Source organism: Macaca mulatta, chromosome 4, assembly GCF_049350105.2.
Source record: "Macaca mulatta isolate MMU2019108-1 chromosome 4, T2T-MMU8v2.0, whole genome shotgun sequence".
NCBI classification, from domain to species: Eukaryota; Metazoa; Chordata; class Mammalia; order Primates; family Cercopithecidae; genus Macaca; species Macaca mulatta.
The window spans coordinates 135,133,464-135,194,411 of NC_133409.1; the positions used below are offsets into that span (position 1 = coordinate 135,133,464).

The 60,948-nt window shown below is 39.8% G+C and overlaps 1 protein-coding gene across 3 annotated transcripts; it reads left to right on the top strand.

The window, feature by feature from the left end:
• Positions 1 to 12,209: 12,209 nt before the first annotated feature.
• Positions 12,210 to 60,547, top strand: ADGRF1 (adhesion G protein-coupled receptor F1). Of its 3 annotated transcripts, XM_077999827.1 has the most exons (17): positions 12,210 to 12,340; positions 16,357 to 16,420; positions 17,911 to 17,987; positions 30,911 to 31,022; positions 32,254 to 32,311; positions 34,021 to 34,167; positions 35,824 to 35,997; positions 38,238 to 38,338; positions 39,517 to 39,575; positions 43,576 to 43,727; positions 45,489 to 45,652; positions 48,082 to 48,270; positions 49,960 to 51,333; positions 52,980 to 53,021; positions 54,392 to 54,451; positions 58,062 to 58,128; positions 59,634 to 60,547. In XM_077999827.1, the coding sequence occupies exons 4-17, from the start codon at positions 30,954 to 30,956 to the stop codon at positions 59,687 to 59,689; spliced, it is 2,712 nt and encodes a 903-aa protein (XP_077855953.1). In that variant the 5' UTR covers positions 12,210 to 12,340; positions 16,357 to 16,420; positions 17,911 to 17,987; positions 30,911 to 30,953; the 3' UTR covers positions 59,690 to 60,547. The 3 variants fall into 3 exon arrangements, with proteins under 3 accessions (XP_077855953.1, XP_077855954.1, XP_077855955.1); XM_077999828.1 differs by lacking the exon at positions 16,357 to 16,420 and having other exon boundaries at positions 12,222 to 12,340; XM_077999829.1 differs by lacking the exons at positions 12,210 to 12,340; positions 16,357 to 16,420 and adding an exon at positions 22,004 to 22,086 and having other exon boundaries at positions 17,829 to 17,987.
• Positions 60,548 to 60,948: the final 401 nt, after the last annotated feature.

The window sequence follows — 60,948 nt, forward strand, 5'->3', positions numbered from 1 at the left end:
CATGTCCTGTTCACTTGGAGGGAATAGAAGCCTCTAGAGTGGCCAGATGCGCAGGTCACTTGGCTTCAGGGTGATGCACCCTCCTACACTCAGGACCACATGTGCCAGAAGAATCTCAAAAATGGAGCAAGAAGAGGTCTTACATTAGGACTGGTTCAGCTTTCTGCCTTTAGCTAGGGAGAATAGAATCAGCCCATTTTACAGATTAAACAACCAAAGCCTTGCCTTACCTTAGGTTATATAGCTACAAAGTAAGAGATTGGGGGAGGAAAGAGGATAAGGTAGAAACATAGTCTCTGGTCCCCTTGTGGGGACACTCTGCTGGCCAACCCAGACCAGCATAAGCAAAACTGTAGAATTAGTGTCTGCCCTCTCCCCGCCCCAGCAACCCACACACATAGCATCACCTCTTTTTCAGGTGTTGCCTATCATCCAAAACTTAACTGTGAGGTGTTGATTACTTAAGGGATGCCGTTCCCACAGGAACTGCAGGGAGACTTTATGGAGGAGAACTTGAGTCAGGCTTTAAGTCTCAGTAAGTTAAAATCTCAGGATTTGAAGAAATGGAGAGGAGACAACTGGATATTCCAGGAAGCAACCTTTTAGAAAGCATTTATTATATGCTAGTCATTGGTGAAGCACGAAGCATACGTTATCTCATTTAATCTTTACAGCAACCCTATGAGGTAGAAATTAATTGTTCTAGGCTCATGGATGAGGCTTGGGAGGTGAAATACCTTGTTCAACATCACTAGCTGATTGACCAAGTATAATTGGATTCGAACCCAGCAGTTGTCTCCTGTTTTTAACCTCTGCACTTGCTTCTCATGGTAGAAAAGGAGAGACAAAAGGGTATTCTGAGAAGAAATGGGGAACGGAGTTGGATTGGCAGAGTGTGTGCAATGTATATACATTTTCCAGGGTCAGACATGGCTTAAGGTGCTCAGTACACGCTTGGGCATCTGCTGATCCAACACTTAGCCATTATACTGGTGATACGGAAAACCCTGCTGTATCACTGTATGAGGGATCACCAGAATTCAATTTTGTAGGATATAGGATAAGATCATTGTTAGGCTAATGAGATGACATGGATGAGCCCAATCATCACCAGTCCTGTTAGAACCCAATTCCTGTCATTACAGGTGAAGCAGTTTCACTGTTGTTGTTTACTCAACCATGTATTTTGTTAATCTATATGCTCCCTCAGGGTGAGAATCACTGGGAATCCTAGTGCTTAGCTTGGGTAAGCCAAGCTTTTTCCAATTACATCTGTCCTCTCCACTGGCTCTCAATGAAGCTAGTTAAATCAAACTTACTTTGACTTAATACATTTAACATTTATGATACATATTATCTCAGACAGAGTAATAAAGAAGCTAGACAGACTCAAGGCCTTCATTGCCTTGTTCTCAAATGCTTGAACTCCTTTTAAGAATCTAAAAGCAATAATTTGAATTTATATTCTGGGACCAAAATAAGAACTTTACAGGGACTTTTTTTTTTTTTTAATTCAATAGGTGCAGAAACACTATTTTTATACAATGCACAAATAGGGGAACTTCAGCCTCTCAAATGCCCTAAGACTTCTTGTAAAGTTTGCTTTAAACCATATACTTAAAGTCTTGTGATTTTTAAATGTGAAAAAAGAGACATTAAGGAATTATTTAAAGATAAATGATGAAAAACTCAGGAATCCAAGGTGGACAGACTTGTTTTTCTGAGCCAGCTTTTCCACTAATTGTGTGACTTTTGGTGAGCTAGCCAACCTTTCAAAGCCTTGGTTTCATCATCTGTAAAAAGGAAGAAAAAATAGAACTCACCACAGGTGGTTGCATTGTGAAATTTAATTAAGAATTTGCATGTAAAATTCCTGGCACTGGTAAGTGTTCCATAAATGCTCTGTGAGGAGGTGAAATAAATTAGTGGGACAACCTCAGTTATTTCCATCCAAAGTCTATTTGTGTCTCCAAGGAAGGGGTAGGTGCAAAGAGGTGTGGGTGCAGGAAGTGTTGTGGTGTTTGTTGTAAGACAACAGCATGAAGAGGTGGCTTCAGCAGGTCCCGGGAGTCGGTGGGAAAATTGCTCAGGTATTGCTGTGCCGGGAGAAAATTCGCGACCCTATAACCCCCAACATAGAGAAAGGTGGATCCTCACATTTTCTTTGAAGGGCAGATTTCTTCATTTCTTAGTGCAGAAATCTATTCTGTGAAATGTTACACCACTTTTCTAAAAACTCCCACAATAGTGGTCAGTAAAAAGCATCTTTTTCTCTCCCTTGGATTTTATTTTCATACCTCTTATGCAAGCCAAATCCGTAATGTGTCCTGATGCCTAGAAGAGCTGATATTAGTAACTCTGCATATTCGCTGTTCCTAAGTGGTCACTCTGAAAAGACATTGTCCTTGGAGACTTCTCGGGATATTGGGCCATGGTACAACAGTAATGATGCGTGTTGATTGAGTCTGAAGGGTCCAGCGATTGCTATAGCTAGTCAGGGTTGTTGGGGACAGTTGGACTTAGCATTGGCTCTTCACGTGTTTCATACCATGTTGTGAGAGATGTCAGGGGGATCTGGGTGGCCAAGGTGACCCAGATGAAGTGCTAGACATTTTCCATACAATAGAAAAGGGATGGCGAACTCTTGGCCCACTGGTGTCTTCTGTATAATGCCCATTACCTCAATGATTTTTCATTATTTCTGGTTGGTGAAACAGATGCGTCTCAATAATATAGTACAATTTTATAGTTTTCAAATAGCAAGGTAAAACTCAATCATGTAGAATCTCAGAAGAGTTACATCAAAAATCTAGAGCCATGGATTGGAAAACTCTGGGCTGGACAGTTTGTAGTTAGTTAACTTGGGTGCGATGGCCGATTTAATATGTCAACTTGACTAGGCCATGAAGTGCCCAGATATTTGGTCAGACATTCTTTTATGAGGGTGAGATTAGCATTTGAATTGGTAGACTGAGTAAAGCAGGCTGCCCTCCCTGTGTGGTAGCCTTCATTAGTTGAAGGTCTGAATACAACACACAGTCTGATTCTCTTGAATAAGAGGGAACTTTACCCATCTGACTGCTTGAGCTAAAGCATGGAGCTACCACTACTGGCTCTTCTGGTTCTCAGGCCTGCAGACTCACACTGGAAGTTACGCATCATCTCTGGGTCTCCAGCTTGCTGAGTGCAGATCCTGGGACTTCTCAGCCTCCACAATCACATGAGCCGGTTTCTTATAATAAATCTTTGTTATCTATCTATCTATGCATCCAACCATCCATCTATCCACCTCTCTCTTTCTCTTTTACCTATTGATTCTCTTTCTCTGAAGAACCATGACTAATACACTCAGTAAATTAAAACTGCTTTTATCTGGCCATGTTGCTATGCTCAGGCATTTGATAGGCATTTAAGTTTGCTTTTCCACAGTTAAGTATCTGTACTTAACTGGCTTGCTGCCTAACTATGAGTAGGTGTGTAAGGGAATCATGAAAAAGAATGTGGATTTATCATGACAAACTTATACTCCCTCCAAAATTCTCTAGATTTATGTGGATTTGTTTAAAAGTTTTCATTAAAAAGTTTTGTATGTGACAAACTACAAATGAGGTTTCCAGCTTATAAAATATAAGTATGAGCATGTTATCAAACCATGTGAATAAGGGCTAACAGAATGTAGGAAAGTCACACTAAGCTTGAGAATAATTGACATTCTGCTTTTAGGTCTAAAAAATTAAAGCTAAGTTCAATTAAAGAAAATCTTTTACAAGAGGTTAAAATAACTTACATGAGATGTTGCTATATGCTGGAGACTGAATAAATTTAGCAAAGGGTAAAAATTTTAATATATGATAGCACCATAATGGTTTATCAAGAGAAGCAGGGAAAAAAAAAGTAGAACCCCAATCTCTGAAAAGTGACATAATAGGGTATGTTGGCTTTCCCACCACATGTTCTTTTGTGCCAATTATGAGAACAGGAGAAGACCAGCAGATGTAGCATATTATAAGGTTTTAATTAACTTCTTAAGTTATTATGGTTAGTCTCCTCTTTGTTGTTTTTATTGAACATAGGCAGGCAACAGGCATTGGAAATGTTTATTGTAAGGTCTAATACTATTCTCAAATTTTTTTTGCATTTGTACTGTTTACTACACAAAATTGTCAGCTCTTTATATCCTGGGACTTGGTATACTTCTTACTGTGTTTGACACAGTACTTACCTTAGTTCTGTGATCATCTACTAAAACAGGCATTGAAACACTATAAGCATTAGCTGGCATCTTCAGTAAGTGTAATCCAAAGTAGACCATGAGTGATAACGATCCTGAAGGAAGAGTATAGGTTAAAACCAAGGAAAGTAATATCTTGCATTTGTACAACATGGTTTTTCCATAGAGTGCAAAGTCCTTATTGCTTACATTTCCAGATGTCTTGCTAAGAATATTGTATTGCTTCCTGGGTAGTATTCCATTGTATGGTTATATCTGAATTTATTTGTTCTTTCACCTGTTCATGAACATTGGATTGCCTTTAGATTTTGTTGCAAATAAATCTATGAATATTGCATACAACTCTTTTTTTTTTTTTTTTTTTTTTTTTTTTTTTTTTTTTGAGACAGGGTTTCACTCTGTTACCCAGGCTGGAGTGCAGTGGTTTGATCATAGATCACTGCAACCTTGATCTCCTGGGCTCAAGCAATCCTTCTGCCTCAGCCTCCTGAACAGATAGGACTACAGGCATGTGCCACCACATTTGGCTAATGTTTAATTTTTTGAGAGATGGGATCTCACCATGTCGTCCAGGCTGGTCTCAAACTCCTGGCCTCAAGTTATCCTCCCATCTCAGCCTCTCAAAGTGCTGGGATTATAGGTGTCAACCACCATGCCTGGCCCACACAACAATTTATGTTGATCTATTACCTTCATTTCCCTTGGGTAAATATCTACAAGTGGGATTTCTGCGTCAAATTGTAAGTGCATATTGAATCTTATACTAAAAGTAACAATTGTCATTAACAATCAACAATGGTTAAATTAATAATTGTCAAACTATTTTCTAAAGTGATTGTACGATTTTACATATCTACAATTTTATGAGTGTTATGGTTGTTCAGTACCCTTGCCAATACTTTATATTGTTGGAAAGCAGGAGACTATGCCACATGATCAATCACCTATTAAATTAAGTATACCTACATATACATATATATACGTGTATATATAAATGGTGTTCCAAGAAAATATTTAACAGTTGATGACACAAGTATAAAATTATACTTTAGAGAAGTTAGACTCTAAATTTGTTAGTCGCGAGTGGATGTTGCTTCTGAGAAAAATATTTTCTAATTTTGTTCATCTCATTGTTTGTCCTCCCTTATTAATAATCAGTGTCAATGCTTACTCAGGCATTGAACACATATTTCACAGGAAAGGTTTGGGCCTTATTCCTCATCATTCACAGTACCCTGCCCCCACCATGCTCTTGCAGGCAGACAGGCTGCCAAAGTGAGGAAGGGGAGAAGAAGAAAGGGGTTACTGGAGATAGATCAACAATTGTGCGTGGCCTGACCCTACTTGCATTTCATCTGTGTGCAGGGAAATAGAAACTCCCTACAAATACACATGATACCCCAGCACCATGAAGAAGGAACAGAAACAATAATAAGTAACCAGGACAGAAAAATCATTGCAAAAATGAATGTACTTTATGTGTCTCTCTGCTTTCTCTCTTTTTATTCCCTTCTTTCTTTATGAAATACCTGTATTTCTCTTCAAAGATAGATCTTTCATCCATTTGCCCCGGAAGTGCCCATTTGCCCTTTCGTGGTAAACTTGCAATAGAACCTCATCCTGGGTGGAAATATTTTCTAACATCAGGTTCGATTTCTTTTTGTATTTTAATGATACGTGAAGGCATACAATCACACCTCACAAGCCTTGGGATGTAACTGAGGAAACTTCTTCTGTGTTTTTTCATACATTTAAAAATATTTTTAATATTACTCCTGCCTAGTTGTTAGATTCATTCCTTGATAATGGGTTTAATCATAATCCTGAAAGACACAATCCTGAACACCGTATTTCTGAAGGTTGAAATCCTGAAAAATCAAAACCCTAAAAATGTAATTCTGGAAAAAATAATTTAAAATATATTTATTTTCATTTTTAAAAGGGGGTTCATTTGAGAAACATTATAGAAAAACAACAGAACACTTCATAGTCCACTTTCCCCAATAAAATAGGCAATAAAACATACAGGTTTTTCACCTAAAGCAATGGCAACAAAAGCCAAAATTGACAAATGGGAACTAATTAAACTAAAGAGCTTCTGCACAGCAAAAAAAACTATCATCAGAGTGAACAGGCAACTTACAGAATAGGTGAAAATTTTTGCAATCTATCTGTCTGACAAGGGGCTAATATCTAGAATCTACAAAGAACTTAAACAAATTTACAAGAAGAAAACAACCCCATCAAAAAGTGGGTGAAGGATATGAACAGACACTTCTTAAAAGAAGACATTTATGTGGCCAACAAACACATGAAAAAAAGCTCATCATCACTGGTCATTAGAGAAATGTAAATCAAAACCACAATGAGATACCATCTCACGCCAGTTAGAAGGTGATCATTAAAAAGCCAGGAAACAAGAGATGCTGGAGAGGATGTGGAGAAATAGGAACACTTTTACACTGTTGGTAGGAATGTAAATTAGCTCAACCATTGTGGAAGACAGTGTCGTGATTCCTCAAGGATCTAGAACCAGAAATACCATTTGACCCAGCAATCCCATTACTGGATATATACCCAAAGGATTATAAATCATTCTACGATAAAGACTCATGCACATGTATGTTTATTGCAGCACTATTCACAATAGCAAAGACTTGGAACCAACCCAAATGCCCATCAATGATAGACTAGATTAAGAAAATGTGACACATATACACCATGGAATACTACACAGCCATAAAAAGGATGAGTTCATGTCCTTTGCAGGGACATGCATGAAGCTGGAAACCATCATTCTCAGCAAACTAACACAGGAACAGAAAACCAAACGCCACATGTTCTCACTCATAAGTGGGATTTGAACAATGAGAACACATGGACACAGGGAGGGGAACATCACACACGAGGGCCTGTCGGGAGGTCTGGGGCTAGGGGAGGGATAGCATTAGGAGAAATACCTAATGTAGATGACAGGTTGATGGGTGCAGCAAACCACCATGGCGCGTGTATACCTATGTAACAAACCTGCAAATTCTGCACATGTATTCCAGAACTTAAATTATAATAAAAATATGTTTTTGCAAGCCCACTTAGGTGTACTAGGAACAATTGCATGGGTATAAGTTATGAGCAGATGATTGTATTCATAAATAGATCAAAAAGTGAAATGTATAAATCATGTATCACTATGGCTGGTAATTGTGTACACAGCTTTATAACTGCAACAATCTGAAATGCTGTGATGGACAACCCACGTCTTTTGACAAGATCAATAGAAACCTGGGATCACTCGCCACCGTATATGCAGTCACCCAAAGAGCCGAGCCCTTGAGCCGTTTTATCTTTTACAAAAGCAGATGCACTAAAGGACATTTCTTTATTTATTAAGGGAGTTTCAATATTTTTACATATACACAAAGTGCTTACACATAAAGTCAAATGTACTTTCATGTAGTCAAGTTCATAAAAAAAGCATACAATGAATTAGAACTCTTCTAAAAGTCTTTACACAATTTATACCTCCAGTATTGGAAATGAGGCAAAGATGAAATATATAGCATAGCAAATTGTGAAAAATAATGCTGTCAATTTAAAATAGTTGAGAATCAAAAATTAAAAAAAAAAAAAAAACAACAACAAACTCAAAAGAAAATTTACCAGATAAAAAAGCAATTACAAGGATAGATTATCAACAATTGCACATAGGTGGTTTATCAGAGCTGGCCAACTTTCACTATCATTAGCTCTATTTTGAAGTGTTGCATCGAGATGAATAGCAGCTTTTTCCAAGGGTATGATTCTCCTTGGAGAATATGTTCACTTTCATTTTCTATATGGTGCTGCTCTTTTTGAAATCATTCTGTGATTCAATATACAACATGAGCATTCCTTATTGTTTTCCCATCTTCTGTACCACACTTCTAGTTGCTTTGTGCGTGCAAAGTCCATTCCACATGCACTCACATACAGACTACACATTTGGTGGGAACTATACTGCTGATCGAACCCCAACACTGTTGTGTGAGTGTCTTCATATCCTACCATGCACATAATTATTTTTAAACCAGGCAGTAACTTTGCTGACTCTTCAGGGAAATGCGGCTTTAATTCATTAAAAGCTCCTGGAATTTCATCAGCTGAAGGGAATGCCAGCACAGACAAATAATGGACTTTTTTTTGAGATGAGTCTCGCTCTGTTGCCCAGGCTGGTGTGCAGTGGTGTAATCTCGGCTCACTGCAACCTCTGCTTCCTAGGTTCAAGTGATTCTCCTGCCTCAGCCTCCTGAGTAGCTGGGAATACAGGCACGTGCCACCACGCCCAGCTAATTTGTATATTTTTAGTAGAGATGGGGTTTCACCATGTTGGCCAGGCTGGTCTCGAACTGCTGACCTCAGGTGATCACCCACTTTGGTCTCCCATACAGGTGTGAGCCACCGCATCCAGCCTAAATAATGCATTTTTAAAATGAAGCTTTCATCATTGCCTTATCACATGGCCAATCCAGGCGTCTGAATTGCCCTCCGAATGCAAATAAAGACAAAAACAAGGTAATAGTTCTGCCTGTCATAATGCAACTAACATGATGCAACTACCTTGCTTACAGCTGAAAACTCATTCATACTTTCCCCAGAATTCAGCTTTCAGGGTTTCAACATTTGGGATTTATTGTGATTTTCAAGATTTTAGACTTTAGAGATTTTGATCTTTCAGTATTTCAACCCAAATTATGGTTGAAATTACAGATTATCATGTTCAAAGTTGTGTATTTCAGAATTCTGATCAGCACTGATTATTTTATTTTATTTGAGGTGTGTGGGGAGGGGGAAAGTCAAGGTTATTCTAAAGTTTATATGAACAAATTAATAAGCAGAAATAGAAAAATTCTGAAAAGGAAGAATAATGAGGAATAATTATTATATTAGATATGAAATATATGATGAAGTCACAATAAACAGAGTATTAAGATGTTCTTGAGTAGACACAAGCGAATGAAATGAACACAAAGTCCATGAATTGACCCAAAGACACATAGGAATTTAGTATTTAACAAAGGTAGTGTCTCAAATCAATGGGGAAAAGATATATTATTCAGTTCATGGTGTGAAACAAATGGGTAGGTAAATGCAAAACAATGTTACCAGCACAAGTTAGTTGCTACAGATTGTTCAGATCCTGTATTGCAAGAAAAAGATGGCTACTTTACAAACAGAAGTAAAATTAAAAAACGAAAGTCCATACATTCTGGGGCTTGTCAGAGAGAAGATGTAACTGATTCCTATCTCTAATTAATAAAATATAAAACTGAGATGATCTTGGTTTGGATATAAACCAATTATATCCAAGCCTAATAACAAGAAGTGAGTGACAGATATGGCCTTCAACTCTTTTTGCTTCAACATTGGGAATGAGTAGGCTCAAAGTAAGTCTTTCAGGTGGATAAAATTGCTCCAGAAAAGAAACCAAAGATGTGGCTCTGCCACTGACGCCCGATAGACTCAAGGTACTGCGTGGAAAAGAATGTGAGACATATGTAATGCCACGTGCAGCTGATTGGAATGAAAGAAATGAAGTGACAACTATGTTTTAAGAGCATTGTACTGACAAGAGAGCCACTAGCTGTAGTAAAAGGGATTGTAACTTTCTTGCTTGAAGCCCAAAATTCATTCAGCATATTAACTGCCATTCACATTTATCACACGTTTCTCTTTTTTAAATATTTATTTATTTATTTATTTATTTTTGAGATGGAGTCTCTCTCTGTTGCCCAGGCTGCATTGCAGTGTTGCAATCTCAACTCATTGCAAGCTCCGCCTCCCAGGTTCAGGCGATTCTCCTGCTTCAGCCTCCTGAGTAGCTGGCATTACAGGCATGCAGTACCATGCCAGACTAATTTTTGCATTTTTAGTAAAGATGGGATTTCGTCATGTTGGCAAGGCTGGTCTCCAACTCCAGACTTCAAGTGATCTGCCCACCTTGGCCTCCCAAAGTTTTGGGATTACAGGCGTGAGCACCATGCCCAGCACAAATGTTTCTTACGTAGGTCATGCCCGTATGGTTTCCAAGAACAATTTCTTTGCTGCCCATTGACCAGACAAGAAGCAAATGCCATATATTGTCAGATTTCTCTTACGGCAGCTTTACTCTGCTCTTAGTACCAATTTCTGTATTAGTCTGTTTAAGCTACAATATAGTAACAACCTCAAAATTTCAATTGCTCAAAACAAAAAAGGTTCACGTCTTGCATATATATTTTAAACAAATACAATTCACCACACCTATTGATGGACTTTTAGATTACTTTCAATCTTCACATATTAGAAATAATTCTGCATTGTATACATATAATTTTGCACATATCCAAGTATGTGTGTAGGCTATATTTTTAGAAATAGAATTGCTAACTCAAGTGATATGTAAATGTAAACATTTGGTACAGATTTACTGATATATATTCCCACTAGCTACATATAACACTGCCCATTTCCTCCTACCTACAACAATATTGTCATTAACACTTTTGATCTTTTACCTGAGAGGTAAAAATAATACTCCATCATTGCTTTAGTCTTCATTTTTCAAGTTATCCTAGATGTTTCCTTGCTTTTCATAGACTTTAGAACTATTTGTATACTTTTTTGTGGATTTATTTATATCCTTTTGTCTATTTGTCTGGTTGATTGTCTTTTTTCATTGATTCCAAAGAACTATTTGCATATTAGGAAAAATTTATTAAATCAATTGAAAATTTTTCTTTTCTTTTTCCAGATCATTATTTCTATTTGGATGCTGTTCATTGCATTGTTGGCCACGCAGAATCTTTTCTCCTTTTTATGTAAAGATACAAAAAATACCATTTTTTTTCTTTTTGTGACATCTGGGTTTTGTTCTTACTTTAGGAATACCTTTGCCATTAAACCAACACATTATTTAAAGAATGTATCAACAACACTGTTTTCTTCCACTATCTTTATAGTTTCATATTTTGCGTTTATATTTTAAATCCAGATAAAATTAACTTTGGTGTAAATTGTGAGAGAAGGATATGCATTTATACAATTTATAACTGGTAAAGTGGGTGCTTTTGTAGTGAAGATCGGTTAGTTGTGGAACAAGGGTAGTTTACTGAATACGCTTTGGTAATTTTGAGTTTTCTACCCTGTTCATGTAAAATTTACCAACATTTTATTAAAAGAAGCTGTTATGCAGAAACATTATTGACTGTTATGCAAAAACATTAAGAAAGCAGCTCCAATTGAATGTGACCCTGCAGGAATACAAACCAATGTTGTCAGATCTTCTCATTTTCCAAAAGAAGCTGAAATTTGGATTTTCATGTGAAATCCCCTGATGTTTAAATGTCAGCAACTAATTCAGAGTTACAAAAACAATGCATGGTCCAAACAAAACACATCTGCAGGCCAGATGAGGCCCACAGGGTGCCAGTTTGAGACCTGTGTTTTAAACACTTTTTCTTATCCTCAAAGATTCATGTAAGTGCCTCTTCTATAGCCTTCTGTGGCACAGTGTGTTCAGTTCCTATCGTAACATATTTTAACTGATTGTTGCTGGCCTACCTTCTCCATTATAGATGCTTGAAGAGTGTATTTACAGATTTTGAAGTCCTGGGGCTTAACACAGTGTCTTGCACCTAGTAGACATTTAATATAAATGCTTGTTTAATGAATAAATAAATGAATGAATGAATGAACTCTGCTCCAAGAAGAATCTATGTCCTGAAAAACTGGACAAGGCAACCCAGGTCACAGAGGTTACCTGGTTTGGACCGCTCCTTCTCCCGCCTCCTCCATTAAGTCTTTCAGTCACCTTCATGGTAAATTAAGTGATTATGTAAACAGGTGGCCTCTACAACATTGTGAATCTTGGCCACTAGATGTCTCTCTTTGCCCAAAGGACATTTGAAAGTGCGGGAGTCAACCTGGGGTTTGTTGAAACAATACGTAAGTGAAAAAGAATGTTCTAATCTCAGGTCACATCTTCAAATGTTTGTCCTCATGAGGAAGTTGAGCACGGCCACAACACCAGAGAAAAAGTGCCCAGGGATGAAATCAGCTTAATTTTGTTCTAGAAGAACTTCTCATCCACAGGTATGGACCCTTGGCACTCTGAGTCTGTTGAGTGTTAGCCTCTAATCCAGCAGACTCATGAGGGTTCTCCGGAAGCCTTGCTTGTGTTATTTTTCTCTGATGCTATAGGCTAATGGAAAAATGCATCTTACTGTAAAGGGTCTGGAACTCTAGAATCTGCATGGTAAAAAGCAGGATTCTTATTAGATATAGCAGGTTCTCCACCGAGGCTGTCCTGACCCTGTAGAATTCCTGAGCATCCTGTGATTGCAGGGGATGTGTTCTGGTGCCTGCAGCTGTACCTTTCCAGTGGCCTCACGAGAATCATTTGAGCTTGGAGAGGTAGACTTCTTGGTGCTGTGTAACTCTTATTTTAAACACAGAGTGAGGGGAAAAAAAGATTATCATTTATTTTATAGGTTATAGCTTTCTCTTCTCAGTGTTATCTCTGTACATTCTGTACAGAGAATAATAATTGTGTACCAATACTGTATAATCTGAACTGATTAAAGGCCCCAGATAGTGTCTTGACCGACTGCCAAATTTACCCAGGACCTTGAATTTAGTGACACTTGAAACTTACTTCTTGAATAGAATGAAGTGTGGACTCTATAGGACTTTGATGGCTCTCCAATTTATTATGGAAGGTTCAGATGATAAGAATGTTCTGTCTCATTAATACCTGTGTTTGCCTTTGCTTTTTCTTTGGTTATTTAGCAAGGGTCAGGCACTTCTATTTGTATTTTCCATCTATCTTTAGGAATCAGTAGAGAATAGGGTAACAGAACAGACTTTGAAGTCAGGTCGTGTTGACTTTCTGGCTCACCATTCGCCTAACTGCTCAATGCCTTGACTCCGTTATCTATAAAATAAGGTTGCAGAGAGTATAAAAACACATGAAAACTGATCACAATAGTACTTGGTACATAGGAAGTACTCAGTAAATGTTGGCTGATCCACCACAAAAAAAAAAAAAAAAAAAAAAGGAATGAGATCCTGCCATTTGCAACAACATGGATGGAACTGGAGGACATTTAGTGAAATACGCCAGGTAAAGAAAGACAAACTTCACATGTTCTCACTGATTTGTGGGAGCTAAAAATTAAAACAATTAAACTTATGGAAGTAGAGAAAAGAATGATGGTTTCCAGAGGCTGGGAAGAGTAGTGGGCAGTGCGGGAGTGGGGATGGTAGGTGGATACAAAAATATTAGGTAGAATAAATAAGATCTAGTATTTGATAGCACAACAGGGTGACTATAGTCAACAACAATTTATCAAACATTTAAAAATACCTAAAAGTGTATAATTGGAATGTTTGTAACACAAAGAAATGATACTGCATAACCTCAAATGTTTGAGGTGATGATTACACATTGTACGCCTATATCAAAATATCTCATGTACCCCATAAAAATATATACCTACTATGTACCCATACATATTAAAAACAAAAAATTTAAAAAAATGTTTGCTGAGCCAGGAACTGTGACTTACACGTGTAATTACAACACTTTGGGAGGCTGAGGTAGGCGGATCGCTTTGAGGTCAGGAGTTCAAGACCAGCCTGGGCAACATGGCAAAACCCTGCCTCTACAAAAAATACAAAAATTAGCTGGGCATTGGTGGCTCACGCCTGTGGTCCCAGCTGCTTGGGGGGCTGAGGCTGGAGAATCGCTTGAGCCTAGAAGTGGAGGTTGCAGTGAACTGAAATAATGCCACTGCAATCCAGCCCAGGTAACAGAATGAGACCTTATCTCAACAACAACAACAAAATGTTGGCTGATACTAAGTGCTTGATAGTTCTTCTCTTCCTCGAATTAGCTCCAGGTCTCAATTATAACACAATGCCACCCTACCCCACTGATACAAGCAATATCTCATAAGTCATCTTGTCCAACGCTTGTCCTTAGGTAGCTTCATAATTTCAAATCCACCTCTCCTTATCTTAAGCCCTAGTTCCGAGTAGTATGAAGAGCCTGTATCAGCTTTGATAAGACTTTTATCATAGTAGTCAGAAAAATCGTCTAGCTGAAATTTACAGTTTATACTCAACTCTTCTCTTTTTAACTCCTCCTTTCAGTTAAAAAAATTATACTTGCGGCCGGGCGCGGTGGCTCAAGCCTGTAATCCCAGCACTTTGGGAGGCCGAGACGGGCGGATCACGAGGTCAGGAGATCGAGACCATCCTGGTTAACACGGTGAAACCCCGTCTCTACTAAAAAATACAAAAAATTAGCCGGGCGCGGTGGTGGGCGCCTGTAGTCCCAGCTATTCGGGAGGCTGAGGCAGGAGAATGGCGTGAACCCGGGAGGCGGAGCTTACAGTGAGCTGAGATCCGGCCACTGCACTCCAGCCCGGGCGACAGAGCGAGACTCTGTCTCAAAAAAAAAAAAAAAAAAAAAAAAATTATACTTGCAATATATACATATACATATATTTAATGCTTTCAAACATTTTGCAACTATGGAATAGAACCACCTGAAACAGTCCAGGGCCTTTTACACTCTTGCATCATCACATCACTCAAGTCTGCCATTTGTGTTTGCAGTCCCTGGGGTGAAACTTCTCTATGACCAGACTCAAAGAATGTCCAGCACTTTCAATGGATGGACATGGGCATCAGGGTCCTTCTCTAATTGGGTTCCTGTGCTTTTCTGGTTCACCTGCTGATCTGTCTCATTTAGATATTGTCTCACACCCAGTAGTCACTCAGGGACAGTTTGTTGACATATGAATTTAGATAACTAGCTCCAGGAACATGATTCTGTTTGCCGTTTTCTTTCTCCCAGGACTCAGGCTTCTTGCTGTTTATTTGTGGGACCCTGCTGTTTTGCTGGGAAACCAAGCCATCAGACTCTTCACTAAACCAACACCAACAAATGAAGTTAGAAGGCTTGAAACTCTTCCTAAGCCCCAGGCCTTTCTTCTTCTTTTTTTTTTTTTCTAGCATTTGTGGAATGTAAATTTGACCAGATGAACCAAAATAATTTGTTCACCTGGCTTCTTATGCTCAAGTGAACACCTTGTTCATGCCTGTGAAACATTATAATCAAACTAGAGAGGCAACAAACTCCACAGCTCTGCACTCAGAAGGTTAGCTTTGTCCTGAGCTCTTAAGGTAACAAGATGTCTGAATGCTGCCACAGTGCATAAACCCATGCTGCTTCCTTTTGCACTGTGTCCTTTGCAAAGACCAGAGAGCTCCTCAAACTCACCAGGAAGTATTGAGGAATTTAGTGTTGCGTGCACTAACAGATTCTTAGCAGGAAATTAGAAGGGGTGAGTAAATTGCTTTTTGGTGAGTCATCAGTTTCAAAAACACACCTTATTTCTGAAACAACCTGAATATTGTACATACTTGACTTCCTTCTATTAAACACAGATTAAAAAACTATTAAATGCATTCATCTGTTTGGATTCAGATTTTCTCCAATATCAATGCACTCATGGAATCGTTGATGTCTACTTGTTGCCTCACCTACTAGTGTGTGCTAAAGTGTTTTTGGTTTAATGAGACAATGCAGTGTTTCCTTTGGTTCTGAGGGCCATACGTTGGCCCCTAGGAAGTTATTGGGCTGCAATGGCACAATGAGCCAAAGGTGGGTAACAGAGCTTCCATCTCAGCTTCAACCCCTCACCACCTTAAACTCCACACTAGTTGGTCATTTTAACTGTTTGCACCCAATTCCATGGCCACTTTCTTGCCCTAGTGATTAGTAGATTATCAATTCCTTTTTGTAAACACATTCCTACTAAGATGTCAGTGAATTACTGTAAACACTTACAATTTAATATAGACAATAGGAAAGGTGTGGCCCTGAACTGAGAAGATGGCATCTCTCATCTTAAAACTTCAGACATTGAACCTACTAAGTAAGAGTATGTATTTCTGGAAGTCTTTAACCTTTTGGAATGGAAATTTGGTCTCCAGTTATAACTGATGGACTGTGAAACAGGCAAAGCCCTGCAGAAAACAAGCAGGAGGAGAATGGAATTAACTCGACTAAATTATGAGATTAGCTTTTTTCCACCCAGGCTGACGGGGGACAAAGGAACAATGGTTGAAGCTTGAGTCTACCTGACAATTGGGGTTTGTCAGGTAAGCCCCATTCTCTTGATAATTTTTTCAGTGGGCTAGACCCAGACCCAATCATGATGAGTATGATATGGATTGGTGGCCCAGCTGGTCTGGAAGACAAGTAGGTCATACTGGGTTTAGGCCAACATGGCACTAAAGGTCTTCAGCATACAATTAGAAGCTCAGATATTGATGGGAATATTGTTCACTCTAAAAAAGATGTTTTTATTAGAATTTACTTACTCTTTCATGAAAACATAGATGCTTCCTCTTTTCCGATTGTGAGAACAATATACCTGACTAGCTTTCCCTTTTCTTTAACTGTTAGGAAGTTCTGTCCCTAGAGATAAGTTTCAAATTTATGAAACAATAATTTCAGGGATTATTATTTGCATTACTTTTCTTAATTGACTCTTTAGTTTTATAGTTTCCTTTTTTATAGTTTATATAGAGCTTTTATAATGATTTTAAAATTGTTATTCTCACACTATTTTATTTTGTGTATTAACATTGTAAGCCAGCTCAAGTCATTTGTAAAATGTGGAATGCTTAAAGGAAACAAAAGAAAATTAATACATTAATTGAATTCAGAGATATCTTTTGCTTTCTTTTCAGTGGCATTTTTGAGAATTAACATATTATTATCCCCTTCATTATTCCATTAACAGAATGAAAAATTGCTAATTTAGATGTGGTTGTTAGTTGCTCATTACCTTGACCGAAAGTAATTTACGAGCCAATGTGGCTAAAGCTATAGCACATAACAATCTTGACCTTTCATAGTTTTCAAACTGGATGACTCCTTGGAAAGAAAACAAATCTTTACTAAAGAAGTTAATAGGGTTTCACACTAGGTTTTCTAAGGACAAAGAACACACCGAAAGCATTCACCTCAGCATCCACCCTGTTGCTGTGTTTTGCCACAGCTCCTTTGGTGGTACCCCACGCAGGAGTCTGAGGTGGTTTTACCCGGGAAAGTAGCTAGTTGATTCTTTAGCCTTAAATGGAAAAGTTGGAAAAGGAAAAACAATATCTACTCTTATTTCTGCTCCACAGGAATTACCCACCTGTCCTCATTGGAATTATGCATGAAGGGCTGCATTCCTTCAGCTTTATAGGGTATGACCCAGTGTGTTCAGAGGCTGGACGGGAAGATTTGATGGAGTAGCATTTTGTAGCAAACCGATCTAGGGCAAAAGTGTTCCACATTCCCCTAGAGCTTTTCTCTCCCATTTCCCTTCTGTGATTTCAGACACCCATCTATGTTTGCTGGGAGAATCATTAAGTCTTGAGCTCTGCGCTCCTTCCTCTTACCAGACCTAATAGTGACTTTAAGGTGGAGGGGAAGTTAGCAGAAAAGTATATTGTTTCCGTCTTGAAGAGGGCGTGTCCCAGGCTTGTCTACCTGCACAGACAGTAATGTGTGCCAGGAACTGCTGATGGATCAGTGAGCCTATGTTCACGCCAGTGAGCTGCTGTTGCTCAGATACTAATACTTTCTTTCCAAACAGCATAAGAAGTAATTGAGTCACAAGTACACTGAAGGAAGGGCACCCTCGAGCTGTGGCGTGAAGAGAGAAATCACCAGGTAAGCCCAATAACTGTACTTTGATTACTAAGAACGTGTATTACTATGACCAATACTCCCTGTTAGTCTGAGATTATTTTTTCTCTCCTTGAAAAAAAAATTCTGATTTCAATATCTCATTTCCCAAAGATAGTTAATTAAGGGAACAGAGCTGAAAAAGCAATGAGCAGAAACAACAGATTTCGATCCACTTACTAACTATAATGAGGTGATTAGCTGAGGCTCAAGCTCCAGATTATCTGACTCAAAGCACACTCTTCCCTCTGTGATAACGCAGGACCCCCATTCTTCTGATGTGCCAGGGAGGTAGATTGACTAGAATAAAACGGGCTCCACCAAAGATACTTGCTAAAGTATCAGTCACATGGTTTTCACTAATTCATAATACATTAACCATAGCAATCTCTTAAAATAAAATCGCGCTTGAGAGAATTAAGCTTATTTTTCCTTTAGGGTGAATTCGTTTAAGCTTTGCCTGAATCCATATGTACCCAGAAAGTACTTCTCAATTTAACTCCTTTCCAGGACTCCAAAAAACCCTAGAATTGACTAATTATTTCTCCTGCTACTTCCCCAAGTAAATATAAAATGACACACTGTATTTTCTTAGCAGCTGCCTTGAAAATATAGAATTTTTCTTTTCTCTTTTCTTTGTTTTCATGAAAAATCCATTTATGTAAACCTGATAGCCTATGTAATATGCCATGCCAGAGACTACATGAAGGAAAGATACTGAAGGAGGAATAGAAAGAAGGTCAAGGTGGGAGAGCCGTGGAGAAGTGATGACCTTGACTTTTTCGTGCTGAGATCCATTAAGCTCAACTTGATAATAGCATTCATGGGCTGGAGATTACAAACAGAGGCGAGAATAACAAAAAATAAACAAAAGTACATTCTTTAATATGTTAGAATATTAACACAAGCCTTTTATTATGTTCTGTTTTCATTAAGAAAACACCACTCATTATCTAACCATAACCCAAATTGACAAGTGTTCTAATAATGGTCCCATAATACTTTATTCAACCATTGACAAGTAGTAAAACACTGAGCAAATTACTTAGTTGTCTTGTCCTGGTTATTTCATTTGTAAAGTGGTGCCAATAAGCATTAAGATTGGAAATAGGAGTGTATGCCTGTGGAGTCTGACAAGCTCAACTTGCAAACTCACCTTTTGTGCATAACCCTAAGCTGACATGAATTATTGATGGATGCCTCGTATGTCTTGCTTCTCCAAAAGGAGAGTAAATTTCTTAAAAAGCAGGGACAGTGTCCCCATAACAGGGTCTGTCTGTTGCTGGGCTGAGGGCAAGGAAAGCACCATACTTTCACAACAATGTACTTTCTGATGTCTTTCATTACACAACTAAAGGAATGCAAACATCTTCTTTAAAAAAGTAAATGAACACATTCATTCAAATTAGGATATAAGTAAATGATTTTAGTGCTTTGGCTGAAAGTAAAGTAAAAACTGGAAGAAGCAAGAGCGTACTGGATATCTGAGGGCATTAGCAGTGGTAGGGGTGTACGTCACAAGGGTGCACAACTCAGAAAGTGGGGGAGTGGCATCCCCAGGACAAGTGTCACTGAATTCACAATTTTGCTTAAGGCCACCCTTATGAAACTGTGTTGTGTAACCTACCTAATCTAAATGTTTACATTTTGTAAGTTTCAAAATATTTTGCCTAGTTTTATTTTATTTTATTTTATTTTTTGTGACCGAGTCTCGCTCTGTTGCCCAGGCAGTGGCACGATCTCGGCTCACTGCAAGCTCCGCCTCCCGGGTTCACGCCATTCTCCTGCCTCAGCCTCCTGAGTAGCTGGGACTACAGGTGCTCGCCACCACGCCCGGCTAATTTTTTGTATTTTTAGTAGAGACGGGGTTTCACCGTGTTAGCCAGGAGGGTCTCGATCTCCTGATCTCCTGACCTCGTGATCCTCCCACCTCGGTCTCTCAGAGTGCAGGGATTACAGGCGTGACCCACTGCGCCCAGCCGCCTGGCTTTCTTTAGTTTTTTGGCAGGGAACACCTATAGCTTGTAGAGAAGGGGAAACGCTGTTGCCAAATACCTATGTCTTGGGATTTTCCTAAATTGTGTTTGTCTTAGCAGAGTAGTGCTCACAAGATTTCAAGGTCTTCAAGGTCTTCAGAGTTCTTGACTGGATAGATACACGGTTTTATTTTATTTAATTATCTATTTATTTATTTATTTTTGAGACAGAGTCTCACTCTGTTGCCCAGGCTGGAGTGCAGTGGCCCAATCCCAGCTCACCGCAACCTCTGCATCCCAGGTTCTAGCAATTCTCCTGTCTCAGTCTCCTGAGTAGCTGGGATTACAGACACCTGCCACTACACCTGGCTAATTTTTGTGTTTTTAGTAGAGAAAGAGTTTCACCATGTTGGCCAGGCTCTTCTCAAACTCTTGACTTCAAGTGATCCACCAGCCTTGGCCTCCCAAAGTGCTGGGATTATAGGCGTGAGCCACCACGCCCAGAGACACATGGTTTTAATAGATGTGAAAACAGTTTAGAATCTTGGAGGGATAGTACTAAAGGTCTATAGCATCGTGATCTGAAACATACCCTCTTCCATGCACAGCTGGGTTCAAACCTTGATAAACTCACCCCGTAGTACACAAAACCACTAAGGAAGGGAAGCCTTCTTATCACATCCCCTCCCCAATAAGCCACAGATAATCTCATAGAGGCTTCTGGTCAGTGGCTGATGGAAACTGGGATCTGGCATGTTGAGAATGAAAATTCATAGGAATTAATAATAGAAGTGGAAAATGCCCTAGCATTTCAGAGAGTTAAAATACATTTCCTATGTGCACTCAGTTGAAAAAATAAAATGCAGAGATGAACAGCAATGAGGTATGCAGTCCTAAAACTGCAAACTCTAGTTAACGTTTTATTGATGAGCGTTATCAGATCCTCATGGTGTCTTCTTGGTCTCAGTGCAAATGTCAGTTTTTGATCTCCAGAGGTCCACAAATCTAAAGACTTTAAAGTCCTTAAGATAATTTTCTTATTCTTTTTTTCTTTCTCAGAAGACAAAACTTTAAAACCTGATAAGAGTTTTTTTACTTTTTTGAGATAAGCAGATATTTATTATACGTTTGTGAAGTTGGGACAACCTGTCATAATATAACAGATTCACACCTGCAAAGTTCTGGGTAAAGAGAATTTGTGTTAAGCAGGTTATATTTTCTGTAAGCACCTTTCACACTTGTGTTTGTACTGCATGCAGCCTGACTCTACTTGGAGACTTCCCTATGCTTAATCTCTTAAAGAATCAAGCTAATTATTTCTGATAAGACACTTAATGATATATTTCTTAGGCATATCATACTCTTTTATGTTGTTGACCAAGGTATCAATTAAACAGGTAATTGGTAAAAGATGTAGATATGGTATAATTAAAAAAATATATTTAGGTCAGAATTTTATAGAAAAAGGTGGGCCTCATTAAACAAGCTTACAGCTCGATAGGGGGAATAAATTATAGTGTTCTATACCACTGCAGAATGATTATAGTTAACAATAATATATAGTTTCAAATAACTAGAAGGAGAATATTCAATGTTCCCAACACAAAGAAAGATAAATGTTTGAGATGATGGATATGCTAATTACCCTGATCTGATCACTATATATTATATATATCAAAACATCACTAGGTACGCTATAAATGTGTACAATTATTATTTGTCAATTAAAAATAAAATTTAAAATAAATAAGTAGATAAAATTGATAAAGAATTATCAAGGTGGTCTAGACAAAAAATGGTTTCACTGGGAAATACAGTTGATAAAATTGGCTATTCACTTGGAGGAAATGAAAGGAAATCTGAAAACCTAAATAAATTCCAGAAGGATTGAAGATTTACTTATTTCATCCCAAAACCTAAATTAACTTAAGAAAGATTGAAGATTTAAGTGTATTAGAAATAATTTAAAGAACGAACGAAGTGTTAGACTAAAATGTAGAAAAATGTTTTCCAATCTTTTTATAGAAAACACATTCTTTGGCCGGACACGGTGGTTCACGCCTGTAATCCCAGCACTTCTGGAGGCTGAGGCGGGCCGATCGTCTGAGGTCAGGAGTTCGAGACCAAACTGGCCAACATGGTGAAACCCTGTCTCTACTAAAAATACAAAAATCAGCTGGGCATGGTGACATGCACCTGTAGTCCCAGCTACTCCGGAGACTGAGGCAGGAGAATCGCTTGAACCCGGGAGGCAGAGGTTGCTGTGAGCCGAGATTGCACCACTGCACTCCAGCCTAGGTGACAGGGCGTGACTCTGTCTCAAAACACAAACAAGCAAACAAAACCACACATTCTTCACACAACCCCAAGGTTAAAATCCATAATGGGGCTGGGTGTGGTGGCTCATACCTGAAATCTCAACACTTTGAGAGGTTGAGGAAGAAGGATCACTTGAGCCCAGGAATTCAAGACCAGTGTGAACAATATGTCGAGACCTCGTCTCTGCAAAAAAATAAATGAAAAAATAATTAGCTGGGTGTGGTGGTGTGTGCCTATAGTCCCAGCCACTCAGGAGGCTGAGACAAGAGGATCATTTGAGCCCAGGATGGGGCTGCAGTGAGCTATGATCATGGCACTGCACTCCAGCCTGGGCAGCAAAGCGAGACCCTGTCTCTAAATATAGCTAAAAGTAAAATTGAATAAGTAAAATCCATAATGGAAAAGATTGACAGATGTGATTTCATGAACATTTTAATCTTTTGTGCAGAAGAAAATAATGCAAAAGGTTTAAAGATGGACTACAAACCATGAGCAAATACCTATAATAAGTGACAAAGACAAAAGAGTTCCTAAAACACAATTTTTAAGGAAAAGATGAACATTCCAGTAGATAAACTTAGGAAAATGATTTAAGTAGTCAAGCTGGAAAAAAAAACAAATGGCCAGTAAATCTCTGAAAAAATGCTTAAACTTACTGATAATCAAACACAGGAAAATTAAAATAATAAGGCAAAAATTTTGCCTATCTGTTTGGCAACATTAAAAAGATATTGTGGACAGAGTGATGAAACAGGCATTTCTGCAGCTTACCAGTGAGTTGTAAATGGGTACAAGTTAGGAGGGCAATTTGACCATGTCTATACAATCTCAAAATATATAAAACTTTGTAAGCAGCACTTTCCTTTTAACTTAGAAAAGTTAAAAGTTCAATCCTGGTTTACCTGGAATTCAGATGCGTGGAAGGAAGCTTAATAGAAGGGAAGTTCGAGGGCAGACTGTGGGAGTTCAAAACTGCAACGATCTTGAGTTTGCTTTTCATTCTGTATGGTGTAGAATCTGGATGGTTTCTGAGGATGAATTGATGTGATATTTTCAGGATAGGTGGAATGCCAGTCAACTGGTTCTATTTCTAGAAGAATCATCTGGGGAATATGATTTTAAAAGTTATTTTTACTCTTTAAGAAAATCACGATGAAAATACTATTCATATGTAAAGGGAAATGTAAAGAATTAGGGGGTTTTGGTAGGTTTGAAACAATGAAGATTTATCAGTGTAAGCATGGAATGAGAAGTAGGAGAAGTGTGTTTTACTCTTATTTAAAATAGATCACCCAAGAAGGGTTTGTAACATCTTTAATTTGACCATTCGTATATGAAGATCCCACAGAGCCTGTTCTGCAGGGGTTTTCCAGCAGGCCTGATCATTTGTGTTTCCATCCTTGGACACCTGACTCTCCTTAGACACTGAGGACAATCATGTTTATCAGGAAGATAGCTTGTTTTTTCTTGTGTAATGTCAACGTTTATTTTAGCGTGGGGGGTACCTTTTTGTTATATGGGTAGTAGATTGTGTAATGTTGAGGTTTGGGGTACAAATGATCCTGTCACCAGGTAGTGAGCATAGTACCCAATACATAGCTGTTTTTTGTTTGTTTTGTTTTGTTTTTGAGACAGGTTCTCCCTCTGTCTCCCGCGCTGGAGTGCAGTGGTACGATCTTGGCTCCCTGCAACCTCCGCCTCCAGGGCTCAGGTGACTTTCCCACCTCAGCCTCCCAAGTAGCTGAGACCACAGGTGCGCACCAACATGCCCGGCTAATTTTTGTATTTTTAGTAGAGACAGGGTTTCACCACGTTGCCCAGGCTGGTCTCGAACTCCTGAGCTCAAGCAATGTACCAGCCTCTGCTTTCCAAATTGCTGGGATTACAGGCCTGAGCCATCGTGCCCAGCCCAATAGGTAGCTTTTCAGCCCTTTCCCCCTCTCCCTCTCTCTCTGCTCTAGGAGTTCCCAGTGTTGATTGTTTCCATCTTTATGTTCATGTGTGCTTAGCTGCCACTTGTAAGTGAGAACATGCAAATTAGCTCAGGAACAGGAAGACAGCTTTGAAATGTATGTTCTTTTTTTCTGAAAAAAAAAGAATTGTTTGTAAGGAACTCAGGTGGAGATCAAATTAACAATCATGATTTTATTAAAATCATGCCCCAAGCAACAAAAACTAACTGGCTCATGGTCGGAGGGAAATACTTGATTCTTTGGGCTGAGAAATTTAGGGAAATAGTTAACAAATTCTTTTTATTTAGAATTTAAACGTCACATTTTCATTTTCTGCAATTGTGAAATGAAAATAAATTCCACTTAACTTACACAAGTGCCCAAATAATCAAATCAAAACATATTGAAAAGCACTTTGTAAATTAGAAGGAATTATTTTATTTCTTTTTTTATGAGGTAGCTATTACCTCTCTGGAGTTCTGTTCAGGTACTTCTTAATTTTTAAAAGCAAACAATGCAAGAAGCTCAAATTATCTGGTCTTTCCTTTCTTTAAATGAAGTTGAGTAGAGGAGATGAGAAATAAGCCCTACCTAGGAATTCCAAGGAAGCCTGGGTCCTGTTACTAAGCTGAAATCTTGGCTAGAAGAAAGAGCTTGGCACCTTTTGCAGAATGCCGTTAATCATCTTTTAAGGGCTTGGCGGTCACTCCTGCTATACTGAACCACAAACGGCTGGTGAGCATCTTCAGTTACAAGGGATTGGAATAGAGCCAACCCATGAGGCTCGCAGCTAAGCCTTTTACAGTGAAAATGAGCTGGACTGGTCTTCTGTGGGAAACGAACCCTACTAGAATGCCAGAAGGCATATTGAGCAATGAGCTAAAAACAACAAATCATCCTGAGTGAAGCTCTTCTCAGATGCAAAGTGCAGACTAAATAGAAAAACAGAATCCTTGTTAGGAAGGAGCAGACAGCTGTGCTAGGCTGCAGGCACCAGCAGCAGGAGAAATACTCTTGAGCTGAATGACGTTCTAATTAGTGGCAAAGGAAACACAAACTTATAAGCACATATCTCAATTCTGGGATGGGAAAGGATCAGATTTGGAGGTAGGGTCACAAACTGGACTCCGAAGGCACAACCAATCAATGAAACATAGGACAGTTAAAATAGGGACCCTGGAACAGAGATTCTCGGTAACCCAGAAGTTCGCAGAAGTGGGTCTGGATTGTGGCTTTCAGAGTTTCTCTTGAGGCATGGAGCTACCATGCATGATAGGCGGGCGTGACTATATTGTTAACAGCCAGTACATGGCACAATGCCTGGGAAATGGGAGGCTGTCGGTATACAGTATACGGTAGTTGAACAAATGCAAGTTTAGCAGATTGGTGAAGTGTCCTGGGGAAGGAGTGACTGAGCCAAGAAATTCTTTTTGTCCCCACCAGACTTATAATTCCAGAATTCTTAAAAATTATACCTCTGTTCTGAACCCAATAATTAAATTCTTAGTAGGTTCTTAGCTCATCTCAAAAGATGTTCAAGAATTTAATAACCAGTTTGAGGAGAAAACAAGAATAAAGATGAGTAGGAATCGGTGATCTTTCCAGGCTTTGGTTTGGTGACTGCCGATGTTGATAAAAGAATAATTACATAAGTAATCTACAAATAGAAGGCGGGGAATGGGTATGTAATAATGAAACCTGAATGTGAATAGATCTGAGCTCACTTTATTTTCCCCCTTACTGTAAAGAAGAAACCGAATCCACAGAGTTTTAACTTTCCCAAATCCTCACGGAAGAGGTACAAACACGAGGTTAGGGTGTAATTCATTCAGACCTCTTCCTGCTGTGTTGATAAACAGGAATGTGCTAAAACATGCTAAAATATAAAACATGTTTACAATTTTACTGTGCACACATGTATAGAGACCTCCCCTGAGATTTTAAATGACTTTAAATTACTGTCCTTCCAGAGGAAGTTCGTCTTGTTCATATAACTTACCAAACCTTCAAACATTTTTCCAAAGATGGAAGTGGCTATCTTTTCTGTCCCTTCTCAGCTGTCTTCTCCTCTATCTCTGTCTAGTTACAGAAACACAAAAAAGCTTTTCTCAAAGGCAAGTGGCCTAACAGTTCCTAGAAAAGATAGATGCTAATGAATATGTTATCAAAAACTGGTAAAATGAGAGGTGAAACAAAACCAAGGTTTTACAGGTCATCTGCCTAACTCTTTTTGAGTCATGATTTCTTTTAGATCTTATGTGGAGACCTGCTCTTTCCATCAATGTGTGTGTGCACATAGGCGCACGTGAGGCCAAGATGGACAGGAAGGAGACAGCTCTACTGGGAATTCTATTTATAAAGAAAAAAACATAATCCCATAAATATTGATGCCAGAGAAACAGCGCAGAGTTCAACTGTGCCTAAGATTAGATTGTTGCCAAGAATGCTGGAAAGTGTAGGTGTGAGCAGTTTCAACTAAGCCCGCTGTTGATAAGGAGACAGCTGTTGGCATAAATAAATGATATTTGGAGTCCATAAGTATATAACTGAAAGAATAGGGAGACAACAGCCAGCCCTCTCCAAAGGCATAATAGCAAGTTCTAATGATTGTTCCCTGAAGGACAGGGAATGAACTCACTGAATGAATTCAAGGAAGTGCAGGGTCAGGGGGCGTCCCACCATGGTCAAGCCTTCCCATCGCTGGCCCCAGCAGCCACAGCACAAGGTGCGATGGAAACATGTCATACTCTAATGACAACAACAGTTCCTCATCGGTGGCAAGAACATAAGGATTCTGAGAATTTCTAAATAATCAGGACCATTCCAGCTTGGAAGGGAAGTGATGAAAATACCATGGGGTTAATGTTTAACAAAGGCGAAGTTCAGTGGGATTTATGAGGACCTCGTACACACACAAAGCAATCTCTGACATCCTTGCTGCTGTGGACCCTCCTTTGAGTCAGATAATTCAATTACTGTAAAAATGTACTTTTATTGCTTCAAAGCTGGGATCTCTCCATTTCCAGAGTGGCGGGAATCAGTTAAACCAAGTGCACTTTTTTAAAAAAATAAGTTAATTTGACTCAGAATTGAAGTCAAATTCTGGCACAATCCAGCAAGTAACTATACAAGCTGATGGTAAGGTTGAAATACTAGGCACCACTCTGGGTACTTGCAAATTACTCATTCAATTCTCCTAAGAGCCCGTGAATTAAATACTATTTTCCCCATATTCTTGATGAGTAACCAAAGTATAGAAAACTTAAGACAATTCCAAAGGGCATCCAGTTGATAAATGTCAAAGCTGGGAACGGGACCCTGGCTAGCACAGCTACAGAGCCCATTTTGACCCATGTGCCTTGAGATTTCATTTTTTCCCACCTTTGACTAGTTGTCAAATACAGGATGTCCAGTTAAATTTGAATTTCAGATAAGAAACAAATAATTTTAGACAACAAATAATGTTGCAAATATTGCACAGGGCCATACTTCACTAAAACATTTCATTGTTTATTTGAAATTCAAAATTTTGAGGGTATCTTGTGTTTTTACTTCCTAAATCTTACAACTGTATCCCAGAGGGAGCTATATGCACCAAGGAAGCAAAGAAAACAATTTTGATTCACTTGAGCTTTGGTTTCAAATCCCAGAGTAGAACTCCTATCACAGGACTAGACTAGGTAGAGAAATCTTTATTTTTTATTTTATTTTTATTGTTTTAAGGATGGAGGGTAGCAGAGTGGAGGCCTCAGGTGCCACAACCTCTCCCTCTGCCACTTCTCCCTGGATAAATCGTTTTTCCTATACTTAAAACAGTCTAGAATAACAGCTCTCAAACCTGCCTGGATGTGAGCATTGCTTGTCTAGCTTTAATAATACACATGGGCTGGTCTGGCATGGTGGCTCATGCCTGTAGTCCCTCTTTGGAGGCTGAGGTGGGAGAATTGCTTAAGCCCAGGAGTTTAAGATCAGCTTGGACAATATAGTGAAACCTTGTCACTACAAAAAAATTAAAAGAATTAGCCTGTAGTCTCAGCTATTAGGGAGGCTGAGGTGGGAGGATCACTTGTGCCCAGGAGGTCAAGGCTGCAGTGAACCATGACTACATCATTGCACTTCCAGCCTGGGTGACAGAGCAAGAACATGTCTCCATAATCATAATTATAATTATAATATACAGAGCTGGGCCTGACCTGTCCAAGATTTAGTAGGTTTAGGGTGAGATGGGGACACCCACATTTTCTAATGAGCTCCTAAATGTTTTCTCCTTACCTTCTCTTCCCTCCCCTCCTCACTGGTCTGAAACTCTGACTCTAAGTTAGAGTTTACCATCTGTAGCAAGTCCAAGGATGCCAGAGTATATCTCTAGGGTAGAAGAGGGAATAAAGAGGTGGGGTCTATGAGAGAGGGCTTTTCCACAATGCCCAGAGCTGTCTTCAGGCCTTCTCAAGCTGGCTCTACAGCCTCAGGCCTGGACTACATGTATGAGAAAGATTTTTCAGAGTGGGATGAGGAGGTGAGAGAGAGAGAGAGAAACAGAGAGAGAGTGAGCCTGAGAGCCGTATGCAGGCCAGATCTCCCATTTGGAAGCAGGCTCTGGCACAAAGAGGCAAAACGGATTACACCGCAGGCACCAAGACTGTTATCCCATTTGAAAGCTCCAGCCCTATAAACTGTGACCGAAATAGTTCCCGGGAATTCAAATTAAAAAATCCTTCCCTAGAAGTGAAGAAAAAGTGGCCGGGCATAATGGCTCACGCCTGTAATCCCAGCATTTTGGGAGGCGGAGGCAGGCAGATCACTTGAGGTCAGGAGTTTGAGACCAGCCTGACCAACATAGTGAAACCCCATCTCGACTAAAAATACAAAAATTGGCCAGGCATTGTGATGGGCACCTGTAATCCCAGCTACTCATGAGGCTGAGGCAGGAGAATTGCTTGAACCTGGAAGATGAAGGTTGCAGTGAGCCACTGCACTCCAGCCTGGGCGACAGAGTGAGACTCCATCTCAAAAAAAAAAGTGAAGAAAAAGTGGAAAAGGGGCCGGAAGGGGCACAACCCCCCTCTGCTATGTGACTGTGCTTCATGAGGGTATTGCAAAATCAGTTTAGTAGAATATAACAATTTACTAATAAAAATGAAATAAATAAAATAAAAACAAGTAGAAAACATCCAAGGTACACACACACACAAATATTCATGTTATAACATATCTTTCTTTCTATGGGATCCTGTCAAGAAACTTTGTAAAACATTGCTCTGGAGACAAATATTCATCACTTTTAGAAAGCAGAAAGCACAGGCAGGAAGGAATAGAACTCAGCAGACAAGCTGTGGGGAAACAAGACCCTAAAGAATACTCTAGAGCTCAGGCTGCTGCCAAAGAATTTTAAAGCAATAGATTTACAAGGAGTCTTTGGTAAACAGGAAGGTGGCGCATAAGAGGACCATTCATCCAAAAGGAGAAGGTAAATTCAAAAGCTGTACGTGTCACATTGCCTGTTTTTCATGCTGCCCCAGAAAGCCCTAGAAAAGGTCTCTGCTGAAACATTGGCCACCTCTTTGGTAGTTCTTCCCTGTCTCTAATGCCTTTTCTCTGCTTTTGAGATCAGAGGGCAGTGTGGGGTGGCACTGGAGAGATGGCAGCATTTGTATGAAGTTTAAGCATACCCAGGAAGCAAGGTAAGGGCTGGATGGAGAGCCCAACTTTGTGTACTCCGGACTGCTAAGCAAGGACACTTATTCCAGGGGAGGACTTTTGAGTTCGGGAGTCAAACTTTTTCATCTTCTCCTGTGAGATGTAAAAGAAACATTGAGAGGCCAGAAGAAGGTATTCCTTTAAGTTCTATCAATGCCGTGCAGTAAAACTTAGCGGTGATGTAAGCGTCCTGTGTTGAGCTACCCAATACGGTAGCTCCTAGCCACATGTGGCCCCTGAGCACTGGAAATGTGGTCAACGTGATTGAGCAACTGAATTTTAAATTTAATTTAATTTTAACTGTCATTCATATTTAGATAGCCGCACATGGCTAGTGGCTACTGTATTAGACAGAACAATTCTAACATTTTGTGATTTTTTTTGATGCAAAATAACCTGGGTGTAAGTGATTAATCTTGTGACCAGGTCTATGAGTTTTATCTAAATTATTTGAGATAATCATAAACTCAAGGACATCTTTTAGCTGATTATATCTACTATGAAAAAGGAAATTTGCTGGATTGATTCATTATTATTTATATGCTTAAACACTCAAATTGTATCCTGGTATTAATGGTTTAAAGAGTCTTTGGTTATTTTAATGTTTTTATTTCCTGAAAGGAAAAGGAAACTTCAGTGAAATATAAAAGACTGGTGTTAAATACACCTAGTTGCAATGTTAAGCAAGTCATGATTTAAAAAACAGCCTGTGTTTAGTCAGATACCATCACCTGGAAGAGAGTTCTAGAGCAGTTTTCTAGTAAGTCTGTAAAGGTGGAAATTTACTACGTCTGCTATGGGAGCAGAAGTCATGATGTCACAGGTTCCGTGAAGTGGAAACACAATCAAATACCCAGGGGCTCGGATCAGCTCAGCGAGGCCCTACCACTGTGTGCATTTTTACATTTTGGCTTGAATTTCTTGTTTTTATGCCTCTACCTTACCTGATACCCTGCTTGTTTAGTCACAGACTATGCACCCGACTGCTGCTGCTCAGTCCAGGGAAAATGAAAGTTGGAGTGCTGTGGCTCATTTCTTTCTTCACCTTCACTGATGGCCACGGTGGCTTCCTGGGGGTAAGTTGGTGCTATATCTCATATCTCTTCTCAACTATCTCTCCTCTCTCCTTCTGGCACTTTTAGAACCCCTCACTCTTTAGGGGACTGCAACTGCATAATTTAATGTACTTGAGATCCGAAGTCCTGAGTTCTCGTTTCAACATGACCAACATTCGTTGTGTGGCCTTGGATAAGTAAGTCATTTCATCTCTTCGGAGTTTAGATGATCAAACTGCAAAAGAAGGATCTTTGATTAAACTATCTTAGAGATCTTTTCCAGTTCAACATATTCTCTACTATGGCTTCTTGGATGCAGAAAAGTCACATAGATGGACGTTAGCAATCCTTTGACACTCTCTTCCCTATCTACACTCGCTTTCGTGATGCTTTCATCTAGGATCATGGTTTTAATATTCTCTACGTACTGATGACTCCCAGCTGTATAGCTCCATCTCAGACCTCTCCCCTGTCCACACTCACATGTCCATTACCTGCGTGTTATTTCCAGCTGGGCACCCAGTGGACCTCCGAACTTCATTTGTCCAAAATCGAACCCACTCCTTCTTGCCTGTCTCAGCAGGTGGTATCACTATCTTTCCAGCCACTTAGGCAAAAAAACCTTAAGAATCATGCTTGACTCTTCTCACATTCCATATCTAAACCACTGACATTACTTTTTAAGCTTTACCTTTAAAATATATCCAGAACTCAAAAACTTCTCACTACTTCCGTGGCTGCTACCTTGATCCACACCTTCATTGTCTTTCACCTGCATAATTTCAACCACCCCTGAAATACACTCATTGCTTCTGTGCTCAGCTGTTCTTAGCAGGGCTTCAGGACTGAGCCTGCTACAAAGTAAGTTACAGCATGTCTTTCCCCTGTTCAGAGCTCCCCAGCGGTTTCTCATCTCACTCGAGGAAAAGATAAAACCCTTTCCGTGGCCTATAAAGGCCTGTACAACCTGCCTCCCCAGACACCCTCTGACCCCACCTCCTGTGCCTCTCCTCTCTCTCTCCTCTCTCCGCGGCTCTCGTATCCTCATTCTGCCTTTACCTGCCAGGCATACTCTTACCCTTCAGGTGTTTGCTCAAAAGTTGCTCCAGTGAGGCCTTCCCTGACCGCCTCTCCACCATCCCTGGCTTGGGTTTTAGATTCATGATTTTAATTCGTCTGGGAAACTCAGCGAGGCCTTATGAAGCACAACTCTTCAAAGTCTCACCATAACTATCTGTTTTCTTTTTAACAGAGAAATGATGACATCAAAACAAAAAGAGAACTCACTGTGAATAAGAGAAAACATCTAGGTGAGGCTCTGTCAGACAGCATGGTGCAGTGGATTTTGGTGTCAAGGGACCAGGGTTCTAATCCCAGCAGTGCCTTTGACTGGTTGTATGATCCTAGGCATATTATTAAACATCCAAATATGTACAAGGAGAATGACAGTAATTCCTATGAGCAGGACATTTGTGAAGATTAAATAATATCATCAGAGCATAGCGTCTTACATCAGACCTGGCAAGTAGCTGTTCACACACGCCCTTTTCTTCTGTGCCTTGATTCTAACAATGTAATTAATGGCCATAGTTCCAGTCTAGAAATGAGTTGTGTTCTGAAATTTAGTTTGTGGATCTGATGTTTCTAGTGTTGAACACATTTCCTCATAGAAACAGTGATGCACATGTGGTTGTTAGGTTCCTGGATCAGTCCACAATAGCTTTCCTATCATGCAATGAATCTGCCATACAGCAATCTGCTAATAGTACCGTAGCACCTATCACCATGCAAGGCTACACTTCTTTGGGAAAATGAAATCAAAATTTCAACTTGTAATGACATGAATACAATTTTCCTGACAGTAAAAATAACAATAAAAATATAGCAACTATTATTGGGATGTTACTATGTGGCAGGACTATTTGAAGTGCATTAGATGAATTAAACCCTCACACTGACCCTCTGAGTTAGGTACAGTGGTCATCTTTATTTTACAGATAGTGAAACTAAGGCACAGAACTAGGGGCAGGGACCAGGATTCAAATCCCGTCAATCTGGCTCCAGAACCAGTGCCATTAACCCCTGACGATGTGAGCAAGGCCACCCATTTCCCTGTTCCCCACTCCTCACCTGCTTGGACAGTAGGAATGGGACTCACGTCAGCTCCCACCACTCAGAGAGGACTTTCAATGCCTGGGGAAGAGGCTCCAGTCTGTAAGGAGATGGGAGAGTAAGAGATGGGACTGGGGTGCAATGGTGTGGGATGTCGGGTCTTTCATAGGTGAGCTTTGGGGGACCTTGAAGCCCCTGGGAATTCCATGCCAAGTTTTATGTGAATGGACTTAAGTGAATTTTGGATGGGAGAAGACTCATAGGATTCCCCTCCTTTCCCTTTCAAAATCAGTTAATGGCTTCTCCATGGGGAAAGAAAATGTGCTGTCCAGAAATGATGAGCTGGAGGTGAGGGTGCATCAAGCCTCAAGGGAAAGTTTAGTTTTGTTTTGCTTTTGGATTTCATATAAATACCCAAACTCAGCTAACAAATGGAATATTTTCACAGGAGAAGAAAGGGCTCTTCGTAAGTATGAGAGTGAGGGGTCTTATATTGGAGATACTTCAGGGAGATCAGAGCTGGGGGCAGGGGAGGGAAGGTTGACTTGGATTTCCTCACCTCTTCCCCCTTCAGTCTCAACACCTGAAGCTTGACTGTGGGTGCGCTGTGAGGAACTGTGTAACATTGAGAGAGTGATTCTGGGGAGGGACAGGCAGCACCGGGGCAGCTGGCCTGGCAGAAGTAAGAGGACAGACGTATATTCGGCATGTGTGGGAGCCATCGGCTTGTGTTTATCCTGGGTATTCATTTTTAGTCCATGTTTGGATGAGAGGAACTCAAGAACAAGCAGCGTGATAGAGTCCCTGATCTTCAGGCTGAATTTGATGATTGTTTCTCAGTCACTTCCTCAGTAATATTTTCCCCATGGACAGAAAAAAAGGTTTCTGACTCTCTTTCTCTCTTTAGGCCCAGTCCAAGAATATGAGCTGCTGCTTCAGGTGACCTATAGAGATTCCAAGGAGAAAAGAGATTTGAGGAATTTTCTGAAGCTCTTGAAGCCTCCATTATTATGGTCACACGGGCTCACGATTATCAGAGCAAAGGCTACCACGTGTAAGTGGCTCTCAGTGACTGGATATGTAAATGGAGAAGGTGGGTGTATCACTCAGGGTTATGCTATCAGGATGGGTTATGCTGTGGAAACAATCATCCCTACAATCTATGTGATTTAAAAGAATAAATGCTTTATTTCTTCTTCATGCTACGTGTCCATTGCAGATTGGCAGAGGGCTGTTTCTGTTGCCACCAGTACGCAGAGTGATGTATCAGACCCTATCTCATATGTACCCATCCATGCTAAGTCAAAAATAAATGAAACACTGGAGAGTTTTCCATAGGCAATTAAATTCTCTGACTCAGAAGTGACCACAGTAATTCTACCCACAACTTATTGGTTAGAACTGGCTCCGTGGCTCCACTTAACTTCAGGGGACTAGGATATGCAATCCTGTGTACCTGGAAGATGGCAAGAAATATTTGGCAAACAGCACTAATAAGCACAAAGGTGGGGTTCAGAGAAGTTAAATTATTGATCTAAAGCAGTGATTCTTAAAGCGTGGTGGTCCCCAGGCTAGCAGTAGCAGCAGCAGCAGCATTAGGGAACTTAACAGAAATGCAAATTCTTCATTCATCTTGACTTAGAGGATCAGAAACTCCAGGGTGAGATCTTCCAGGTGATTCTGTTGTGCAATAAAGCTTGAGAACCATTCACTGCACACTGTGCATATTTTCACAAAGGTATCCGGTGACTTTGCCCTGCTTTTTGATCTACTGAAAAAAAAATGACTTCGGTGGGAATTTCAGGTGTGATAGAAGGGGGTAGGCATAGAAGATTGCTACTAGAGAAACTTTTCATCATGACTTTCCCCGAAAATGTTTCTCTGCCTTTGTCATCTTGCTTATAAGGCCTACCTGGGAGTGGTGGCAGGTGGATGGAAAGGAGTCTCCAATGAGATGGTGGTCAAATACCCTCTAGAATCCTTTAAATATCTGTCCTATTATAAATGTCCTCTTCTGCTTCTCTCTTCCATTACAGTGGCTATGTATGGAGCATACATCCTTCTTTTGCATGCTAATCCCAGCCATTGTAGCTTTATGTTTGTTAGCTTTCCGATACTAACCTCAGAATTTATTGAGTTGGACATTTCCTTACCTTAAATATATTGCCATCCTGGCTTCATCCTTCTGGCTTTTGGTGAGAAATATTACCATTATTTTACTTTTAATGGCAAAAAATTGCTATTACTTTTGCACCAATCAAATCCTTGGTCCAGATTCCATGTCAGCGCTAAGGATCAGAAATCACTACTCAGGGCTGGGTGCAGCAGCTCACGCCTGTAATCCCAGCATTTTCGGAGGCCAAGGCAGGCAGATCACTTGAGCTCAGGAGTTCAAGACCAGCTGGCCAACATGACGAAATACTGTCTCTACTAAAAATACAAAAATTAGCCAGGGGTGGTGGTGCATGCCTGTAATCCCAGCTACTCAGGAGACTGAGGCACAAGAATCACTTGAACCCAGGAGGCAGAGTTTGCAGTGAGCTGAGATCATGCCACTGTATTCTAACCTGGGCAACAAACCAAAACAAAACTCATAGAAGATGTGGGAAGTTAATCTGAAAAATAAACATATAAAAAATAAAATCACTAGTCAGCAGTAGTCAGTTTATAAACCACAATCCAGGAGACTGAGTTCTATTTTTTTGTGCAGCCTGCAACAACCTGAATGGGGTCCTGCAGTGTACCTGTGAAGACGGCTACACCTGGTTTCCTCCCTCATGCCTCGATCCCCAGAACTGCTACCTTCACACGGCTGGAGCACTCCCAAGCTGTGAATGTCATCTCAACAATCTCAGCCAGAGTGTCAATTTCTGTGAGAGAACAAGTAAGCAACAAAGAATGCTCGGGCTGGGTCTTCTCCCACCCCAACATGCAACAGAGAAGGGACTCTGGCTCATCGTCTTGCTAGTCACTGTTTGTTCACAGGGAGATTGAGGGACAGTGATTATATATTATGTTGGGCCTGGCTGGACACAGTGAGAGTTTTCATAGTACAGAAGATCCAGAAACACATGTGACGGTCACTTCAACCTTTAGGTCCATCCAGCTCAGCTCTGCAATCATATGATTCTATTGAGATTGAGGGAGAGTTGCTAAAATTCCAAAATGAGGAACTGCTTGAGTAAGCAACATTTGTCTTCCTACTCTCTTTTCACCTCTTTTGCCAACATCAATTTCAAGAAAAGGGAAGTCTAGAGATGTGAATGCAGGGAGGAACACACAGTGAATCATTCCATTAAAAGAAATGCTGTCAATTGTCAACAAATATGTGTACTGAATGCCTTGTTAAAACAAAACAAAAGCTGAAAGTCTAGCTTAGGAAACCAGTGGTAGCTGAGGGAGCTATGGCTAACTTAGGTTTCTGTTCAATGAAAGATGAGATTAGCCAAATGACACAGACTCCAGGGCATGAAAGACTTTAAAAAGCTCCTGCAATGATTACTTCAGTTAACTGGAAGCCCCAGATATTGGTGGAATTGAGCAAAGAGTGAGCCTGAAATAGCTCAGCTTAATTGGGAATACTGGCTCTCCTAGTATGAAGACGAATTTCTCTTGCTGTCTATGAATTAAGAGACTCATTGGAGAGGCCAGGCTGTAATACAAGAAAGAAAATAATGTCATTTCTTCAACAAATGTTGATGAAAGCCTATGTTTTGAAAGATGGGCACAGCAGCTTACACCTGTAATCCTAGCACCTTGGAAGGTTAAGGCAGGCTGATTGCTTGAACTCAGGAAGAGTTCGAGACCAGCTTGGGCAACATGGCGAAAACGTATCTCTGCAAAAAATACAAAAATTAGCTGGGTGTGGTGGTGTGTGCCTGTAGTACCAGCTACTTGGGGGGCTGAGGGAAGAGGATTGCTTGAACCCAGGAGGTTGAGGCTGCAGTGAGCCAAGATCGTGCCACTGCACTCTAGCCTGGGTGACAAAAGTGAGGCCCTGTCTCAAAAAGAAAGAAAGAGAGAGAGAGAGAGAGAGAGAGAGAGAGAGAGAAAGAAAGAAAGAAAGAAAGAAAGAAAGAAAGAAAGAAAGAAAGAAGAGAGAGAGAAAGAAAGAAAGAAAGAAAGAAAGAAAGAAAGAAAGAAAGAAAGAAAGAAAGAAAGAAAGAAAGAAAGAAAGAAAGAAAGAAACAAGGAAGGAAGGAAGGAAAGAAGAGAAGGGAAGGGAAGGGGAGGGGAAGGAAGGGGAGGGGAGGGGAGGGGAGAGAAGGGAAGGGAAGGGAAGGGAAGGGGAAGGAAGGGGAGGGGAGGGGAGGGGAGAGAAGGGAAGGGAAGGGAAGGGAAGGGAAGGGAAGGGAAGGGAAGGGAAGGGAAGGGAAGGGAAGGGAAGGGAAGGAAAGGGAAGAAAAGATGGTCCATGTCTAATCCGTCTTTGAAAGATACCAAGCTGGATCAGACAGGGATGACACTTATGAGGAGCTTCCCACAGTACTGTGGAGATGTGCATAGATGAGACGTACACAAATCAATGTTTAGGAATATGTAAGAGGCAGGGAGGGAGATAGGGATAAAGTACTGTAAGAATTTATAGGAGAGAAAGACTCTGCATCTGAGGATTAGAGAAGACCTTTGTGGAAGAGATGACATTTGATTAGGTCCTGAATGAAGGATAAATGGGATTTGTCCACATAGAGAATTGTCCCAGTGCAGAGAAGTACTGGCAATGGGTAGGTAAGGAAGGTGTTGGAGTTAGCAAGTAGTGCTGCTGTTAGTGTCGTCGTTTAATTTTTAATAGGGACAATGCTTAAGCTTATTGCCTAGATGAAGACACATTTCAGTGTTCAGTGAATGCTTTCGTTAGTGACACATGAGAGGCCACGCATTTACCTAGTTTTAAGGTTGCCTTGACTACCAGTACTTCCCTATTAACTGTTCCAAATCTGCAATTGAAAACTCTGGTTTTATGTATGCATCCTGTGTTATTTTAGGTGAATATTTCTTATGAAAAAAATTTGAAACATCACTGTTGAATAGATGACTCCAAATTGTACTTCTATAATTGTATGCTACTAATAAAATCAAGTTAGAAATATATTATATCTATAAACTTATTTTTATTTCCTACAGAGATTTGGGGCACTTTCAAAATTAATGAAAGATTTACAAATGACCTTTTGAATTCATCTTCTGCTATATACTCCAAATATGCAACTGGAATTGAAATTCAAGTAAGCTCTTTCTACTCATTATATAAGGAATTGTTTGCTACGCTCGAGTTCAAATGTTTTCAATTCAGCATGTATATTTAATATATATTCTTAATTATTCATTTTCAGTGAACTATTACAGAGCAGTTATTTGCTCTGCCCACAGTTGAAATTCTCTGAGCATCTTCTTTCTAGGAAAGTTTAGCAGCTGACTTCTTTGCACTTTTGCTGTGTTCAGTTTTGCTCACTTATTTGAGTAATATACTAAGACTTCTTGATTATTTTCTCTTTTTATTTTTTATAAAAAATTTTTATGGGCTGGGTGCAGTGGCTCACACCTGTAATCCCAGTATTTTGGGAGGCTGAGGTAGGCAGATCACTTGAGGTCAGGAGTTTGAGACCAGCTGGCCAGCATGGTGAAACCCAATCTCTACCAAAAAATACAAAAATTAGCAGGGCATGTGACATACACCTGTAATCCCAGATACTCAGGTGATGAGGCACAAGAATCGCTTGAATCCGGGAGGTGAAGTTTGTAGTTAGCTGAGATTGTGCCATTGCACTCCAGCCTGGGTAACAGAGTGAGACTCCACCTCAGAAAAAAAAAAAAAAAAGAAAAAGAAAAAGAAAAAAAAAATTCGTGATCTAAGCTCAATTGTCAGCATTTGGGATTTATTCTATAAAGAAAACTCTGTTGTTAGAGAGTGAAGAGAGTTAATAAGCAAAACTCTCAATTTTATAATAAAGTCACATAAAAACTAGATCAGTGTCCCTCCACCTAGGATGCTGGCTCAGGTGTAGCTCTAACTGAAGACCCGAGCAAATACTTAATAGATGGATTCAGTCTAAGTACCTGTAAAAATTAATAGCCAAGGAAAAATGGATTTTGGGTAAATTTATTCTATGATCTGGCATCAAATTCATCTCCTATTCTAAGCAGTTGGTTATTCACAATATATTAGCAATCTCAAACGTACATTTTATACATGTATATGTATGGATATGTGTGTGTGTGTATACATTCACAACTGTTATTTTAACTGTATTTGTATGACATGCAATTATTTCCCACTGTATCTCTTTTCGTTACTCCTTTGCTACTGTTGATTTATTTATTGTCTGTTTCAACTTTTTGCTCAAATGTCTTTCTGAAGTATGGGAAGAAGAATTAACACATTGCTCTTTGTTCTCTTTCTAAGCTTAAAAAAGCATACAAAAGAATTCAAGGTTTTGAGTCTGTTCAGGTCACCCAATTTCGGTAAGTAACACAATGGTCTTAGAAGGGCATCTAAGAATTGGGGGCCAGTTCTGCAGAAGGCAGAGAGCTGTTTTTAGATGACCCTGACAGAAAACAGGACAGAATTCATCTTTATAGTAGGATTTTTACTAAGTGAAGAAGGATCTGTAATGCTTTAAAAAGTCTGAAGAGGAAAGCCTGGATTCTTACTTAAATGAGTTTAGGACCTTAAATTTTTTTTTGACAGTTTCACTCTGTAAAAATTAAAATTAATTTTTAATTTAAAAATTTAAAATTTAATTAAAATTTTTAAATTAAATTAATTTAATCACCCAGGCTGGAGTGCAATGGTGCAATCTAGGCTCACTGTAACCCTGCAACCTCTGCCTACGGGGTTCAAGAGATTATCCTGCCTCAACCTCCCAAGTAGCTGGGATTACAGGCACCCACCACGACATCCAGCTAACTTTTTGGTATTTTTAGTAGAGACAGGGTTTCACCATGTTGGCCATGCTGGTCTCAAACCCCTGACCTCAGGTGATCTGCCTGTCTCGGCCCCCAAAGTGCTGGGATTTCAGGCATGAGCCACCACATCTGGCCTAGGACCTTAAATATTGAAAAGCATTCTCAAAACTGTGGGTCAGTGAGTAGAAGTACAAAACAATAGTAGTAGGGCAGAAAGTTGGAAGAAGGCAGGAGATCATGGTGCTCGTCCATGGGAAAAAGTGAGGGTTGGGGATAAGGGTTGTGGGTTGTCGAAGGGTGGATTTTCTCCTTCAGCAACCACAGGAGATATGATGCCTCATAATTTGGAGCCAGAAGTGGGGCTTTGGGTGAAATATCTTTGCACAGACATCATGTATACATCATAGTTCAAAACCCAGTAGTCATTGTTTACAGCAAATAAAGAAATATTTAGTAAATTATCTTTTTGTTTATGCCTTAATTCCAAAAGTTGTTTAGTTAGTTATCTACGTGTACATTAATTACCAACTATTAATAGTCTGTCTGCTTGTTAGAGAAAGTGGCTTAGAGGTCAGAGAACTTGACTTGTTATATTTTTTTCACAGTTAACTTAAAAACACCCATAGGAAATTTTCTTTTTCTTTTCTTTTCTTTTCGTTTTTTTTTTTTTTTTTTTTTTTTTTTTGAGATGGAGTCTCGCTCTGTCACCCAGGCTTGAGTGCAGTGGCACGTTCTCGGCTCACTGCAACCTCCACCTCCCAGGTTCACGCCATCCTCCTGCCTCAGCCTCCCGAGTAGCTGGGACTACAGGTGCCCACCACCATGCCTGGCTAATTTTTTTGTATTTTTAGTAGAGACAGGTTTCACCGTGTTAGCCAGGATGGTCTTGATCTCCTGACCTCATGATCTGCCTGCCTTGGCTTCCCAAAGTGCTGGGATTACAGGTGTGAGCCACTGCGTCCGGCCAACCCATAGAAAATTTTCAACAGCATTTGCTATAAACACATTGTCCTGGGCATTGTCCTTTTAAGTCATACATGTATAGTTTTCTTTAAAATTCAATACTAGCAAAAACACTGCTTCTTTTTTTATATTGAAATTTATATAGTTAATCATACTTTCAATATTCGTATTTTTCTTTTCTGTTATCCTTGTTTTCTATCTATACTTCTACTTTATATTCTATCATGTATATCTTATAAGCTGTCTGCAATAATTTGTAGACAAAATCACAGTAAAAGTAGGCACAAGTCTATAAACTACAACTTTTGAGGTTTTACTTTTGTTTTGTTTCATTTTGTTTTAATATAGGGTCTCACTCTGTTGTCCATGCTGGAGTGGAGTGGTGTGATCTCAGTTCACTGCAGCCTTGACCACCTGGGTTCAAGCAATTCCACCTATGCCTCCCTGGTAGCTAGGACCACAGGAATGTGCCATCATGCTTGGCTAATTAGTTGAGGTCTTGCTACGTTGCTCAGGCTGGTCTTAAACTCCTGGGCTCTAGCGATCTTCCTACCTCAGCTTCCCATAATACTGGGATTACATGCATGAGACACCAAGCCCAGTCTAAAGTTTTACGTTTTGCATATATGATTTAAAATAAATGTCTTTTTAAAAAATTCTTTTGAAAAATAAAGAAGGTTTTCACCATGTTGACCTGGCTGGTCTCAAACTTCTGGCCTCAAATGATCCACCCACCTTGGCCTCCCAAAATGCTGGAATTACAGGCATGAGTCACCATGCCCAGATTAAAATAAATCTTAATCTCTCATTGTATTTACTTATCTGTCAAACAGGACAGTTATACACCTGTGGAACCTGGTTTAACTTCATTAAATCAAATCAGTAATAAGCAGGAAAATACTTCGTAATCAATAGAAGGGACATATCGATGCAAAGGTATTGCGACCATCATTACACAAAAGGGTGTCTGCACTTATTTATACATTGTGAGCAAAAGTTCAATGTAGTACGAATTTGAGCTGCAGAGCTTCTGATCAATTAGTAATGAATAATTTTCTGACCCAACTTCTCATTGGGCCTCAGTTCTCTTATCTATAAAATGGGAATGGTACACTGCTTATCTTGTGATTTATTATTGCAGGATTGACTTAATATATGTGATCTCGTGCTTTCATGGTTTCAAACACATCTGTATGCTGATAGATTCTAAATTTATTACTTGAGCTTGGGCACTCCCCTGAACTCTAGACCCAAATATCCAACTGCCTACTTGAAAATCTCCACTTGGTTTTCCAGCTGGCATGTCAAATGTCACATGTTCAAACTGGGAATCCTCTGACTCTCCCCTTCCTAACCTACAACTTATTTTTCCCACTGTCTTCCCTACTTCCATTACAGCAATGCTATTCTTCCACTTGCAGAGACCCAATCCTTGGAGCCATCCTGTGCTATAATTTCTTTTATTGAGGTATAACTTGCACACAGTTATGTGCTCAAGCTTTGGGTACAACTCGAGCAGCTTTGACAAAAGCTTGTGCAAGTCCCTTCCTATCAAGATGGAGCATTCTCACAACCCCAAAAGTTTAGTCTATTCCAGAACTTCACGTAAATAGAATAATCCAGTTTTTTTTTTTTTTTTTTTTTCGTGTTTGGTTTCTTTCACTCAGCATAATGTCATTGAGATTCATCCTCATTTTTCTATCAGTGGTTCCTTCCTTCTTGTAGCCCAGTAGTACTCCATTGTAAGAATATACAAAAACTTGTTTTTCCATTCCTTGGAATTATTGACTAATTTCTTTCTTTCATACCCCAAATCTTCTCCATTAGTAAGTTCTATGGCTCTAGCTCCAAATAAAACCTGAATTTGACCACATGCACAGCTACCCAACTAGTTCAAGCCACCACCAGCTCTTTCCTAACTGGGTTCCCTGTTCCTTGCTGGCTTCCCTTCCATCTGTTTTCTACACAGCAGCCCTTATGGTCTTAAAAGATAAATCTTATGATGCCACTACCTTTTAATAAAGAAGAAAACTTTTTAATAAAGAATGAAATCCCAACTCTAATGTCCTATGAGATCTGGCTCCTGGTACCACTCCAATATCATCTCCTGCTGTTGTTCCCTTGCTGTTGAATTTCAATCATCCTAGTATTTAAGCTTGTCAAACTCACAGGCATTTTCCTGCCTCAGGACCTTTACGTGTGCTGACATTCCACACCAATGTTCTTTGCATAGCTGGCTTTTTTTCTTTGCATAGCTGGCCGCAGGCCTCAGCTTCGAAGACCCTCAGCACAAAAAAGCCTTCACTAACCAGCTTTATTTAATGTGGGGTCCCATAATTATATCTGTATATATATAGATATTCCCAGTGAGCATGGCTAGGTGGAGGGTAAGTATATATACAGATAAATTTATATATATATGTATGTATTTTTGGTGGATACTTGTTTTTTATTTGCCTTGCCTTGTCCACTAGAATGTAAGCTCTGTTTCTTTATTCCTGTGGACCCAATGCCATGTACACATATCATAGGCCCTGAGTGAATGAACGAATAAGTAGTGAATCTCATTTCTCTTTCCCCATAATCACTGCAGAAATGGAAGCATTGTTGCTGGGTATGAAGTTGTTGGTTCCAGCAGTGCATCTGAACTGCTGTCAGCCATTGAACAGGTTGCCAAGAAGGCTAAGACAGCCCTTCACATGCTGTTTCCATTAGAAGACTGCTCTTTCAGAGTGTTCAGAAAAGGTAATGCTGGATTCTCATTCTCTGCTTAGGTTAAGAGACCCCTTTAATTAGTAGTTCATTTGTGTCCTCAGGAAGTAGATTTGAGACATTTCAATAAAGAATTGTTCTCTAACTGCCTTTCAGTACAAACAGGCAGCTGTTTCCCCGCACCCCGCCATGATGAAACTTAACTTCAACTGACTATTTCAAATTCTTGCTAGTTGGAATTCTGATCTGTACCTCTTAGTGTAAACAGTGTGGAGAACTGACTTCCCTGCAGGCTGTGAGGGAAAGGGCTCAGCAATAGTTGACTGGTATACGTGTTGAAAGCGTCCTAAGGCTGACAATATTCCTAAGTCGCAATCCAAGAAATCATGTCTTTAACACATATAAAGACAGACAGACAGACAGACACAGACAGACAGACACACACACACACACACACACAGTTTTTCTTCATATATTTATCTTTTCCTTTTACATTAAATCTTATGCCTTTCCTACCAAAATTTGTACCACTCTCTTTCAACAACATTTATTCGATGAATATTTACTGAGAGTCCAAAGTGTCTACATAGTTAAAATGCAGCAATGGTGAAAACAAACAAAAATCTTAACCCTGACTGGGTGTGGTGGCTCACATCCGTAATCCTAGCACTTTGGGAGGCCAGGGTGGGCAGATCATTTGAGGTCAGGAGATCACGATCAGCTTGGCCAACATGGTGAAACCCCGTCTCTACTAAAAACACAAAAGTTAGCCAGGCCCGGCGCAGTGACTTACGCCTGTAATCCCAGAACTTTGGGAGGCCAAGGCGGGCAGATTGCATGAGATCAGAAGTTTGAGACCAGCCTGGCCAACATGGTGAAATCCCGCCTCTACTAAAAAAAAAAAAAAAAAAAAAAAAAAAATTAGCCAGGCGTGGTGGTACGCACCTGTAATCCCAGGTACTTGGGAGGCCAAGGCAGGGGAATCGCTTGAATCTGGGAGGTGGAGGTTGCAGTGAGTCGAGATGGCTCCACTTAACTCCAGCCTGGGCGACAGAGCAAGACTTGGTCACAATAAATAAATACATACATACATACATACATACATACATAGCCAGGCATGGTGATGTGCACCTGTAATCCCAGATATAGGGAGGCTGAGGCAGGAGAATCACTTAAGCCTGGGAGGTAGAGGTTGCAGTGAGCAGAGATCACACCACTGTCCTCCAGCCTGGACAACAAGAGTGAAACTCCATCGCAAAAAAAAAAAAAAATCATAGCCCTTGTGTATCTTTTAGTTAATGTCTCTATCTCCTAGTTCCAATCATGGTAAGAATGCATTACTAAGAGCCATCAGCAAGAGTACCAATTGGTTGCAATGTGAGAAATGCTTAAAGGAGTACAGGTAGGAAGTGCTACTCACAAATAGCAATTGCCCATCTTTTAACCATATCATTACTGCTTTATTCTATAGTGTCTGGAAAATTGTCTGGCTTTCTAATGTTCCTTTAAAGAGTAAAAATATTTCCTGAGAGTGATCACATCATTCCTTATTATCACCTAATACTTACTAGTTGATAGCCCATTAAAGGTGATATTGTTGGCACAGATCAGACACCTGGAAGGAGGGGTCAGGAAGCTGGGCATCAAAGACAAACTTCTCCTACTTCTGAATTTTGCCTGGATTTCATCTCCAAAAATATGACTTCCAAAACAGTTAAACATGACTACATGGTGTATATAGAGTGCCAGGATATTCTAGGATCATTTTTCTTCGTTGTCTCCTTTTGTTTCCAGCCCAGTGTAATGACATTGTCTTTGGATTTGGGTCCGAGGATGATGAATATACCCTGCCCTGCAGCAGTGGCTACAGGGGAAGCATCACAGCCAGGTGCCAATCATCTGGGTGGCAGGCCATAAGGGAGACTTGCGTGCTCCCTCAGCTTGAAGAACTGAAGAAGGTGAGGCATTTTCACTTTGTAGACTTGCCCTGGTTTCGAGTTTCAGAGCGGCAATCTCCCAGTTAGCATGGCTAGGTGGAGGGTAAGTACACCTACGTGCGTAACTGGCCAGTATGCAAAGAGCAAGGAGACATCAGACCTTGGTGAACCTGTGGAGTCGTGCATGGGTGATAGCGTCTGGGCAGCAGAGTCTAGGTTGCAACACAAAAGACAGAGCTGATGGTTTTCTCAGGCAGAGGTGTTGTGGAGGAGTGTATCAATGCTGAGGAGGTCTGTGATGGATGGTAGAGCAGCAACTAAACTGGCCTTAGAAGTTCAGAAGACCTGGAAATTAAAGAGGAGTGAAGGTGTGAGTCATAAGCTAGCAGGCTTCGTACAAGTAAGGATATATCTATATCAGAAGTTAGGGCAAGGAGTGGGTCAGACAAAGGTGAACCTTATAAAATGATTGAACTGCAATGGACCTTAAGGGGCATCTGGTTTACCAACCTCATTTTACAGATCAGAAAACAAAAGACCAAGGGGTCAATAGTTCCTTTGGTAGCAATAGTTTTGAATTAGAAGCATGGTCACCTGACTCCCAGTCCAGTGCTGTATTAGTCTGTTCTCACATTGTTATAAAGAACTACCTGAGACTGGGTAGTTTATAAAGAAAAAGAGGTTTGACTCACTGTTGTGCAGGATGTACAGAAGGCGTATCTGGGGAGGCCTCAGGAAACTTACAATCATGGCAAGAGGCGAAAGGGAAGTAAGCACATCCTCATATGGTGACAGGACAGAGAAAGAGAGAGAGAGAAAGAGAGAGAGAGAGAATGGGGGAGGTACTACACACTTTTAAACAACCAGTTCCTTTGAGAACTGTATCATGAAACAGCATGTGGGGGATGGTGCTAAACCATTAGAAACCACCTCCATGATCCAATCATCTCCCACTAGGCCCCACCTCCAACACTGGGAATTATAACTCGACATAGGATTTGGGTGGGGACACAGAGCAAAACCATATCAGGTGCTATGCCCTCCACATGATGCTCTCTTAGGAAGCTTCAAGTATTAAGACAAGGAAGATAGAAAGAAGGAAATAAATATCTAGGAATCAGAAGAACTCAAGTCACAGAAAAGAAGGACCCCAAGACCAGTTCACAGATACTGTTCAGCAAGTAGATTTCCATATTGAGCAGAACTTCTATTCCAACCAGAGACCTTGCTGCTGCTGATGCAATAGAAAACCTCAGAATGGTATTCATCGGAGGACTGTGGAATGTTTACTTCTCCCTTTCTGGATCTCAGTTTCCTCATCTGTAAACTGGGGAAGGGGATTAGATTAGCTAGCTTCTGGGGTCTCTTCTTGCTTTTGCCTTCGTTGCCTCAATTCTGGACATGAGCAATAGTTGAGACTAGTTCGCTCCAGGCAGATCCCAGGTGCCTTGAACAGAAAACGGCATTGTCCGTTGAGAAGAACAAGAAGGAAAATGGGGGGCACTTGGGCTCCCGAGTGGACTTATGTTGAATGGAAGGGGACAACCCTTCTTTGTTGCTTTCCAAATTAGCCTAGTGTAGTAGAAGCAGATGGGAGCTTCAAGAAAGAAGTAAAACTCCAAATCTAGGGCTGGGCGTGGTGGCTCACGCCTGTAATCCTAGCACTTTGGGAGGCCGAGGTGGGCAGATCACAAGGTCAAGAGTTCAAGACCAGGCTGGCCAACATGGCGAAATCCCATCTTTACTAAGAATACAAAAACAATTATCTGGGCGTGCATGCCTGTAATCCCAGCTACTCAGGAAGCTGAGGCAGGAGAATCTCTTGAACCCAGGAGGCAGAGGTTGCAGTGAGCTGAGATCGCACCACTGTACTCCAGCCTGGGTGACAGAGCAAGACTCCGTCACAAAAAAAGAAAAAGAAAAAACTCCAAATCTTGTGACAAAACGGGGGCTGGCACAAGCCCAGTAGTCAAATCTCCATGTATGTTTCTCCCTTTTCCCATCTTACAAAGCATTCTCAGCATAGTGTGGTGAACATAACACAGGATTAGTACCTACTCTAACATTTCCAGCTGAGTGCTCTTTGGAAGGTCATTAAATCCCATTGAACATGAGTTTCTGTATAATTAGGATAATAATTTATATTAAAATGATTTTTAGTAAATCTTTTCAAGTTTCAGTTTCCTTAGCTATAAAATGAAAATAATAATGGTGCCTCCCTCAAAGAATGTTGAAAGAATTCAATCAATGAATCCCTGGTAAAGCATCTAGTGCAATGTCTAAAATATAGAAATCACTGAATAACAGCCTTTGTTACTATTGTTATGTAATTATCCTACATTAGAACACACCATACAAATGTTAGTTCTATATGGCCAAGACATTTGATTTAAATTTGATAAAACACAGCATGTCATTGTTTTCTAGAATGTAACCATTTTTGCTTCTAGAGTTTCAGTATGATTGCAGGCAATGCCACTGAGGCAGCTGTGTCATCCTTGGTGCAAAATCTTTCCGTCATCATTCGGCAAAGCCCATCAACCACAGCAGGGAATCTGGCTTCGGTGGTGTCGATTCTGAGCAATGTTTCATCTCTGTCACTGGCCAGCCATTTCAGGGTGTCCAATTCAACAATGGAGGTATGGTCTGCCTGTGCTTAGGGGTCACTTTAAATGCTTGATCCCGTAGGAGGAATGACAAAGCCTTAAAGATGAGGAACTATTGGAAAAGAGAGAAAGCCATGTAAGAGTCCTTATGTGAACTTTACTGTGTCCTCTGAGGTATACAAGGAACTCGGGATCAATTGTGTGGGTTCAAAGGAAGACGGAGCTGCTCTTATGCAGATTACCTGGGCAGCACCTGGCTTAGAGGAGAGGGTGAACTTTTGCATTATGTGCCACAGGTACTGACTTTTCAACATGTTTGCAGTCTATAATTTTTCTTTCCTGTGGCCACAAGCTCAGACTTGAACAGTGTATATTTTAAGAACTCCCTTCATAACAACTTCTCTTAACTGAAGAATTTATGGTTTAGTTGGATATTTAAAGATTAACTTGCAAATTACATAAATGATACTTGGTCATTATAGGAAGTACAAATGAGCAAAAAGAAAAATAAAGTATCTGTAGCCTGCACTTTAAAATAGACATTTTAAAAGCTTACATTTTAGGTACCACCTCGGTACCTAGAAGAATGACAAGTGATGTATAGCATGTGATCAATAAATATTTGTTCAATAAATATCCTTCCAAACATTTTGGATGTATACATTTTATATGTTAAAGGACACAATGTTTTACAAAATTGGATTATATAATATATGTTAAATCACACAATAATACTTAACTATATATGATTAAAATTGTTTCAGAAGTGACAGTAAATATCAGTAAGTTAAACTCCCTGAGTTAAAGAAAAGATACTCTAATTTGTTTTTTTAAAACCTGACCACATGTTGTTTACAAGAGATCAACTGAAACAAAATGACACAAAAATGCTAAAAATACAATGAACAGTGAAAACAAAGCAGACAAACACAAAGCAAAAGAAAACAGTTTTCTAGGGGCAGTAGAAGTAGAACAATCATGGGATTCTGGGCTAGACGGCAGAGAGGGCTGGGTCAGGGTAAGACTCACTTGGAGTGACAGATGCTTGCGGCAGAATGTCTGGGAGCCAGCCCCATAAGCAAGAGAAGAGATTCTTTGGGAAAAAGTAACAACTTCCAAGGATTTGCTTGGAAAATGAATCTCTCAAGCTAAGACTGACCCTTAAAACCCATGACAGTTCAATGCTTGGGTCCAGACTTTAAAAATTGTTTTGCTTTATGCGGTAGGAAACAAGAAACATAACAACTGTAGAAAACAAGAAACCTTAAAATGTGAGCATCTCTTATGTGAGTTTTGAACTTCTGGTGTTAGCAGAACAAACATAATATGGGAAAGCAGTACAAGGTAGTGTCTGCATCTTTGAGCCTCAGCCTGAATAGCAGTGCAGTCATTTTTGCCATCTCAGGGAGGAGGAAATGCACATCACGTGTGCAGCTGAAATTACAGGATGCTTTCTCATTTGTCCTGAAGCCCTAGTGCATTTACAAATGCTCTGGGGTGATCACCCTGGAACTTACATGATTCTGCTGACCCAAGATTTTGCCCAAAGCTTCTACTGTACAGAGGAACTGAGCTAAATTTGATTGATGAGTTTTAATGTGGTTCGTGACTGAGCCAATTCTCTGGGCATTTTTCCTGTAATTAATGCTAATTACTATCCACTGCTAGTCTTCTTATCTGTTTATTCAAAAACACAAACCGACTTTCATCCTTGTGTTTCAGGATGTCATCAATATAGCTGACAATATCCTTAATTCAGCCTTAGTAACCAACTGGACAGTCTTACTGAAGGAAGAAAAGCATGCCAGCTCACGGTTACTACAGACATTGGAGAACATCAGCACTCTGGTGCCTCCGACAGCTCTTCCTCTGAATTTTTCTCGGAAATTCATTAACTGGAAAGGGATTCCAGTGACCAAAAGTCAACCCAAAATGGATTACAGCTATCAGATTGAAATATTACCCCAAAATTCAAGTATTCCCATCAGAGGCCGTGTGTTAATTTGGAAAGACCAATTCCAGAGATCCCTTCCAGAAACTATTATCAGCATGGCCTCGTTGACTTTGGGGAACATTCTACCCATTTCCAAAAATGGAAATGCTCAGGTCAATGGACCTGTGATATCCACAGTTATTCAAAACTATTCCATAGATGAAGTTTTCCTATTTTTTTCCAAGATAGAGTCAAACCTGAGCCAGCCTCATTGTGTGTTTTGGGATTTCAGTCATTTGCAGTGGAACAATGCAGGCTGCCACCTAGTAAATGAAACTCCAGACACCGTGGTGTGCCGATGTACTCACTTGACCTCCTTCTCCATGTTGATGTCACCTTTTGTCCCCGCTACGATCCTCCCCGTGGTAAAATGGATCACCTATGTGGGACTGGGTATCTCCATTGGAAGTCTCATCTTATGCCTGATCATCGAGGCTCTGTTTTGGAAGCAGATTAAGAAAAGCCCAACCTCTCACACACGTCATATTTGCATGGTGAACATAGCCCTGTCCCTCTTGATTGCTGATATCTGGTTTATTGTTGGTGCCACAGTGGATGCCATGGTGAACTCTTCTGGAGTCTGTACAGCTGCTGTGTTCTTTACACATGTCTTCTACCTCTCTTTGTTCTTCTGGATGCTCATGCTTGGCATCCTGCTGGCTTACCGGATCATCCTCGTGTTCCATCACATGGCCCGGCATTTGATGGTGGCTGTCGGATTTTGCCTGGGTTATGGGTGCCCTCTCATTATATCTGTCATTACCATTGCTGTCACACAACCTAGCAATACCTACACAAGGAAAGATGTGTGTTGGCTTAACTGGTCCAATGGAAGCAAACCACTCCTGGCTTTTGTTGTCCCTGCACTGGCTATTGTGGCTGTGAACTTCATTGTGGTGCTGCTAGTTCTCACAAAGCTCTGGAGGCCGGCTGTTGGGGAAAGACTGAGTCGGGATGACAAGGCCACCATCGTCCGCATGGGGAAGAGCCTCCTCATTCTGACCCCTCTGCTAGGGCTCACCTGGGGCTTTGGAATAGGAACACTAGTGGACAACCAGAATCCGGCTTGGCATGTTATTTTTGCTTTACTCAATGCATTACAGGTGAGAACAATAACAATAACCTATTGTATTGTCAAGTAACTGGAATAAGTAGAGAACTCAGATAGATAAAACCACTCTAGAGATTATCTCATCTCCCTGCCTCCAGCAAGACCATCAGAAAAACTGCATGGAAACAATAAATAGAAAAACATTCTTTTTCTTACTTAGTTACTATCATACTGAAGCAGAATATTGGAATTCTTCAGTAACCCATTACAGGGTTTTAAATCTATTAGAGTTCTTATGACAAACAGTCTTGCTGCTGACTCAGTTCTCTTTCTTTTATGCAGAACTCTGGGAAAAAAATAAACAGAGAAAGGGAAATATATTATAAGTACTTGTTGGCTCTGAATGGTGCAAAGAAATTTCCTAGGGTGCAATAGAGAAGGGGCTAGCAAAATGCAACCAGTAGCCTGTTTTTGTAAATAAAGCTTTATTGGAATACAGCCATGCTTATTTATGTACATATGGTCTATGGCTGCTTTCACTGCAAGGGCAGAGTTAAGTAGTTGCAAAAGAAACTGTATAGCCCACAAAGCCTAAAGTACTTACCACCTGGCTCATCACAGAAAAAGTTTGCTAATCTCTGCTACAAAGAATGGGTTTTTACTTGGCACAGTCACAGAGTGTTCAGAGAGGAGGTAGACAAAGCAGTCATTAGGTTTTGATGAATCTGGATGACAGCCTTCGATCCCAGTTCAGTGAAGGTTTTGTTGGACCACCTCAGACAATGACTCAGGGAAGTGGTGGTTAAACGTTTGAGCTCTAGAGTTAAATAGGTCTGGGCTCAAATACATCACTTTACAAACTGTTTGATCTCTAGCACATTGCTTAATCTTTCTGTCTCTCAATTCTCTAGTCTTTTAAATAGAGATAATAATACTTACATCATCAAATAAATATGAGGGTTAAATGAGATAATTTAGTACTTGTCGCATTGTCTGGTAAATAACAAATGCTCAATAGATGTTTCCTAAAACTAGTTGGTTCTCCATCTATTCAGCAGCCGGTGAACAGTCAGGTGCAAGTATGGAGGGCAATCATAGAGCATGCCCCTAGCAGTGACAAGTTTAGGGAGCTCCTGTTGGGGAGCAGGAGTACAGTCTCATGGTGATACACTGTCTGAACAAGCACCAACTGAAGGAGCTATGCCTGAGAGAAGGAATTCAAGGTCCATCAAAACATTTACCAAGGGTTCCCCAAGACCTGTACTGGAAGGAAAGGGTGCTGTTATAGGTCAAATCCCTCCACTTGGCCATAGGATTGGATCTCTGTGCCTACTGCCATCATAGATGCTTAGACATTAAATACCTGGTCTAAAGAAAGACTAAGATACAGACAGAAAAGGATGCTATTTGTTTTGGGTTGGGACGGTACAATAGGGGAGAATGAAGCTCCACATGCAAAACTTCATTCACCGGGTCATTTGCTTATTTAGACATCAACAAAAAAATTTTTGAGTACTTTGCATAGTGCCACGCACTTGTGGAGGCCGCACGGTGTTCTTGCTTTCAAGTAGACTACAGTCTCTTAGGGAGACAGACAAGAAAGCAGTTTCAATGTGGGGTGAATAGTGTTACATATAAATGCTTTCTTTTTTGGAAAAGAAAAATACAATACATGTGATTTATTCCTTTTTTTTTAAGGGATTTTTTATCTTATGCTTTGGAATACTCTTGGACAGTAAGGTATGTGCATTTATTTTTCTCATTAACCCCTAGCCCAGACATCTTAGGCCCCCTCCCCTTTGTTCTGAGGCCTTTATTCATGTAATAAGAGGTTGGACTATGGGTACTTTTGTAATAAAATTCTGTGCTTTTAGAGAGGTCAGGCTCAGTCAGAAAACGAAGGAACTAAACAGTCACTGCTGATAAAGCTGTACAGAACTAATCAAACATGTAATGTAAACGTTGTCGGAAAAAAGGGGAATTCTTTTTGTCTTTGACTTTTCTACTTTAAATTATGGTATGGCAGTAATTCCATAGCAAAATTGCTTTGCTAAGAGGTGAATTCTCTTTTGTTCTTTCAATTAGTCTACCCATTTATTTAGAATATGCTGAAAGATATATCTACTGCTATAATTGTAGAGTTTTAAGCAGTAAATGTTAGTAGCCTCTCACAGACTATTATTTTAAGTGAAGTAACTCAGGAATGGAAAACCAAGCATCGTATATTTTCACTCATATGTGGGAGATAAGCTTTGAGGATGCAAAGACATAAAAATGACACAATGGACTTTGCAGACTCAAGGGAAAAGAGTGGGAAGGGGGTGAGGGATAAAAGACTACAAATTGGGTGCAGTATATACTGCTCAGGTGATGGGTGCATCAGAATCTCACTGAAGAACTTACTTATGTAACCAAACACCACTTGTTCCCCAATAACCTATGGAAATAAAAATATTTTAAAAAGTAAAGTATACTGTTGAAGAAAAATAAACAAATAAATAGCCTCTCACATTAAATAAAATTCCCAGTGAAGAACAGTGAGTTTAAGTGAAAGATAATAGAAAAAAATTTTTAAATATACTTGTTTCATAAACCCAAGCATAAAACAATTCTGTTGGGAGAGGTGAAGGCAGTAAGCTAATAGATGTACAGTCTTTGGTTTAATAAGAAAATAAAAATATTTTATAATTAGCAAAATTGTTGCTAACTATAGGAACAATTTTGCACATGAACAAACCCCTATCTACAAAGAAGCAATTTGCTGTTCTTAATTGTACTAAATAATTGCCTTGTCCTACCATTCATGTGGTTAGGAAACCATTCACTTCACTTCAAAGATACACTTCAATTTAGTAATTATTGCCAACTACTAATGTCTAAAATCTGAATGAGTATGGCATTTGGTACTGCTGTTCTTTGTTGAATTCTGGTTTTGTTTATAGGTAAAGAGATGAAGAAAATAATCTTTCTGCCAGATATCCATTCATGGCCTACTAAGTGCTTCTAGGAAATAATACTATTAAGTAATCATTTCAAGCTGCAGTTATTCTTGATTTGTCTGCATATGATTGTATGTGTATCTCCTCAATATTTCTTTGTTTCCCTTATAGCTGCGACAACTTCTGTTCAACAAGTTGTCTGCCTTAAGTTCTTGGAAGCAAACAGAAAAGGTAATTATCTCCTATTGCCATGAATCTAATACATGAAGTTCCAGTTTTGCATTCTTCTCTTTATACCGTCTTGCTGCAAGTCAACTTCTGTGTAAACCCCTTGAATTTCTTTCACCATGATATTCCTGGTATCTGACATGGAGCCTGGCACATGAGCGACAGTAGAGTTGTTGAGTGAATGAGTGTTCAAATGAATGACTGTGAAGTCATGGAAACTTACAAGGATGCTTAAGTATGGAGGTCTGTGGGTGTTTGTGAGTGAACGCTTTTGAACAATGGCATTTACTTTAGTCTGACTTGCTTGTCAATATTTAGAACTAGTAAGGCCCTTTTCTTCATCTGATTTTCCAAACCTTCTGTAAACCATTTTTCCTTCTCTAGAAAGATAAAAGGGGAGATCTTGGTTACATTCTTGTCTTTAAATTTGGTCAACTTCTAATATATAAAATTATTATGTATTAATAATTTTCTTTTTTTAGGCTGATATCACTGATTCTGTTATTTGCAATCTTAGCTCTTAAGTCTACAAACTGACAAGTTTTTAAGGAAATGGAGGATTTCTGTTTCATTCTTTGCCATAAAAGTATAATCCATATGAGGATAGTATATTTAGAAACAAAAGTACTTGAACACATATTTTGTGTTTTCAATGTTATTTAGACTTTTGTTTTTCAGCAAGGCACTGAGGGCCTTTCAGAAAGAGTTCTAAAGCAGAGAATTTCTGTATTTTATAAAAGTCAACTGACTTAACTGCATCCAAACCTATACGGGTATTTAGAGATTTTTACAAGTGACAATATAACTTTTTGAAATAAAAATCAATAAGGAAATTTTCCTCTGGCATTAAAAAATCTTTCTTGGTCTGCATTTTTCAGTAGACAGCACTGCTATGAATTAGGGATCACTAGCCCATGAGCAGGAGGACCAGTCCTGCCCTTGTATTTCTGACTTCGTAACCAATTGACTGTGTGATCTTAGGAAAGTCACTTTGTCTCTTGAGTTTCAATTTTCTCAAATGTAGAAAACAAATGTTGGACTAGTTATTCAAAGCAGAAGTTCTCACATTCTGGGATTTAGATTTTATGTCTGGAAGAACTAAAAATCACTCGAACCAGAAGTTGTGAAACTAATGAGTCATTATCTACACTTACGAAAAGGAGAAAATTACAGCACATGTGACTACATCAAAGAAAAAGCCTTTAGTGAATATAATGAGACAGGACACTCCCCACTCTGCAAAGCAGAAAGTCAAAATTTTTCTCTTTTGAAAACCAAAGGAAAAATACTCCCAAGTAAAATAAAACAAAAGCAAAAGCAAGAATGCCTGATGGTTTCTCGCTGTTTCGTTTCTCTCTGGTTCTAACATCAAGCACTGACACTTCTCAGAAGGCAGCAGTGGTCAGTGAGGGCTTTTGCTGTGTCTGTATTTGTACCTTCTCCTCAATTTTATTTCCAAATTAGGTGACAAAAATGAGATTTTTGTTTCTGGTTAGGTGGCTCATTTGTTTTAAAACCAATATACATTTTTTTCAAGAAGAAAACATGTGCATTGATAATTTTCTTAGAGAGTTTGAATGAAAAAGCAGGACCCCAAGGACCCCAGATGATAGATGACGAGAAGGTGAGAAAGAGATAACACTTAATGAATATTCCTGCCAAGAAACTCGCTGGTGAGCAAAATCAGTGAGAGTGCTAACCAGACGTAGACCCAGGACAGTAGTGACAGGCTACAGTTGAAGTTGCCAGGATGTGACAAGTTCGTATGTTGGGAGGGGTGAGCCAGTGAAGAGAGACTCTGAAAAATGAGAGAGAGAGAGCGAGGATAATGGGCAGAAGAGGATAATGGGCAGAAGAGGACTTCTGGGAAGACAGAGGGAATGGCTGGATTGAAGATGGAGGCATTAGCTGCTTGGCTTGGCATAGGAAATACCATACTGATGCAGGAGGAGCAACATGAATAGATTGGGATTCTAACTGAAAAAGTATCTGAGACAGGTCTCAATCAATTTAGAAGTTTATTTGCCAAGGTTCAGGATCATGAGCCATGATACAGCCTCAGGAGGTTCTGAGAATGTATGCCCAAGATGGGAGGATTACAGCTTGATTTTATACATTTTAGGGAGACATAAACATCAGTCAGTACATGTGAGGTATATATTGGTTCAGTCTGGAAAGATGGGACAACTTGAAGTAGGGGCAGGAGGGCTTCCACGTCATAGGTGGATTCAAAGATTTTCTCATTGGCAATTGGTTGAAAGAGTTAAGTGAGACTATGATAGTTGACTGAGGGAATGAAAGAGGAGCTAGCAATAGTCTCAGCAAAGACCATCCTTCAAGCCACAGCACATTGTATGGACCCCAAATCCTCTCCATGCTCAGGCCCCTGTCTTGGCCCTCCATTGTCCCTAGGCATGTTCTCTGTAACTATTCTTCAAGACACAGACTCTGGTGGCCTTGACAGATCCCCCTCCACAAAGAATAGATTTACAGACCTATATCTGACTTCCAGTAACTCAGAGCCTGTTATTTGGCCAACTGCTTTGACCCATATAACTTCACAAACCTGAAGAGGCTGCTTCTTCCCAGACCACAGGGAAGCATGTTGAGTATGTTGCAACCTAAGATTCCTATCTCCAAATGGTACAGGATGCAATTTTAAGTGCCATGATCCCTGACCTTAGGATTTTTTTTTAAGGGTTATAGCATTAAATGTTTGCTGAGTCCTGAATTCCAGAAAATTAATTATTTTGCTTTGAAAGTTTCAAATCTTTTTAATTCTTATTTTTGTGGCTTTTTTTTTTTTTCAGAGCTCAGTGTGCCTTAATACCAGTGAAAATTGAAAAACTATCACTGGTCTATCTACTGAATATTATAAGAATATGATTTTCCCACCTTGGTTTGGTTTCCTCGTGGCATAGACTGTAGCAGGGAATGAAATTTTTTCCTTCCAATATTCCCAGTGCCTAGAACAGCATCTGGCACACAAAGGCATTCAATATGAGATGGTAAATTAATGGACAAATGAATGATGAACTAATGAGTGGAAAAATGTATAACGTATGTAAACACTTTTATCTTTCCCAATAAGTACATGCTTTTTGTTTCAAATATTTTACTTAATTTGATAATTCAGTTTTTAAATTATTGAACTCTATATAGCCTCTGTAATAATGACCAAAGTGTCATTCACAAGTAGGTTTGAGAGCTAAGATGAGCAAGAGTAAAACAAAGCTTTATTGGGAGCTATTTTTAGTAGGAGCACTGTTTTTCCTCCATGGGTTTCTCTTCTATTAACAAATGTGATCCAAAGAAATGTAAGCATAGACATGGAAAGGGATAACGCCACCTTTAAAATTGCTTTTTAGTTTGTTGGTAGAAGTTGCAAAAATATACAGGAACACAGTATTCACTTGGAAATAAATTTTTAGGCATTTTAAATAGATTAAAGCAGAAGAAAGTGAGAAAGTAACCATTCTAAATTCTTGAAAAGAGAATAACACCTATGAAAATGGAATAAAGAATCATTAATGACATCAGGAAGTCAGGAAATACAGACCAACAGTAAAAGAATGCTGTTAACATCCAAATAACTCATTTTTCTTTTGTACAGCAAAACTCATCAGATTTATCTGCCAAATCCAAATTCTCAAATCTTTTCAACCCACTGAAAAACAAAGGTGAGTTACAGTTAAACCAAAGGTTATAAAAGGTGTGAAAAGAGAATATGAGTGTACCATATGAAGAAACTTCAATGGCAACATCTAAGAAACTCATGTGAGAAGTGTGGGATTATCAGCCAGCCATGTTTTCAGAGTTCATCTGGGCTGTGCTCAGGGCTGACGGAACAATGTAGGCGACTTGATGCTCATGGAGAACCAGAGAGTATCTTTATGTAAGGTCATCACAAATTATCTCTATTTCCCCAGTTTGACATTATATAAATCTGTGGCATTGATCATGGAGGCCTTGAGGGGAAGGAGTGTGGTTAGACTAACACCATTTATGTCCTTACTGGAGAATCACCCCTTTGTGCCAGCTGCCAAGCAGTGGGCATGTGGCCAGGTGCTTGTGCCCTGATGTTGCACATGTCCTCCTCCCTAAAATGCCCCTGGGCAGGAAGGGGCCACACCTGGAGAGTGAAAGAGCACTGTCTCCTCCACCTGTGACATGCATTGGCCCTAAGTTCATTGACTGGCGGTTACTAAAGTCTGCGCTATTCAGCAACTGCAAGACCAGTGTTTAAACATTGCAAGTAGTCACAGCATTCTTGGAGGAGAGAGAAGGTTGGAACATAGAAGTGGAGGAGGAGACACTGCCTTACAAGTTAAGTTGAAATCATACTTAAGAGTTCAAGGGCCGGGCGCGGTGGCTCAAGCCTGTAATCCCAGCACTTTGGGAGGCCGAGGCGGGCGGATCACAAGGTCAGGAGATCGAGACCACAGTGAAACCCCGTCTCTACTAAAAATACAAAAAATTAGCCGGGCGCGGTGGCGGGCGCCTGTAGTCCCAGCTACTCAGGAGGCTGAGGCAGGAGAATGGCGGGAACCCGGGAGGCGGAGCTTGCAGTGAGCCGAGATCGCGCCACTGCACTCCAGCCTGGGCAACAGCATGAGACTCCGTCTCAAAAAAAAAAAAAAAAAAAAAAGAGTTCAAGTCCCATTTCACATTCAGTTATATTAATGTCATCATTAACGCAGGAAAATGAGAAACTCATTTTATATTCCCATTTAAATTATTCAAATTCCAGATAAAGTTCAAGTGTCTGGAGAATGTACTTGTCCCAGACCCTTGGGTTATGTTGTTACCACCAGTTAGCTTGAGTGCTTTTTATAAGTCTCTACCTTTTGGGGGCATTTGCTCCTCACCTGTAAAATAAAAAGCTAAGAGATTACTAAGATTCTTCCAGCAATAACATATTGTGATCTCAATCTACTTTATATCATTTCCCAGCAATATTTGAAAAACATGATATTTCTCAAATAAGAGATACTTGACAAATGCAAGCTTCTGGGGTGTCGGTGAAATGCTATTTCTCTCCACCAAACACATTTTTTTGTCTTTCCCTAGAATATTTTTGAAACTGTTCCTGGTTGTAAAATAATCTACAGGCTAATTTTCGTTTTGGTCTCATGCTTGATTTCAACAGAGTAGCAATAATTATTATCCTCTTTTTCCCCTTCAGGCCATTATGCATTTTCTCATACTGGAGATTCCTCCAACGACATCATGCTAACTTAGTTTTTCTCAACTGAATAAGGCAAGGAACCATAAAATCAAGAAAAAATTTTCAAAACAACTTGACATTTAGAGATAAATGTCAATGAAGAAATTATGCTCGGTATTCGATCGGGTTTTCTGATTTAGGGGTCTGGGAATAAAACAAGAATGTCTCAGTGGTTTCATTACTACTCCCTTTTGTCTTCAATTAAATGAAAAGAAGATTTATTTCCATGTGATTTGATTCAAAGAAAGTGCTCCATAAATGCAGAAAAGCAGGTTTTGCTGGAAATTGTATCAGTTGTACCTTGACCATAAATATGGTTTCTATTTTCATAAAACAGCACTGTTCACATGCCATTTCCAATAATCTGGATTGAAGTAAGAAAATTTGATGAAATAGCTTTAGATAAATTAATAGGCCATGTTCATTTTCTTGTTAAAAAATTACTGGTTGGGGGGCGTGGGGAAAAGTTATTAGTGCAAATTTCCTAGAGGAAAAAAAATTGTCTTTCAAATCTTCTAGTTGAATTTTATGTTTGCTTTTGCTTTTTAGGTTCTATCACTTAACGTTGAAAGTTATTCAGAAATAAAATGAAAACTTCCATTTCAGATAGCTTTGTAACCATTTATCAGAAAGTATAATAATGTGATTTGATATGTAATGTGGCATTTTTCAGTTTACAAGGCACTCTCATCTGGTCCCACACCCTGCAAACCGAAGTGTCAAGGCAGACCTAGTGCAGAGATGAGGGCATGGGGGCTCAGAGAGGTAAAGTGACTTGCCAAAGATTGTGAAGTCAGTTAAGGGGAATTGGGGATTTTTAGGACTTTTGTCTCCCAGACCATTTCTACAGCCAATAAAAGCCTTGAAAATTACCTACGGCTCTAGTAAATCTTTATGAGGTCAGTTACACAGTTCACCACTCCCAGAATTCTATGTAAGAGAGAAATTAAGGGAGAATTTGGTCGTCAGCTTCCAGGGAGGTACCTTAAAACATCCTTATTTTCTTTCATAATACACCATAGGCACTTTGTGGAAGTTATTTTCTTGTATGGCCAGTGCCACTTTTGGATGACATATAGAGCAGCAGGAGTTGATACTACATGAAGCAACATTTCTCTTCCATACTTCCATCATATTTGGCTCACCTACCTGAGTTTCAGCCCTGACCATAGTGCCCAGAGGAACCCAAACCTTTGATTCATCCTTGCTGTTTTGAGAGGCTTAAGGAGTGTCTCTTAGCCTCCTGACATGGAAAGCCTTCATGCGATGCAAA

What these genes read in the sequence shown, in the direction of transcription:
- ADGRF1 (XM_077999827.1), top strand. Translation starts at nt 30,954, where the DNA reads ATGAAAGTTGGAGTGCTGTGGCTCATTTCTTTCTTCACCTTCACTGAT. An exon ending in GCCACGGTGGCTTCCTGGGG is followed by an intron (nt 31,023 to 32,253) that starts GTAAGTTGGTGC and finishes TCTTTTTAACAG; the next exon opens with AGAAATGATGACATCAAAAC. An exon ending in CAACCCACTGAAAAACAAAG is followed by an intron (nt 58,129 to 59,633) that starts GTGAGTTACAGT and finishes TTTCCCCTTCAG; the next exon opens with GCCATTATGCATTTTCTCAT.